The sequence below is a fragment of the Bubalus kerabau genome, chromosome 3, assembly GCF_029407905.1.
Source record: "Bubalus kerabau isolate K-KA32 ecotype Philippines breed swamp buffalo chromosome 3, PCC_UOA_SB_1v2, whole genome shotgun sequence".
In the NCBI taxonomy this organism is placed as follows: domain Eukaryota; kingdom Metazoa; phylum Chordata; class Mammalia; order Artiodactyla; family Bovidae; genus Bubalus; species Bubalus kerabau.
In genome coordinates, this window is record NC_073626.1 from 100,270,903 (window position 1) to 100,342,991 (window position 72,089).

General features: G+C 40.6%; 1 protein-coding gene and 1 non-coding gene across 2 annotated transcripts; one reads left to right on the plus strand and one right to left on the minus strand.

The window, feature by feature from the left end:
- Nucleotides 1–3,647: 3,647 nt before the first annotated feature.
- LYPD6 (LY6/PLAUR domain containing 6) lies at nt 3,648–40,254 on the minus strand. Its single transcript, XM_055572619.1, has 4 exons — nt 40,092–40,254; nt 26,917–27,015; nt 6,813–6,943; nt 3,648–4,732 (listed from the first exon to the last, which is right to left on the minus strand). Exons 1-4 carry the CDS (start codon nt 40,207–40,209, stop codon nt 4,565–4,567), a joined length of 516 nt encoding a protein of 171 aa, XP_055428594.1. The 5' UTR covers nt 40,210–40,254; the 3' UTR covers nt 3,648–4,564.
- Nucleotides 40,255–63,089: 22,835 nt separating this feature from the next.
- TRNAQ-UUG (transfer RNA glutamine (anticodon UUG)) lies at nt 63,090–63,162 on the plus strand. Its single transcript has one exon. It is a non-coding gene; the product is annotated as a tRNA-Gln (tRNA).
- The last annotated feature ends 8,927 nt before the right edge of the window (nt 63,163–72,089 follow it).

Genomic DNA, 72,089 nt, shown 5'->3' on the forward strand with positions numbered 1-72,089 from the left:
ATACAAAGAATCAGGAGTTGCTATTAAGAGAATAGCAAAAAGGCTCTTTCAGAAACCATTTCTCAGCTTCTGAATTTTAAGTCTCTAGTCAGCTTAAAATATAACTATATAGATATTCCTCCTCCCACCCACTGTCCCCCATCCAATTTCAATAACTGCAATGAATTAAAATTTGAGAAAGGAAATAACAAAGCAATAGTAATTTGCTAATGGGAAAAGCCATGATTCTAAAATGAGCTACGGAGAGTAACCCCTGAAAATGAAGGCTTGATTTGAAAGTCATTTTGGAAATCTGCCTTGGTTTTGTAATGTCAAGTTGTAAGTTAGAAATTTTATGTTCAAAAAATTCAGAGACCTGTTTTTCAGCAGATTCCAGTGAAGAACACACCAGGCTAAAGTCATACTGGCTCATGTTCATGCTTTAGTCCTGCTCCTGAGTTGCTATGCAAGCTTAGAAAATTGGCTGAATCTCTTAAGATCAAGTTCTCCCAGTCACAATGTGGATTGATAGCAGACGCTCAGAGTTTTCACATATTTCATTCTAGTATGAAAGTTAAAGGTAATTTATTTTAAAATATTTGTGAAAGCCCTTCTGGTATTTCAGATAAAAGTTACCATAATGCAGCTAAGATACCACATCTAGCTTTACATACCTGATACTCCCTGAACATTATTTGTAAATAAAATCTTACAAATGTGTTAGGAAGGGGATATAAAAGGCCTTTATAAAGCAAAGGATCCTTTTTGGAACTCCAAATTGGGTTACCACGTAAATCTATGTTTTCAAAACCAGATTGTCAATAAAAGCACAGTCTACCTACAGCACTGTTAACCTTAAACGCACAGAGCCTTTCACAGAGGTTAGTAATAAGAGCTATATTCATGTAAGTGTGACACCTTAATAAGCACCAACCACATCACCAATCCAGAGCCTAATAGAAAATTAGGGGAAAACTTTGGGGAAAACTTGTATTTTCCTGGAAATTTCAAAATAAAGGGTGCTAAAGAATAACCAGGAATCATAAATGAGCTGGAGTTTTTCAAGGTCATTTTCAATGTCTATCATTTTACTAAGAAAAATGCAATAAAAGTGTTGCATAGCTAAAAATGACATTTTTACTATTTAAATATTTGTTTCCTGTTGCAGAAGATACTGTCAAGGGAAAATGTTTTCTATTGCATCATCACTAATATAATCAACCCCAAGAATAAAATAAAATTTGAAAATAAAGAGGTAATGGGAAAGCACTTAAATATATAGATACTCACACACACACACACCTTTTTCTATTTCCTGATTTAACAAAGAAATGGTCTAGGGAAACTGCACATCTGATTGAAGGGTCTGGTAATCTTTCCTTCTTTGATTTTCTGCAGCACTTACTGTCTGTATGAAACATTTGGCATGGGTGAATTGTCTTGTGTCTTTTCGTGCATGTATTTCTTGTCTATACAACTAAGTGAGCTCCTGGAAGGAAGCTCCCTTCAACACTGAGCCCAGTCAATGCCTTGTACGTAACCTGGGTGCCTTAGTCATTGATTGGCATGTGCATTGCAGGGAGGAGCCTGGTGAGATACACTTAAAATCTTTATTCATTGATTTACAATATGTACAATATTTACAAAATTTAGGCATTAAATCCCATATTGACGTGAATGCTGTGGGAAGTCTAAAAATAAATAAATGGCACGTAGGTTCATATACACATCGCGGCTCTTTGCACTTCATCACCAACTGTAGGATTTAATGAGATTTAAGGTGGTAGAAAATTCAGATGGATGACTGGTCCTGGACCTTCCACATGAATAGCCCTTCCTTGGCTCCTCGAGGCTGGGGTTGGTGAGTAAACTACTTTCTTTGAAGAGAGTGAAATACCAGTCATTCTATAGGTACATGGGTGCACAAAGCCACACCCATGTGGAGTTTGCAGTGACCTCTTGGGCGGCAGGTAAGTTCGCACCATTGCAGACCCGGTCCCTCCACACCAGTCAGGGAGGCTTTGGAGAGGCGCCTTCTTATGAAGAACCAAGATTTGGACTTTATCTCTTATTCTAATCACATGCAGTACATGGAAGGTGGCAGTGGAGAGTGACCCATGCATGAAAATGTATTTGTAGGTATATACAACATCAAACTGTCATTGTCTTATGCCATCTTCAGATGTAGGATCAACCTGCCTCCTCTTTGACAGCAAAAGGAATGAATGAAAAAGATATACCTCACCCCCCGAAGAAGAAACACTGTCTGGGGTCATACACAAATGACATCCTGTGGAAGCAGGACTAAACAAATTCCACATATAAGATGAAAAAGTACCCATGATGTTAGGCCTGGAAGTTTTCCTAGGGGTGGCAATTCTATCTTCCCTTTCTCTTCCATCCTGCCTCATCCCACATAACCTAAACCAGAAGGAAAAGCTTCTTAGAGCCTCAGTACCTTCATCTGTCAAGTGTAAATACTAGTAACATTCCTTACAGGGCTCTCACAGGGCTTATATGACCCAGCTCACGTAAAGTGCTTAGCCTAGCGTCTGGCACCTAAGAGGTGCTTAGTAAATGTCTTGCTTTCTCTCCCTCTACTTCCCCTACCCCAGTTGTAAGCAACATATTGATAAGCCTACCAAACTCAGAATTAAGGCCATTTGATGCAATTAAAATGATTTTGTATCAGAGTTTCTGATGTCAGTTCCCATTTGGTCCCTTCGGGGGTGAGGGGTATCTCATTTTATGAGTCCAAGATCTCTTCCTGTGCAGGGCAGATGGCCCCCAACAACTGTGCTCCTAATCAGTAATGATTCCACCGAAGTCCATGCAAAGATATGCCCTAACCCTGCTGAGAAACTCATACCAGTGATGGTCACCACCTGAATACTTCTCGGACAGCACCACTGAGGAAACCATGAGCAAAAACCCTGAGGCCAACACGTTACTCTTTTTCATAAGTTTTTTCAACACTGGTGCAAGTATTATAGATAACTTTCAGCAAACATATATTACAAGCTCTACCACCGTTGAAAAATATTCTGATTTGATTGTTTTGTTCAGAATAAAGAATCTTTTACAATATACCTTAGTTTCTAGTTATGCCATACAAAAATAAATATTATATAAGTGATTTATAAGGAAGAAGAAAAAATTGTAACTTGAGGTGCCAAAAATATAGGAAGGATGGTGAAAGTTTTACCATTTACTTCAAAAGCAATCATCTGAAACCAAGAAAAACTTCTCTCTGGGTTTTTGTACTATTCTCATCATGACCCTACTGGCCCACCTGCTTCTCATCCTGGGATATTATGACTTCTTTCCCTATCAATCTGGAGACAACATAATGCAGAAACTTCTCCCTGAAGTCACGGGGGATTTGGAAGAGAAAGAACAAAGGAGGCTCTTGGGCAGTGTAAATTGCAGATGAAAGGTTTAGCAGAGACACTGACTGGGCACTCACAAACGAATCAATTCCACACGTCTTCCTTTCATTCTGAAATCCTTTCTCTGTCTCGATTAGCCATGCCTGAATAGAAGCTCACGCTTGGAGGAAATAAGCCCGTCTTGCTGTCAGCCACTTTGGATACCTATTAGTCCAAGTAGAATCGAGAATTTCATGGAGCAAAATTAGGTGCCAGTCAAGGCTAATCTCACCAATTATATGAAGGGATAAACAGCCACCTTATGAATGCTAATTCAATTAAGTTGGGAAAAATCCTTTTCCAGCCACCTCTCCTCTCATACAAAAAACCTTATGATTGCCTTTTTTTATCCCATGCAGAAAAAAGGGAGTATGATTCCTATCACTGGGACAGGAATATTGGGACAATTAAATTGGACAAACTGCTTACTATTTTTCTAGGGACATAGATCAGAATTGCCAAGGAAATTGTCCATTCACTTGGGAATCAAAGTTTTTAAAACTCTAAAGCTGTAAGTGAATTCATGGTTGGACCACCTAAATCAGTGGTCATTGACCTTTCTCCTGAAGAACACAGATCTATATGCGTCCATATAACATATTGGGGCTTCCCAGGTGGCACTAATGGTAAACAATCCACCTGCCAATGCAGGAGACAAGAGACTCAGGTTCCATCCCTGGGTTGCAAAGATCCCCTGGAGTAGGAAATGGCACCCCACTCCAGTATTCTTGCCTAGGAAATTCCATGGACAGAAGAGCCTGGTGGGTTATAGTCCATGGGGTCACAAAGCATCAGACACGACAGAGCGACTGAGCACACACAACATCTCAGCGGGTCCCAGGATTTCTGTGGTTCTTGCATGTATTGCAAATTAAGAGCCCCAGATCTCAGTAAACAAAAAACTATGTTTTAGGGGGAAAACAAATGCTTATGGCATAGAATTCAGGCGTTGTTTGGGGGCAGGCTGCTTTGATGAGGTCTTGAAATGACTACATTGAAGCAATGCTTATTCCTTGTGGTAAGCAGAAGTGCTTGGCTGTGAAGACATCCGAGTGCTGTGTTTTCACATATGTGACTACTGTCAGGCCAATGCCTCATGCATGACTACGGACCCTCAAGGCCCCCAGGGATTGCTACTACAGGGTGCCTCTGAGCTGCTATAATGTAAGTCCCAACCACACCCACAAGCAGGACACTATCACGGACATGCAGTGTGGGTGCCCATTCGTCTGATTTATGGGTGATGTTGTAGCAAATGTGGCATCAGTTTCATTTCGGGGGAGCGGCAAGTTACAGATATTTCCTTCACAACAGGAAGTGCAGACCTGAAAGAAAGGAAGAGAAAAAGAAGGGGGATGAGAAGCTGGCAGATGAAGGGGGCAGAGAGTTTTGAAGGAATCGGCTCCTTCACAGCAAGATGCAAATGAAAATTACCTGTTCTACAAAGGAAACACCAACTCTGTGTTTAAGTGGGTGGGATGAAATTTCACCTGGAAGTGTTGTGATCAAAATAAAACCTCCTGCCCAGACTAAACTTCTAGGGATATGCGTTCTGTTTTTCACATCCTACCAAGTGGTTCTTATGGGTTTCCCTGGTGGCTCAGATGGTAATAGAATCTGTGTGCAATGCAGGAAACCTGGGTTCAATCCTGGTGGGGAAGATCCCCTGGAGAAGGGAATGGCAACCCACTCCATTATTCTAGCCTGGAGAATTCCATGGACTGAGGAGCCTGGCAAGCTACAGTCCACGGGGTTGCAAAGAGTCGGACACAACTGAGCACAACAACATCTGGCTATTATACCATTTTACAGCCTTCCAAGGTCTCAGTTATTCCATCTGTGAAATGGGAATTGTCAAACTTAGGTTTGTCAGAGAGGCTCTCTGACTACTTGAGGAAGCTGTTAAGATAGTAATTAATTTGCCACATTCACAGTGAAAGTGAAATGCCTACAACCCAGTCAATTTAAACTTATTTAACTTTCATTAGAACTATCTGCATAATTATCTCCACTCCCGTGGATAAGTTAAAATTTGAAGAGCTTTCATTTATGCAGTTACTCCTGCTTTATACTGCTTTCCTCATGCAGCATAAGAAAAAAAAAAAACCCCAAAAGATTATTGACAGAAATTATTTTAGGCCATGGCTCCCAAAGTACAGTAATCTCAGCTTCAACTACGAAGTTACTAGAAATGCAAAATCTCACACTTCACCCAAAATTTAGCAATTTAGAATGTGCATTTGAACAAGATCCCCAAGTGATTCATATGCACAGTAATGTTTGAAAAACTCTTTGATACTTAATATCTTACACAGTTGTTATCTTGCAGAGATCTGAGTTTGGTCATAGGTGACATGGACTAGGAAGACATCATGTTGAAGAGAGAAACCAAAGGTCAGAAGTGAGTTTGGATTCTGTCACTAGTTCACCTGAGCATATGAATCACTTCTCTGACCTACAGCTTCCTTCTTGGTAAAGTATCACCATAATATCTGAAAGCCAAGCTTAGCTTGGAGTGGGGTAGGGGGGTCTGGTCAAGTAAAACCCTTGGGTTTACGTTTCATATTTCAATTATTATTTATGACCATAATTTCTCAATAAACAAACAAAAAAAATGAATTCCTAGTGTATTTCACAAGTCACTTGAAAACTGAGTGTTGTCTTAGGAGAAAGAAGCCCCTGCTAATAGTGAGAGTGGGGGCTGCCTCCAGCCACCAGGAAGGTGGCCCAATGGGGAGAAGAGGGCAGCTTCCAAGGTCAAGGACTGACATACAAGACCTGTACAGCCAGCTTTGAATGAATGGCGGGAGAGTCAGGGGTATTCCCCATTCCAATCCTGAGTCTGGCTGCCCTTCTCTGAGTCTTGCCATTTTCCTTCAAGGCTGCCTTTGAAGTCTGTTCTACACTGAGTGCTTCTGTCCAGGGACCAGATGGAGTTTAAGGAAAGTAAACCCACAGGAAACAGCAGGGTCTCCTGTTACCAGCTCAAATGACTCAGGAGCCAATGTCTTAGTGTTAGTCACTCAATCATGTCCGACACTTTGTGACCCCAGGAGCCAACAGATAACTTCCAAATCAACGTCCCAATAAAGATATGAGCTCCACTTTACAGAAAGTTATCAAAGCTAAATTGCCTTGTCTATCCTCAGTTGAATGAACTTAATAATTTTCAATACTTTCCTGGTGTTGTGTTTACATAGTTTATACTGGTTATCCTATACCCTGATATAAGTTTTTATTATTTTAGTACCAACATGAAAGGAAGCATCTTTTCATAATGGTATGAAGACAGTCAAAAGTCAGCCTACATGGGGGAGGAGGCTCATGGAGCTCATGAGCCCTAGTGGGCATCTGGAGAGGAGGAAGCCTGACTATGGTGTCCCATCATTTGCTTGGTTGCCAGACCTTGTGGCCTTCATGCTCGGAGTCTCTGCAGCCAGTGGACAAGCAGTCTTCCAGTGGAACACAGCGCTTGGTGACAGAGATGCTGTTTCCCGTGACTTCCATGGTGTGCTGAGTGTAGCAGTATCTAGTCTCTGTCAATAGGGAAAACAGGTTTTAATTGAGATGGGAAACATTAGCCCAACCTAGATGAAAATGAAACAACAGGAGTGTCGACACTAAGCTCTAATGGCACCCTGAACATACACTGTGTTAAGTTGATATCCAATCCCAAGACCTCCTTGGAGACATCCACTTCGCTGTGATAGAAGGAGACCTTCTGAATAACACTGCTCTCTGCCCATAAAATCCTCATAAACCAAGACCTAGTGGTATCACTCGTTGTCTTCCAACAAATTTTGCCACTGCCAAATTTTGCCACAGTACTGATTTTTATTTTTAGGGCATGAGAGGTTTGGAGGAATGATTTAGGATGGGCGAATCATATAATTTTCAGGAAGACGACGGGGTGAAAAGTCCAAAGAAACCAAAGTTAAAAGAAAAAAAGTAAGACAGGTAATAAAGATCTTCAAGGAAAGAAAAGACTATAGCAGAGACTGGTGTGTGTGTGTGTGTGTGTGTGTGTGTCCATCCAAGTGTGTGTATAAGTGTCCTTATGTGTGTGCCCATATACAAGATTGGGAAACAGCTATTCCCAAGTATGACAGAATGATTAAAAACACATTCATTGTATCTGGAGAAAATGACTTCACCCAAAAGAAAGAACTTCTAGCCTATGAGCACAGTTGAATCCTACAATTCATGACAGGAGAAAACTAATCCAGCAGTAAGAGTCATCTTTCCCCAGCGCGATTTCAGTTTCTTTCCAAAAAGGCAGATGGACACCATGAAGTGAGTTTTCAGAGTCCCTCTAAACTTAGGAGTCTGAAAACTTGAGATTTCCTCCAAAATTCCATTGAGAATTTTTTAACTTGGAATTTAAAGAATAAAGAAAAATGACTTTGTCAATGTAATTCTTTAAGGCCTCTAGGCAGTGTTCAGCTTTCTAAGCCTGGGATTTAGGAGAATGTTCCTGCTTCACTGTCAGATTGAAAAAAATAATAATAACTCTTAAGAAATGCCACCGAGCTGTTTTTCATCCATATCTTGGACCCAACTTTGCAGGCTTTATACATTTTGGATATTTAGTGGCTAAAATAGAATTATGACCTTCTGTGATATTATTTATTAGGCAATAAAAATTCCCCTCACCAAAGTACTAAAGTCAAGAGAAGAAAGCTCAGGAATTTTAGGCCCAGAGAATGAGCTAATACCACACTGACATATTCTGGGGGTCAAGAAAATCAGGGGTTTAATATTCTTCCCAGATACCCTCACCCAATAGAATCTGAGTGGCCTGCTTGAGTCTTGCTAAGGGTAAAAACGTGTCCCACATCGGTGTGGGTACCTGTATTGAGTCTGTGTCAATGCCCTCCCCCAAGGGCTGTTCTCACACTGCACCCAACCAGAATTTCATCATTTGGGACCAGGTCAGGGAAGTTCCTAGTCCCAGGTCAGGGAAGCTCAGGATCTGGGGGCTCTTTGGAGTAGGTAAAAGTAAGGTCACCCTATGAGCTCACAAGAAAATCTGAAAGTTTTGCAGCTGGCGATGGTTCTCTCAAAGTTCTAAAATATTTTAAAATTGAAATGGTTGCTTTTCTGATGAAGAGGAAGTGGCATGATTTTTTACTTATTTTTTAAGCCTTTAGCAGTGTTTAACAAATGGAAGCCAGTGCCCTGAGAGGTTTACCGCATCTTCCAAAGAGGACTGGCTTACTTTAGTACCAGACTTGTATGTTTATGGCCATGTTAACAGATGCCTTTCTCAGCCCTCACCCCAACTTTTAGACATTCAAGAAAGCAATAAAAACAGGAATGTTCTTATCTTCTCTCTCTTCTTCCCACAGACAACCAGGAACAGCTGCCAGAGGTTTTATTGCTCCAAATGTAAATCCGAGCAGATAAGATCATATATTTATGGACTAAGTAAATCATTACATGGTTTCAGTTTGGGAAACTAGGTTTTGCCCCTCAAGTATCGAATTATCTTGTTTTAAGGAAGCCTTAAAATAACAATGGGTAAACTTCATATTACTACTTTTTGTTCATATTTTTATATCTATAGCAAACTCTTTTAATTTATTAACTGGAATAATTAAATGAAAGTAGAGACAATTAATGAACCTGCTTGTTTTTTTTTTTTCAGGACAATACGCAAAAGACCAATATGTAATAAGCCAATGCTTGCCATTCTGTGGGGAAAATGGTGATCAGTGATGAGACCAGTTAAGAATTTTTTTCTTACATGTCAACAAGTCCAATCCATAAAACAAAGATACATTGAGAACACTCCATTACTTGCAGCCATAGAGACTTCAGATATGAAGTGTGAATCCCTTGGAAATATCCATTCTTACAACATGAAATCCAAGGTGAATTGTGAAATGTTAAAAACCTATATGCAGGTCAGGAAGCAACAGTTAGAACTGGACATGGAACAACAGACTGGTTCGAAATAGGAAAAGGAGTACATCAAGGCTGTATATTGTCACCCTGCTTATTTAACTTATATGCAGAGTACATCATGAGAAACGCTGGGCTGGAAGAAGCACAAGCTGGAATCAAGATTGCCGGGAGAAATATCAATAACCTCAGATATGCAGAAGACACCACCCTTATGGCAGAAAATGAAGAGGAACTAAAGAGCCTCTTGATGAAGGTGAAAGTGGAGAGTGAAAAAGTTGGCTTAAAGCTCAACATTCAGAAAATGAAGATCATGGCATCTGGTCCCCTCACTTCATGGGAAATAGATGAGGAAACAGTGGAAACAGTGTCAGACTTTATTTTTGGGGGCTCCAAAATCACTGCAGATGGTGATTGTAGCCATGAAATTAAAAGACGCTTACTCCTTGGAAAGAAAGTTATGACCCACCTAGATAGCATATTCAAAAGCAGAGACATTACTTTGCCAACAAAGATCTGTCTAGTCAAGGCTATGGTTTTTCCTGTGGTCATGTATGGATGTGAGAGTTGGACTATGAAGAAAGCTGAGAGCCAAAGAATTGATGCTTTTGAACTTGGACTGCAAGGAGATCCAACCAGTCCATCCTAAAGGAGATCAGTCCTGGGTGTTCTTTGGAAGGAATGATGCTAAAGCTGAAACTCCAGTACTTTGGCCACCTCATGTGAAGAGTTGAGTCATTGGAAAAGACTCTGATGCTGGGAGGAATTGGGGGCAGGAGGAGAAGGGGATGACAGAGGATGAGATGGCTGGATGGCATCACCGACTCAATGGATGTGAGTTTGAGTGAACTCCAGGAGTTGGTGATGGACAGGGAGGCCTGGTGTGCTGCAATTCATGGGGTCGCAAAGAGTTGGACACGACTGATCGACTGAACTGAACTGAACTGAACTGAATGTGGAAAAGGATTCGGGAGTTAAATAAGTATTGGAAATGCTCAAAGTTGAACAGCTTTCTTTAGTGGATAACTTATGAAAGCCTTGAATTGATATTGCGATCTCCAAGGAGGGAGGGCTGGGCAAGCAGGCAGAATTTCCCAAGCAGAACTAGGTGGACCACATGTGACTTACCACTGGATGGTAGGATTGATAAAAATTCAGCCCTGGAGCCCTGCTCCCTATGCATTTTGAATAATCCTTGGGTTAGTAATGAGGTTATATGAGAATCAAGCCTGCTGATAACTTCACAGTAAAAGGATTTCAAAGACTTTTATCTAAAAGATAAAAGATGGATTTGAATTTCTACCAGGTTAGTTTCAGCCTCTAAAATCTCATATTCCACAACTGCATGGAATTCCCAGAGGTGGTGAAACTAAAGTCTTTTACTATGATACTCACAGGCATTCAGCTAAAATCAGAACTGGGTAAGAGAGCTCGATCAACTACTGGAAAACACAAAATATAATTTTTATGAAATTCACACACACACACAGTCTCCTACAGTAGCATAAAGTTGGGTTATGTATTTTAGTACACTCTGCCAATCCATTTCTTTAATTTTACATTTAATGTAATTATTTATATGGTAGCACTTAGTTCTGCCATTTAAATTTTTATTTTCTGTTTGTTCTGCTTTGTGTTTGCTTGTTTTGTCTATTTTCTTTTTCCTCCATTCCTGTGAACACTTTCTAGAATTCCATTTTGATTTTTCTACAGTGTTTTTGGATGTATCTCTTTTTATAGCTTTTTTTTTTTTTAAGTGGTTGCTCAGGTATTGTTACACACATAACTTATCACAGTCTGCTGGCATCATTTTATCAGTTCAAGTGAAGCATAGCAATCTTCCCTCTGTTTATGTCTTATTATCCTCTCTTGTTTGTAAGATAATTGTCTTCAATAATCCCTTACATACATTTAGAACCACATTAGACAGCACTACAAATTTTGCTTCAACCATCAAACATAATTTAGCAAACTCAAGAGTAGAAGTACGGTCATATCATACTATCAAAGACATATTTTTGCTTACCGTTTTTTCTTCCTTTCTGATATTCCAAGTTTCCTTCTTTCATCATTTTCTTTCTGTATAGAGAACTTACTTTGGCCATTCCTTTAGAGTAGGTCTGCTGGTGAGAAAGTTTCTTTGTTTTCTTTCATCTGAGAATGTCTTATTTCCCCTGTCTTTCCCAAACAAAATTTTCTCTGGATATGGGATTCTGCATTATTTCTTTTCTAATGCCTGAAAAATGTTGTGCCATTTCCTTCCATCCTCAATGGTTTCTGATGAGAACTTCTGTCAAATAATTTTTCTCTGACAAGGTGTTTTTTCTCTCTTCATCTTTCAGTATTTTTCTTTTAGTTTCAGAAGTTTGACTGTTATGTGTCTTTGTGTAGATTTCTTTAGTTTTATCCTCTTTGGGGTTCACTCAAGTTCTCAAATCTGCAGGATTTCATCTTTAGCTAAATTTGGAAAGTTTATCCACAATTTCTTTGAGTACTTTTTTCAGCTCTGCCCTTTTTCTACCTTTCTGAGACTCCAACGACACACTGGTAAATCTTTTGTTATACTCCCGCAGATCCCTGAGGCTCTGTTTAGGGAGGGAATTTTTTTTTTTCCTCTCTGTTATTCAGAATTTGGTAATTTCTATTGTTCTACCTTCCAGTTCACTGATTCTTTCCTCTGTTTCTTCCATTCTACTGATGAGCTCATCCACGCTGCTTTAATTTCAGCTATAGTATTAACCGTTTTGAAATTTCCATTTGGTTCTTCTTTATATTTTCTTTTTTTTTTTTGGCTGAGACTTTATTTCTCATTTGTTTCAAGTGTGTTTGTATTTGTTCATTGAAACATTTTTGTTATGGTTACTTTAAATCTTTATTAGCTAATTCAAACATCTTTGTAGCTATCTCATTGCTCAGTCAGTTCAGTCACTCAGTCATGTTGGACTCTGTGACCCCACAGACTGCAGCACACCAGACTTCCCTGTCCATCACCAATTTCGGGAGCTTACTCAAACTCATGTCCATCACATCAGTGATGCCATCCAACCATCTCATCCTCTGTTGTCCCCTTTTCCTCCCACCTTCAATCTCTCCCAGCATCAGGGTCTCTTCCAATGAGTCATTTTTTCTCATCAGGTGGCCAAAGTGTTGAAGTTTCAGCTTCAGTATCAGTCCTTCCAATGAATATTCAGGACTGATTTCCTTTAGGATGAACTGGTTGGATCTCCTTGCAATCCAAGGGACTCTCAAGAGTTTTCTCCAACAACACAGTTCAAAAGCATCAATTCTTCGGCACCCAGCTTTCTTTGGGAGAAGGCCATGGCACCCCACTCGCTCACGACTGAGCAACTTCACTTTCACTTTTCACTTTCATGTATTGGAGGAGGAAATGGCAACCCACTCCAGTGTTCTTGCCTGGAGAATACCAGGGACGACGGGGCCTGGTGGGCTGCCGTCTATGGGGTCACACAGAGTCACGACTGATGCGACTTAGCAGTAGCAGCAGCAGCAGCTTTCTTTATAGTCCAACTCTCACACCCATACATGACTATGGGAAAAACCATAGCTTTGACTAGACAAACCTTTGTTGGTAAAGTAATGTCTCTGCTTTTTAATATGCTGTCTAAGTTGGTCATAACTTTTCTTCCAAGGAGCAAGTGTCTTTTAATTTCATGGCTGCAGTCACCATCTGCAGAGATTTTCGAGCCCAATAAAATAAAGTCTCTCACTGTTTTCATTGTTCCCCATCTATTTGCCATGAAGTGATGGGACTGGATGTTAGTATCTATTAATTGTCATTTTTCATTTTGTTTGAGATCTTCCTGGTATGACAAGTGATTTTTTTATTGACACCTAGACATTTTGGTATTATAACATTTCAGATCTTATTTAAACCTTATGTTTTAGCTAACTTCCTCTGACTCAGTCCCAGTAGGGGGATGGGGTCTGCAGCCTCATTACTGCTGGCTAGCAGTCAAGTCCAGGCTCCCTACTGTCTCCTTTCACAACTAAGAGTGCTCTCCTCATTACTTCTGGGTGGGATTTCCAGCTCCTCACTAAGTCTCCTATGATACCTTCTTGGCTAAGAGTGGTAGGAGTGCCTTATTAATGATTCCCACATGGCCTCAACTGATGCCACTCTACTAATGGGAGTCTGGCCTTATTACCACACACTCCCTAGTGGAGTCCTGACTCTCCACTTGGCCTCCTCTCACACAGTCCCAACAGGGACTGGGGGAAGAACAACGTCATTACTGTTGGATAAGGGTAGAAGCCCAGGTCCCAGACATGGTCTGTACTGACACCATGGGGGAGGCCTCATTACCACCCAAGGGGAATCTCAGGGGAGGTTAGTATGTCTCATTACAGCTTGTTCATGGTGGAAGTCTAAGCCTTTGTTACCATGGGGGTGGTGGTAACCTACAACTGTTCTCTGTGGTATTCGGCTGGAGTGGTTATTATCTAGATTTCTGTTCTTTCTAGGCTGCCTCCTTCTTGGTCCTTTGGCTACAGAGAGATAACTTTTGTTGGAGTTTATTATTTTGGTGCCTGTGGTATTTCCAGGTTTCCAGCTTTGTCATCTCCAAGTCTGGAATGTATAGGACAAAAACAAAACCCAGAGAACTCACCTTCTTGGGTCATGAGGACCTTAGCTAATCTGCCTTTTTCTCTCTTTCAGAGTCTTTCTTTTCACCAATATATATAATGTTCAGGAATTTAGTTGTACTTAGCAGGAGGAATAGAAAAATACATCTGCTCTGTCTTTCCAAAAATCCTCAACGTTTCTGACATTTTGAGTTAGCTAGTTCTGGGTTGGGAGACTAACTTGTACAATGTAGTATATTTATCAGCATTTGTGGCCCCTTCTTCGAGATGCCAGTAGCATCCCCAACTGTGATGACCAAAAACGTTTCCATACATTAGTAAATGTCCTCTGAGGGGCAAAACCACTCTCAGTTAAGATAAACTATTCAAGATTACAATCTTCTTGAGATTAAGGTTCATTCTTGAGTATGTTGGCATTCCCCACCCCCACTCCAATATACAACACAGGACCTTGCATAATATAACAGGTGCTTAATGTATTAAGAATATAGGTGGATGGGTGGAAAGAATATATATATATATATATGTGTGTGTGTGTGTATATATATATATATATATATATATCTGGTCTCTTCAACTCAAGGTTGAACCAAATCAACTCTTTAACTTAGTTCTATGATATCTATCAGAGAAGGCAGTGGCACCCCACTCCAGTACTCTTGCCTGGAAAATCCCATGGACGGAGGAGCCTGGTAGGCCGCAGTCCATGGGGTCGCTAAGAGTCGGACACGACTGAGCGATTTCACTTTCACTTTTCACTTTCATGCACTGGAGAAGGAAATGGCAACCCACTCCAGTGTTCTTGCCTGGAGAATCCCAGGGACGGGGAAGCCTGGTGGGCTGCCGTCTATGGGGTCACACAGAGTCGGACACGACTGAAGCGACTTAGCAACGATATCTATAACATCTATTCCATTTCTGTAGTTTGAGTGATCTCTTCAAATTTGAAAGTGAAATAATACTATATTTCAATCAGAAGCACAACCTTCACATAGTATAACTGCTTTGGGAAATCGCTTGCCAGGATTTACTAAATCTAAACTTATGCATATCTTAGGAATCAGTAATTCCACCCTTAGATATACATCCAACAAAAAAGATAAGTACTAGAATGTTCATGGAAAAATTATTTATACAAAAAAACTGGAAACTACAAAAATGCCCAGTGGTAGAATGAATAAGTTATGGCATATACTCACACAGCAATGAGAATGAATTGCCTAGAAGTAGACCTAACAAAATGAATGAATTTCCCATAATATTGAGTGAAAGAACTCAGATACAAGATGGTATATACTGTATGATTCTACTCCTATTAAAAGACCTGATAAGAAACAAAACTAATCTATGCTATTGGAAATCAGGAGGATAATTTCCTTAGTTTTCTAGGGCTGCCATAGTAAAGTAGCACAGTCTGGGGATCTTAAACCACAGAAATTTATTTTCTCACAGGTCTAGAGGCTAGACATCCAACATCAAGATGTCTGCAAGGTTAATTTTTTCTGAGGCCTCTTTACCTTTCTTATAGATGATCACCTTCTCTCTATATCTTTACATGGTCTTCCCTTTGCATATTTGTGCCCTAATCTCTTCTTATAAGGACGCTAGTCATATTGGGTTAGAACCTACCCCAATAACATCTTCAAATACAGTTTTGTTTGGGGGTACTGGAATGAATTTGTGGATGGCACAATTCAGCCCATAACAGGGCCCTTGGTGGTAGGGACAGTGACTGAAATCAGACATGCTAGAACGTACCGGGGTGTGAAATACGGTCAATTTCTTAATCTGGGTGCCATGCACATGGTAAGATCAGTTTGTAAAAATTCATCATGCTGTTCACTATTCTGTATGGATATCTCAATTTTAAGTTCCATTAAACGAAAGTGCAAGAAAAAAAGAATCCACAATGAAGGAAAATAGACTTACGAGAAAGATGAACTACAAATGAGTTGCAGATAAGCTGAATTATTTAAGGTGTACCCTAATTAGGAATGTTCACATGCTCTCCTCTGGTGCCCAGGAATCTGATTAATCTCGTGGCTTTCCTAGTCCTATCAACTGCTATCCACAGGCCTGTAAAAAATACTGTTTTCTTTTCCAAAGTAAGACATGTCTCAAGGCAGAAAGGAAAAGTAAATAAGTACTTTTCAACCAGATTGAGTCATAACTGCTCTCCTTTACCCTGCAGTCAGCATCTCTTGAAGAAACTACTAAACAGTTACTTCTCATTTTTTAAAAACACCATCCACAGTTCTTAAGGACAAGTGACACTCTTCAGGAATCTCTGCTTTAAAGCAAATCCCTGAAACTCAGAGAGCTATGTGTTTATCTCCAACAAAGACTAAGTAGGTGACTGAAAAGGATGCAATGTGAGTGAGGATAAATAGAACTTTATGATGGACAGTAGTTAAAATCAAAGCGAAACCCAAAAGCATCAAATCAATGCTTCCTATCTGAGGCAATTCTGTTAACAGAAAATATTTCGACAAAAACACTGAGTTGGAGTAGGTCAGATACTCTCAGTTCAGTTCAGTCGCTCAGTCGTGTCCAACTCTTTGCGACCCCAGGGAATGCACCACACCAGGCTTCCCTGTCTATCACCAACTCCCGGAGGTTACTCAAATCCATGTCCATAGAGTTCGTGATACCATCCAACCATCTCATCTTGTGTCGTCCCCTTCTCCTCCTGCCTTCAATATTTCCCAGCATCAGGGTCTTTTCTAATGAATCAATTCTTCGCATCAGGTGGCCAAAGTATTGGAGTTTCAGCTTCAGCATCACTCCTTCCAATGAATCTTCAGGGCTATTTCCTTTAGAATTGACTGGTTTGATGTTCTTGCAGTCCAAGGGATTTTCAAGAGTCTTCTCCAACAACACAGTTCAAAAGCATCAATTCTTCGGAGCTCAGCTTTCTTTATAGTCCAACTCTCACATCCATACATGACTACTGGAAAAACCATAGCTTTGACAGATGGACCTTTGTTGGTAAAGTAATGTCTCTGCTTTTTAATATAGTCTTAGTTTTCTGAATGTCGAGTTTTAAGCCAACTTTTTCACTCTCCTCTTTCACTATCATCAAGAGGCCCTGTAGTTCTTCTTCACTTTCTGAAGAAGGGTGGTGTCATCTGCATATCTGAGGTTATTGATATTTCTCCCAGCAATCTTGATTCCAGCTTGTACTTCATCCAACCCAGCATTTCTCATGATGTACTCTCAGTTCAGTTCAGTTCAGTCACTCAGTCGTGTCCAACTCTTTGCGACCCCATGAATTGCAGCACGCCAAACCTCCCTGTCCATCACCAACTCCCAGAGTTCACTCAGACTTCACGTCCATCAAGTCAGTGATGCCATCTAGCCATCTCATCCTCTGTTGTCCCCTTCTCCTCCTGCCCCCAATCCCTCCCAGCATCAGAGTCTTTTCCAGTGAGTCAACTCTTCGCATGAGGTGGCCAAAGTCCTGGAGTTTCAGCTTTAGCATCATTCCTTCCAAAGAAATCCCAGGGCTGATCTCCTTCAGAATGGACTGGTTGGATCTCCTTGCAGTCCAAGGGACTCTCAAGAGTCTTCTCCAACACCACAGTTCAAAAGCATCAATTCTTCGGCGCTCAGCCTTCTTCACAGTCCAACTCTCACATCCATACATGACCACTGGAAAAACCATAGCCTTGACTAGATGGACCTTTGTTGGCAAAGTAATGTCTCTGCTTTTGAATATGCTATCTAGGTGGGTCATAACTTTCTTTCCAAGGAGCAAGCGTCTTTTAATTTCATGGCTGCAGTCACACCTGCAGTGATTTTGGAGCCCAGAAAAATAAAGTCTGACACTGTTTCCACTGTTTCCCCATTTATTTCCCATGAAGTGATGGGACCGGATGCCATAATCTTCGTTTTCTGAATGTTGAGCTTTAAGCCAACTTTTTCACTCTCCAGTTTCACTTGCATCAAGAGGCTTTTGAGTTCCTCTTCACTTTCTGCCATAAGGGTGGTGTCATCTGCATATCCGAGGTTATTGATATTTCTCCCGGCAATCTTGATTCCAGCTTGTGCTTCTTCCAGTCCAGTGTTTCTCATGATGTACTCAGTATAGAAATTAAAGAAGCAGGGTGACAATATATAGCCTTGACGTACTCCTTTTCCTATTTGGAACCAGTCTGTTGTTCCATGTCCAGTTCTAACTGTTGCTTTCTGACCTGTATATAGGTTTCTCAAGAGGCAGGTCAGGTGGTCTGGTATTTCCATCTCTTTCAGAATTTTCCACAGTGATTGTGATCTACACAATCAAAGGCTTTGGCATAGTCAATAAAGCAGAAATAGATGTTTTTCTGGAACTCTCTTGCTTTTTCCGTGATCCAGAGGATGTTGGCAATTTGATTTCTGGTTCCTCTGCCTTTTCTAAAACCAGCTTGAACATCTGGAAGTTCACGGTTCACGTATTGCTGAAGCCTGGCTTGGAGAATTTTGAGCATTACTTTACTAGCATGTGAGATGAGTGCAATTGTGCGGTAGTTTGAGCATTCTTTGGCATTGCCTTTCTTTGGGATTGGAATGAAAACTGACCTTTTCCAGTCCTGTGGCCACTGCTGAGTTTTCCAAATTTGCTGGCATATTGAGTGCAGCACTTTCACAGCATCATCTTTCAGGATTTGAAATAGCTCAACTGGAATTCCATCACTTCCACTAGCTTTGTTCGTAGTGATGCTTTCTAAGGCCCACTTGACTTCACATTCCAGGATGTCTGGCTCTAGGTCAGTGATCACACCATCGTGATTATCTGGGTCATGAAGATCTTTTTTGTACAGTTGTTCAGTGTATTCTTGCCACCTCTTCTTGATATCTTCTGCTTCTGTTAGGTGCATACCGTTTCTGTCCTTTATCGAGCCCATCTTTGCATGAAATGTTCCCTTGGTATCTCTAATTTTCTTGAAGAGATCTCTAGTCTTTCCCATCCTGTTCTTTTCCTCTATTTCTTTGCATTGGTCGCTGAGAAACACTTTCTTATCTCTTCTTGCTACTCTTTGGAAGTCAGCATTCAGATGCTTATATCTTTCCTTTTCTCCTTTGCTTTTCGCTTCTCTTCTTTTCAGAGCTATTTGTAAGGCCTCCCCAGACAGCCATTTTGCTTTTTTGCATTTCTTTTCCATGGGGATGGTCCTGATCCCTGTCTCCTGTACAATGTCATGAAGCTTATTCCATATTTCCTCAGGCACTCTATCTATCAGATCTAGGCCCTTAAATCTATTTCTCACTTCCACTGTGTAATCATAAGGGATTTGATTTAGGTCATACCTGAATGGTCTAGTGGTTTTTCCCTACTTTATTCAATTTAGGTCTGAATTTGGCAGTAAGAAGTTCATGATCTGAGCCACAATCAGCTCATGGTCTTGTTTTTGTTGACTGTATAGAGCTTCTCCACCTTTGGCTTCAAAGAATATAATCAATCTGATTTCGGTGTTGACCATCTGGTGATGTCCATGTGTAGAGTCTTCTCTTGTGTTGTTGGAAGAGGGTACTCTGCATATAAGTTAAATAAGCAGGGTGAGAGTATACAGCCTTGACATACTCCTTTCCTATTTGGAATCAGTCTGTTGTTCCATGTCCAGTTCTAACTGTTTGTTCTTGACCTGCATACAGATTTCTCAGGAGGCAGGTCAGGTGGCCTGGTATTCCCATCTCTTGAAGAATTTTCCACAGTTTGTTGTGATCCACACAGTCAAAAGCTTTGGCGTAGTCAATGAAGCAAAAGTAGATGTTTTTCTGGAACTCTATTGCTTTTTTGATGATCCAGCAGATGTTGGCAATTTGATCTCTTGTTACTTTGCCTTTTATAAACCCAGCTTGAACATCTGGAATTTCACAGTTCACGGTTCACATACTGTTGAAACCTGGCTTGGAGAATTTTGAGCATTACTTTGCTAGTGTGTGAGATGAGTGCAATTGTGCGGTTGTTTAAACATTCTTTGGTATTGCCCCTTCTTTGGGACTGGAATGAAAACTGACATTTTCCAGTTCTGTGGCCACTGCTGAGTTTTCCAAGTTTGCTGGCATATTGAGTGCAGCACTTTCACAGCATCATCTTTTAGGATTTGAAATAGCTCAGCTGGAAGTCCATCACCTCCACTAGCTTTGTTCATAGTGATGTTTCCTAAGGCCCACTTGACTTCACATTCCAGGATGTCTGGTTCTAGGTCAGTGATCACACCATCATGGTTATTTAGGTCATGAAGATCTTTTTTTGTATAGTTCTTCTGTGTATTCTTGTCACCTTTTCTTAATATCTTCTGCTTCTGTTAGGTCCATACCATTTCTGTCCTTTATTGTGTCCATCTTTTCATGAAATTTTCCCTTGGTGTCTCTAATTTTCTTGAAGAGATCTCTAGTCTTTCCCATTCTATTGTTTTCCTCTATTTCTTTGCATTGATCGCTGAGTAAGGCTTTCTTATTTCTCCTTTCTTTGGAACTCTGCATTCAAATGAATATATCTTTCCTTTTCTCCTTTGCCTTTCACTTCTCTTCTTTCCATAGCTGTTTGTAAGGCCTCCTCATACAAGCATTTTGCCTTTTTGCATTTCTTTTTCTTGGGGATGGTCTCGATCACTGCACCCTGCACTTTGTCACAAACCTCCGTCCAGAGTTCTTAAGTGACTAGGTCTATCAGATCTAATCCCTTGAATCTATTTGTCACTTCCATTGTATAATCATAAAGGATTTGATATAGGTCATACCTGAGTGGTCTAGTGGTTTTCCCTACTTTCTTCAATTTAAGTCTGAATTTTGCAATAAGGAGTTCATGATCTGAGCCATAGTCAGCTCCCAGCCTTGTTTTTGCTGATTGTATAGAGCTTCTCCATCTTTGGCTACAAAGAATATAATCTATCTGATTTTCGGTTTGACCTCAGATGTTCTAAGGGTACAAAAAAAAAAATCTTGCTTATGCTGATAAAAGAACTTTTGGTTAAAAAGTTGCTGGAAAGTTCTAATTGAAGAGTGATTTTGAGAATTCCAATGCCACCTGAGATGAACCAAGAAATGGTAGCATAAAACTAAAATAGCTGGATAATATTAAAACAACAACCGAAATCTTGTGAAAGCATAGGTGAGCTACCAAGGCAGAGAGGATTTGATGAGTAAGATTCCAGCTAAACCAACAATGCATTAAGCTTCACCTGACACTCTATACCTATTCTGCCCTCGAGGCACTTGCTAATACACAGGTGAAGAGGCTGAGAAGCCAGGCAGAAAACCCTGCTGGGAGGTGGAGAAGCTAAGCAGAGCCTTTGTCTTAATTGGGAGGCACAAACAGGAATGCAGAAGGAGCCGGGCAGCCAGGAGACAAGGGAGTACAGAGGAGGGAGACTGACAGTCTTGGTATAGAATTATAAGTTGGCAGTTATGTACTTCCAGTGCTTTAGGAAATGTCATTCCATCCACTTCGAGCTTCTATTGTTTCTGTCCATATTAAGTGTTGGCAAGGTTGTGCAGCAACTGGCACTCTCACACATTGCTGGAGAGGCTGAAATTGCTACAGTGACTCTGGAAACTATTAGGCAAATAGCTTCCCTAACTCAAGCCAAAGCATGAGTACCGTGTGCCCAGCAACCCCATCTCCTGGGATAGACCTGGTGGAAATGCATATACAGGTGCACCAAAAGACACATGCGAAAATGCTGTGCACGGAAGCAGTCCAGATGCCTACCAACAGTGGAATGGATGGGTTTTAGTATATTCATAGAACGATCTACTGTGCTTCTGTGAGAAAGAATGACTGCTGCTCACAAAAACACAGATGGATTTCACATATAGAAGGTGGGAAAGAAAGGAGGACATTCTGTATGGTTCCATTTATATAAAACTGCACAACACTCACAACTGTATTACCTGTGGGAGACGGACAGCAATGACTGAGGATCCTCAGTGGCCTTCTGGGCCACTATGACTTCTGTGAATTAACATGAACAGCAGATACATTGCATGTTCATGCTGTGAAAATTCAACAAACTGCATTCTACTCACTTTCCAGAATGTATGTTAAACTTTAATTTTTAAAAGTTTGTTTTTAAAACAAGAATAGAAATGCAGACATATAGAACAGATGTGTGGACACAAAGGGCAAGGGGAGGGTGAGATGAATTGGGAGATTAGGTCTGACATAAATACACTGTCATATGTAAAATAGCTAGCTAGTGGGAAGCTGTTTCACAGCACAGGGAGCTCAGCTTGGTGCTCTGCAATGACCGAGAGGGGTAGGATGGGGAAATGGGAGGGAGGCTCAAGAGGGAACCTATCTGTATACATATAGCCAATATACTTCATTGTACAGAAGACACTAATACAACATTGCAAAGTAATTACACTGCAATAAAAAAAAAGGTGGTTTTTTTTTTTAATTTAAAAGGATGAAATCTAAGACTTTCATTTAGCAATATGACAACATAGATCACCTGAACACTACCTCATTACATAGCAGCCAGAAGTGTTGGATAACAGATAACCAATACCTTTTGTAAATGTACAAATGAACTCTCCAGGAAGCTAGGGAAACCCCAGGAGCCAACACAGAAAAGCACTGAATTCTCTACACTGGTGGGAGATGGGAGGGCTAAGAGATAAAAGACAAGAAGATGCAAAGCCTTGGGTCCTCAAGGGGTGCAGAGGTACAGACTCCTGCATAAGGGCAGGAACCCTGAAGGGCTATGTCCTATGAATAAGACTGTCTGAAAGAGAAAAAAAAAAAAAAAAATCGACCGTTAGGTACACAGAAAGACTGTCTGTCTAGCTTGGGCTTGATCTGAAAAAAGTTGACCATAAGGAAGACGTTCCTGAAAATCTGTAACTGTGGGGCTTGTCTTCAGTTGAGCTGGGGATCACATTTGTATTCCCTGTTTAAACGAGATAACAGATACAGTAAGAGCTGCCAAGGGACACGCTCAGATTTTTCTTTACTTTCCCAGAAAGACAGTGAGCAGCAGAGAAGCTGGAATGAAAAGGATATGTCCCTCTATCTCAAAATTCTGGCCAGACTTTATATCAGCAGAAATTTCCAAGGAAGATTTTGCCCTCAAGGGAGGCACCTGCACTTTATAATGAAGAAGGAACATAAAATCCTTAGCGGCTTAGGTATCTCCCACAGAATAAGCCTTTTAAAAAACTGCAATGTTTCTGACTTGATATTTAATTCTACAAATTCTTAATAAACACTTAAGACAGTCCCTGTCTCAAGGAGATTTTAATCTCTCAGCACAGAGAAAAGTCACAGGCAAACACATGTGTCTCTGAGCACAGAATGCTCAACTCTTGTTTGCCTTCACCAGTTTCTTCAATTGGTCCCTCATATAATATGATTTCCAGATCCTTTCCCATTCTGGTTCATAGAGATAAGAAAGTTACATAGATTTATAATGAGCAGTTGATGAAATTAAGGTTATTGCAAAGGAAGTGCTCAGGGACTAAAGAAAGCTGAGGGGTAAACAATGGCGGTCCATGATGGAGGCTGTCCTAAATTCTCATGTCTTGGGAAGGAACATGGTTCCATGAATCTATAAGTGCCAAAGGCAGTAACAATGCAACGGAGGAGAAAGCACTTTTATAACACACACTTCAAAAGTCAGAATGAGAGGAACTTGAAATCCAATCAATCTCCTAAGCAATCTGGGATGTAGGTTTATTCCATAGGGATAAAATTTGATATTTACACAAACTGGGTTTTTTTTCACTTTCAACCAGTTATTTTCATATCAGGTGTTATTTGAAACCTAGTTAAATAGATCACAAAATAAGCCAACAGAAAACAAGGAATGTCTCAGAAGAAACTACTGAGCTGTCCTTACCATGCCTGTTGGTAGTCCTATAGCTGTTTCAATCAAACTAATAAATGGGTGGAAAATGTAGATTTAATGAGTAGTTTTCAGTAGACATATTTTACATTTTGGTGGTGCTAGTGGTAAAGGACCCACCTGCCAATGCAGGAGATGTAAGAGACTCAGGTTCAATCCCTGGGTCAGGAAGATCCCCTGGAGGAGGGCATGGAAACCCACTCCAGTATTCTTGCCTGGAGAATCCCATGGACAGAGGAGCCTGCTGGGCTACAGTCTATAGGGTTGCAAAGAGTCAGACACGAGTGAAGTGACTTATCATGCACTAGTAATGATGGCATTATTTTCATTCTTAGAAAAATCTGGAGCAAACCCAGAAGAAAGGTTTATGGTTCATGGGAATCATGGCTGTGCAAGAAAGAATCATCTTTCCTTGGGTTACAGCTCCAGTCCTCACTCCTTACCTGATGCTCAAGACCCCACAAAACAGCATGGCTCCTCTATTCTGCTCCTACCATTCCCCAGCACATTCTGCTATACCCATTTCAGGTCTTTCAGGGTCCGCTGAGCCCACAAGGGCACACCCCATGCCTCTGCTCCGAGTGACTTCCTAGAAGTCACGCCCCCTTCACTCTTCCTCCCGTTCCTTGCTCACCTGTCGGGCTGCAGCCATCTCCCCAGCCCATAACACTGTCAGTGGTCACCTCAGCCCCCCAACTGCAATTCTTCCCTTTCAACCCCCATAGCATTTAGTGCCGTGCTGCCTTTGGCATTAGCCTTTGTCCTGCTATTTTTGACATTTGATATGTTCAGATTGTATCTCCTTGGCTAAACTGCCGGCTCCTTGAAAGAAGAAACCTGATTCCTATCTTTCACCATATAATCCCCCAAAGGGTTTGGCATAAGTGGTTCTGTGTCATGAACCTCAGGGCATCACTTTCCATTTAATCCTATAAATTTCAGGATAAAAAAGGGAGAAGGAGAAATTGTGTAAAGACCTGTGCTATATCCAGGTATCTGTACTTTAGAAGGATAGATTCTGACCTTGAAAGAAAGCATGAAGATGGAACTTTCTCGTGTCCGGAGAGGAATTCAAGCAGAGTACTAGCACTCTCTGTCTTCCCTTTGTGTCAGGAATAAACCTGTACACCTCCTGACTCAGACAGGGCCTCTGTGAAATACAGCCCACAGCCCAAGAGAGCACCAGTTCACAAGCCCTCTTCCTCTGCATCGTCTCTGCCAGGTCATCCTGAGAGAAGCACTGTCGGGTTTCCCATACAGTATCTCTGAGCAGCGCCAGTGGTTTCAAAAGCTCATCTGCCAGCTTTGTCCCAGCAGGAACCAGCCCAAAGGTTATTGGCTACACAAGCAAATCATCCTGTTTTTGTCCAGAGTCACTGTTAACAGTGATTCTCCAATTTTGCTGCCTATTCGAACTACTGTGGAAGCTTTCAAAAATTCATATGCCTGGCTGCATGCACACCATCTAAATATGAATCTCTGGGAATGGGCCTAGGCATCAGTGTTTTCCCCTGTTGATTTCAATGTGCTGCCAAGTTTGAGAAACCATGCTTTAACCAGGTCCATCAGCAACCCACCCAAATTCACTCTAGTAATATTAGAAAATACTGCTGATTCTGGAATGAATGCCTGACTGCAGAAGGCAGTGCAGACAGGACTTCTCTTTGATTACTTGGCTGACTAGATACCTAGCTTGTGATTAAGCTGATCTTCAGTGTTTTCATATTTTCTTCTTCCCTGTGGTCTTTTGAAACTCAACTAACATCAAAGTAAACAAAAATCTAGAAATGACAGTACTATATTTTGCTCTCTGAGTGGGGAGAGGAGCTCCCAGTGGTTCTTGTGCCTGACTGTTCATTAGAATCAGCTGGGATATTTAAACACACAGATGCAAGGCCCTAACCTCAGAATTGTTGGCTCAGTTGGTCTAGAGCTGTGGTTCTGAATGCCTGACCTCCAGAACAACAGCTTTTATAACACTGTGGATTGCTTTAGAAATGCAAACTCTCAGGCCCCATCTCAGATCTACTGAATCAGAAACTAGGAAGGAGGGGGAGGTGGAGGTGGGGGCCAAAATCTGTATTTTAATAAGTGCTCCAGGGAATGATGGTCTTGATGAAGTTTGAGAACCACTGGTCCAGGAAGGACACAGGTCCAGATGATTTTGAAAAGACCCACAGGTATTTCTGCTGGGCAGTCTGGGTAGAGACTCCTGCGTCACATAAATAGCACCGGCTTAGGGAGATAACACCTGCCTGCACTGCAGTCTCCATGCTCTCCTGATGCCCAGTCCTCCAGCAGAAACAGCGTGCCTTCCACCAGGGTGAGTATAAGAGCTCTTGCATTACATTGAAAAAATAGCAGGTTTGGTGTTGGTATATTCAGTCATTTTAACAAGTGAATTAGATCAGCAGGGAAGTCCATCTTACTATATGCTCAAACATTTGTCAATAAAATACCCCATCTGTATCATCTCCCCATCAAATGAACTGACTTTCCTTCAAACCTAAAAGAGCCAGTTAACAGTGACTCCATGTAAAAATATAACCATCTTATTTGATTCAATAGGATACAAGAGACCTGAATATGAAACATCTACTTCATTTTGAAACAGGCCTTTGAGTCAAAATTTCATGCTTCCATAGGGCATCCATCTCATCCTTCAAAGAGAACTTAATAGTTTAAAAAGCTCAGGGTTTTTATTTGTGTGATGATGACACTTAGAATTCTAGCTTTCATGCAGTCTCAGGATAGAAGCCTCTGGCAAGATATGTAATAAATGGGATCTTTATATGAACAGCGATTCATATTTTTACTTAAAGGAAGTTCCTATGCAATGACTAATGCTTCCAAGAGTGGATTACAGGCTGGTTTTTCTCTTCTTGTCCAGCGTTTGTTGGGCCTGGGGGTAAAAGAAGTATCACTTATCTCTTTTGGAGCGCCAATGATGCTTTATAAGAAAGGGGATAAGCCTACAGATCAGTTCATAGCTCTGACAGTGGCTGGTGATAAGTTACTGATGTGGCATAAAAGATCTACTAATAGCCTTAGACAAGAGAAGTTAAGACTGCAAGCATGTCTCTCTCATACATGCATCACTCACAGTCAACAAGGCATTGCACTCGTGGACAGCTCTGGGCAGTCCAGTGTGCCTACTGAGAGTTTACCTCGAGGGCAGTAGATGTCGGGAGCCCATCGGTTGCACTCATAATTGTCTGCTGCCTTTTCACAGGTGAAGCACTTAAATCCACCAGGATATGGTGTGGCTACAAAAAAAATCAAGAGAGAAGATTAATTTTTTAGATTGAGCATAAAAGCCTACATGGTGAAGTGAGAAGTTTTTTTATTTTTTACTTTTATTTGTATTTCTTATTTTCTTTTATTAAAAATAACAATAAAAGATTATTAGATCACAGATTATTTTCAAAGAGTCTGAAAGTGTTAACTGGCAACTAGCCCTATATTTGAGAATTTGTAAAATGCTGGACAAAACATAAAAAAAAACAGCAATGTAACAGAGTGGAGCCTGTAGTTTTAGGTGTTATATAGAAATGCACATAGGAAATAAAAAAAATTTTTTTAAAGGATTATCAAAATAGCCTGACAGTTTCTTAAAAAACTAAACATGCAACTATCATATGACTCAGCAACTGCACTCCTGGGCATCTATCCCCGAGAAATGAAAATGTACATTCACACAAAAATCTGTACACAAATGTTCACAGCAACTGTATTTGTAACATTGCCAAACTGGAAACAACCCAGATGTCCTTCGATGGGTGAAGGTTAAACAAACTGCAGTACATCCATACCATGGAACACTAGTCAGCAATAATAATGAATAGTAACATAGTCAACAACCTGGGTGAATTTCTAGGAAATTATCCTGAGTGAAAGAAGTCAATTCCCCAAAGGTTATATACTGTATGATTCCATTTATGTAACATTCCATTTATGTAACATTTTTTACATGACAAAAGTATAGAAGGTGGAGAAAAGATTAGTGGTGGTAAGGAGGCTGGGGATGAGAGTGGTAGGAGAGAGAGGGTCAGAGGGACATGGTGTGAATGAGGCCAACAGAAGGAATCTTTGTGCTACTGAAATTGTCTAGTGTCTAGACTTGGTGGTGGATCCACAAACCTACATGTGATAAAATTATGTAGAACTAAATACACAAAAACACTCATGCAAAAATACACAAACAAACCCGAGTAAAATGGGGGAAGTCTGAATAAAACCGGTGGATTAATGTATTAGCATCAATAACCTAGTTGTGCTATTATTCTACAGCTTTTTAAAATGTCACCATTGGGGTAAACTGGGTAAAGTACACATGGAATCTCTACATATAATTTCTGATAAGTACTGATGTAGCTATAATAATCTCAGTAAAAATATCGATTAACAAAGGGCACTCTAGATTTCCTATCATTGACTTTTATATGTCAACTTAAGTAGGCATGTTAACATGGCAAATATAAATCCTAGGCTCAATCATTAAAACTTTATTGATGTTTGATCATTTCTTATCAACATCATTTCTTTAGCTCAATCTAAAATTTTTATCGGGCTGGACATGACATAACTAAGCATCCCGGGGGATAGTAAGTGTCAGCTAAGAGAATAGCCTTTGTCGCTAAAATACAGCTGCCTGTGCAGAGGTGACCCTCCTAACAAGGCCTGGGAGCCCACAGCCAATGCCAGGGGCAGCGTGCTGAAGGCACGGTTGGGGTGTGGATGCACTGTGGGATCCTAGCTCCAGCCTCAGGGATTCATGATTCCAGGAAGCTCTTCCTAGCCATCCCCTCCATTCCCCATCCCTGAGCTGCCTCTTCCTGCCTTCTGAAGGGGCTGTCCTCCAGTACGTGTATTCTTTGCCTTGCACTTGTGTTCAGGTGGGATACACCCATGAGAGTCAGGCTCTTAGTGTGCACCAGACACCAGGGTCTCCTTGGCATTTAAGGAAGAGGATCCACAAGGAATGTCAGGCGAGGCTGTCTGTCCTATTCCCTGATGTATTTTCATTTGCTGCTTAGTTCTAATCATTTGCTTGCTTTGTTGCTTAGAGTTTTGCCTTTCATAGACAGAACTTGTGTGTGTGTGTGTGTGCGTGTGTGTGTCTGTTCTAATTTGTAAAACTACCTGGCCTCTTTGAAAGCTGCAAACACGCAAACACTTCATCTGCAGCAGCCAACTGTTCTTCCTCGCAGATGGCTGAGCCTGCATGTCCCACTGGCGGAAATAATCATCTCAGGGTAAATTGCTTTGCCCACATGGAACCAATTAAGTATGTTATCAAAAATAAATGAAGGAGGAGGCAGCAGCTTAAGGCCAGAATTATGGGCCAGATATAACTTTGATTTTCACCTTGCCTAGAATAGCTGCCCATCTTGCTTGCAATATTTCACAGAGCTGACTCTGACAATATCCAATAAGCTAACATGATCAAAAGTTATAAACTGCCTAAAAAAGACAGATAACTGGAACACTTAACAGGCCCATTTGAGAGTTCTGTGTTCCTCCTAGTGACTGGTGACTCAAGTTCATAAGCAGAATGATTCTGAGAGCATGGGTTGTCTTAAAAAAATGAGGAATGGAAGGCAGCCTAGCCATAGCCATCCAACCACTGCATTCCCAGAGAGAAAATTTCACTCTGGTTAAACATGCTCTCCCTATCATGTAATTATAATAAAGCAGAAGTCAATTGTTTTGTAAAACTACATATAGAAAATTTTTCTATCTTTACATCCTACTGCCTAGATAGGTGGGTTACACTCAAGGAAAAAGATTCTGGTTTAGGTAAGTACACACCTGAAGAATTTAAAATAGATCCTCATATTCCAAAAGGCATTCAATATTCTTACAGACATTTTAACTAGATCATTTTTATAAATACCATCATTAAAAACCATACAAAGTATTTTAGGAAATTATCCTGATCGGATACATTAAATATAGTTTTGCTACCTACTTTAAGGTATTCAATATATAAAAAAGTGTAACGGGTAGAACTTTGTAAGATTTGAAGTAGAATTATTAAAGAAGGAGTTTTGGAAAAAAAGATGTAAATGATTTGTCAAAGAAGAGCATTTCTCAAAAAATGATCATATTCACCAAGGTTTATGACTGCCAAGTTAACCATAATACTTCAGCTTGCATGATTAATTCACTAGAGTATCCAATTTTATCTGTCTGTCACAGCAGCCATTAAGATTTTTAGCTGGAATGCTGGATTAGTTATTTCTGGAAACTTTCCCATCAAAGAGATAAATTAAGAACTTTGAACGAAGACTGATGATCCAGCCATTCCAAAAATAAACTTATTGAGAGCCTAGCACTAGCAAGTTGTAGTGTCCCCAAATTTGGATTAATAGAGTCTTAAAATTATCTTTTGCAAGACTAGTGACAATATTAAACACTGCCATTTCTTATACAAGTAGGCCTAGAGTCTGAAATTAACTCAGTATATAAAACTTTAAACAGGAATATGAGCTGAAACACTAGGATAGCAACAGACGCTCTGTTTAAAATCATTTAGCTCTGAAAGTGTTTGACAATTAACCAAAGGATCTCATTTTTGGTGAGCTTGATTTTTGAATCCACAACTTCATATCTGTGTGCATTCTCAACAATGACAGTCTAACATTTACTTTTAGGAACTTGTATTTATATCTTGGCAGGTAGCAGTGATCAGCGAATAATCAAATCCTTTTTGGTGACAAATTTCTGAAAACAGACTCAGCTTTCAGTCAATAATCACAGCACAATGCTATGTAATGGTTAAATTCCCCATCCTGGAAATATTTAGCTAAAAAGCAAGGTCTACAGATGAACAATTATCTCCACTAACTTGCTAACTGATACTGCATCTGATAAAAAAGTTTTGTTTTCTCTTTTTAAAAAAAAAAAGGACAGAAAGAGGTTCCTAAGAGATGTGCTATTTTCTTCTTTGTTACTTCAAAGCATAACAAAGCAAGTAGGGTTTCAAATTGTTGTGGCCCCAGCTGCGAATGAATCTAATTTGGCTCTTGATCACAGAGTTAATAGGCTTAGTACTCTGTATTTCAGGGCATAAGTCCTTGGTCCCTCAAGAGAAGGTGATTGTTAAGAAAAAAAGAAAAGCCAAAGTGCCCAGTTACTCCCTGTAATATAATCTGTCCATTAACTTTCCTGGTCAGCCATAGTTCAACCGCCCATAATTCATTTGTAAGGCATCAGAAAAGATTTCGTCTTTGTTTCCATCTCTTGGAAATTTTGCCTGGATACAGGCCTTACGTTACCAAAACCACGGTGAGAATAGAGTCTTATTTTAAAACGTATACTGATGTATAATGTATCCAAACTTTTATTTTTCATTCTTGCTAAATTAATTACCACTGGTTTTAGAAACTGGATGCAAACACAAAATTTCTAGAAATCTAATCAACTGACCTTCTCTGTCCATGAGGCAACAACATGTTGTCAGTATAATCTAATACCATGAGTATATTCCTGATAGAAATGCATTTCCTGGGACCTTTCTAAACAGTCTTCATACTCCCTAAAATTTCCCAGGCAAGCATACTGGAGTGGGTAGCTATTCCCTTCTCCAGGGGATCTTCCCAACCCAGGGATTGAAGCCCAGTCTCTGTCACTGTACTCAGATTCTTTACCCCTGAGCCGCTAGGGAAGCCCTCTTGTAAAGTAGAATTATGGAAAATTTTCACTGGCTCACTATCTGGGCGTAAACAAGGCACCTGCAGAGAGAGAACTCTTTGGTCCACATGATTAAGAAAAGCTACAGAATATGCAACCAGAGGATTTCTCTGGAAAGGTTTCTATTATAAAGACAGAAAAGAGGCCAAGAACAGGCTGAAGTCACTTAGGATGTTAAATTCTGCTATTACCTATGAGGTCTAACAACCAAATAAGTAGCTCCATGTCTCTTAAAATGAACACCTGCTTTAAAGGTTTTTATTAGGCTTGTGGTACTTGAATTATGGGCTGGGAAGAAATCCATCATTTTTCACATGAAAAAGAAAAAACATATAAATGATGAAAAAGAATGTTATTGAGGACGGTGCCTTAAGTTTGAAAGCCATTAAGTTTATTTCTTTTAAAGGCTTAGAAACTTCTAAGATTATAGGGAACCATAGAGCAAAGGAGATTAGTCATGGGAGGCTGAACTTTGCCAACCCAGGTTCCAGTCCCACACCTTGCTATCTCTGAGGGCTGTTTGGGGTCTTGGAGAAAAGAGTTAGTGTTTGTCTGGTGTAGAAAAAGTGTCTTCTCACATCTCGAGTATCACTGTATTTCTCCTTGGGCAGGTTCTGAGCAGTATCTAATATTAATGGAATCGGGCTCACTCACTGACCCCAAGAAAGCTATCTGTGCCTCCATCTACAAAGGGAGGCGATTATATTAATAATTCAAAATCAGAATAATCCCACACTTTCCTCATCTATTTTTTATTATTTATGTTCTACAGAAACCTGCTTATTTGTGGAGAGATAGCTTTATCTAAATTCAGTCTACTAGGTGCTGCTCAAGGGCAGACAACTATGACCATTTAAAAAAATCCAAGTGTAAAAACAAGCAAAATACACCAAAAACTTCTGAAATAGTGCAGAGAAATGTGAAGTTAACTCTGCTTTAAAGTGTGCAGAATAAACGAAGTTCTGGCCAAGTGGGAAACATGGACAGGAACTTGAATCCAGCACGAACTTATATTCCTTGTGACCAGTTATGGAGACTCTGAAAGAGAACCCAGGCCAGACCTGTGGGCGAATCAACATATAATGTACCTTACGAACAATTTTGCCTCTGCCCTTCTCCACATTCCAAAATCACATCAGAAAACTCCATCACTTCTTTCTGTATCAGTCAGTTCAGTCACTCAGTCGTGTCTGACTCTTTGTGACCCCATGGACTTTAAAACACCAGACTTCCCTGTCCATCACCAATGCCCGGAGCCCACTCAAACTCATGTCCACCGTGTAGGTGATGCCATCCAACTATCTCATCCTCTGTCGTCCCCTTCTCCTCCCACCTTCAATCTTTCCAAGCATCAGGGTCTTTCCCAATGAGTCAGTTCTTCTCATCAGGTGGCCAAAGAATTGGAGTTTCAGCTTTAGCATCAGTCTTTCCAATGAATATTCAGGACTGATTTCCTTTAGGATTGATAGGTTGGTTCTCCCTGCAGTCCAAGGGACTCTCAAGAGTCTTCTCCAACAACACAGTTCAAAAGCATCAGTCCCGTGCTCAGCTTTCCTTATACTCCAACTCTCACATCCATTCATGACTACTGGAAAAACCATAGCTTTGACTAGACAGACCTTTGTTGGCAAAGTAATGTCTCTGCTTTTTAATATGTTGTCTAGTTTGGTCATAACTTTTCTTCCAAGGAGCAAGCGTCTTTTAATTTCATGGCTGCAGTCACTCTCTGCAGTGATTTTGGAACCTAAAAAACTAAAGTCTCTCACTGTTTTCATTGTTTCCCCATCTATTTGCCATGAAGTGATGGGACCAGATGCCACAATCTTAATTTTTTGAATGTTGAGTTTTAAGCCAACTTTTTCACTCTCCTCTTTCACGTTCATCAAGAGGCTCTTTAGTTCTTCTTCACTTTCTGACAGAAGGGTGGTGTCATCTGCGTATCTGAGGTTACTGATATTTTTCCCGGCTATCTTGATTCCAGCTTGTGCTTCATCCAGCCCTGGCATTTTTCAGGATGTACTCTGCATATAAGTTAAATAAGCAGGATGGCAATATGCAGCCTTACTCCTTTTGCGATTTGGAATCAGTCTGTTGTTCCATGTCCAGTTTTAACTGTTGCTTCTTGACCTGCACACAGATTTCAAAGGAGGCAGGTCAGGTGGCCTGGTATTCCCATCTCTTGAAGAATTTTCCACAGTTTGTTGTGATCCACGCAGTCAAAGGCTTTGGAGTAGTCAATGAAACAAAAGTAGATGTTTTTCTGGAACTCTCTTGCTTTTTTGACGATTCAGCAGATGTTGGCAATTTGATTTCTGGTTCCTCTGCCTTTTCTAAATCCAGCTTGAACATCAGGAAGTTCACAGTTCACAGTTCACATACTATTGAAACCTAGCTTGGAGAATTTTAAGCATTACATTGCTAGCGTGTGAGATGACCGCAACTGTGCAGTTATATAAACACTCTTTGACATTGCCCCTTCTTTGGGACTGGAATGAAAACTGACCTTTTCTAGTCCTGTGGCCACTGATGAGTTTTCCAGATATGCTGGCATATTGAGTGCAACACTTTCACAGCATCATCTTTTAAGATTTGAAATAGCTCAACTGTAATTGCATCACCTCCAGTATCTTTGTTCGTAGTGATGTTGCCTGAGGCCCACTTGACTTTACATTCCAGGATGTCTGGCTCTAAGTGAGTGATCACACCATCGTGGTTATCTGGGTCATGAAGATCTTTTTTGTATAGTTCCTCTGTGTATTCTTGCCACCTCTTCTTAATATCTTCTGCTTCTTTTAGGTCCATGCCACTTCTGTCCTTTATTGTACCCATCTTTGCATGAAATGTTCCCTTGGTATCTCTAATTTTCTTGAAGAGATCTCTAGTCTTTACCATTCTATTGTTTTCTTCTACTTCTTTTCATTGATCACTGAGGAAGGCTTTCTTATATCTCCTTGCTAGTCTTTGAAACTGTGCATTCAAATGTGTATATCTTTCCTTTTCTCCTTTGCCCTTAGCTTCTCTTCTTTTCTCAGCTATTTGTAATGCCTCCTCAGACAACCATTTTGCCTTTTTGCATTTCTTGTATAGTGAGCTCTTTTTAATCAGGCCATGGCTCTATTCAATTAACATAGGTCAGGTCAGTTCAGCTCAGTCTCTGAGTCATGTCGACTCTTTGGAATCCTACAGACTGCAGCAAGCCAGGCCTCCCTGTCCATCACCAACTCCCAGAGTCTACTTAAACTCATGTCCATTGAAGTTGGTGATGACTTCTAACCATCTCATCCTCTGTCATTTCCTTCTCCTCCTGCCTTCAATCTTTCCCTACATTAGAGTCTTTTCAAATGAGTCAGTTCTTTGCATCAGGTAGCCAAAGTATTGGAGTTTTAGCTTCAGCAGCAGTCCTTCCAATGAATATTCAGGACTGATTTCCTTTAGGATGGACTAGTTGGATCTCCTTGCAGCCTAAGGGACTCTCAAGAGTCTTCTCCAACACCACAGTTCAAAAGCATCAAGGAACATAGGTCACCTGAGTGGAAATTTTCCATCAATTTCTAAACAGCACAGATGGTTGCCCCTCCTGTGCTATTCAAAGGTCATCCTTCAGAGATCCCATTCTGAAATGGACTTTCCAAATATGGTCCCATTTGGGACTTCCTTGGTATCCCGGTGGTTAAGAATCTGCCTTCCAGTGCAGGGGACATGGGTTTGATCTTTAGTCTGGGAAGATCCCACATGCTGTGGAGCAACTGAGCCCAAGAGCCACAACAACTGAGCCCATGTTCCTAGAGCCCATGCTGTGCTATAAGAGAAGCCACTGCAAAAAAAAAAAAAAAAAACCCAAGTTACAACGAAGAGTAGCCCCCCTTTGTCACAACTAGAGAAAACCTACACACAGCAACAAAGACCCAACACAGCCAAAAAGAAACAAATAAACAGAGGTCCATCCAACACCAGCACTGACACATCATACCACTGAAGCAGAAGCAGTGGGTATGTTTGTCTGGTTCTTGATCACTCAGATCAACCCCTTTTAATTTTCCTTCCTACTCTGTGTGTACAATCACAGCCTCAGAGAAGGCCAGGCATGGGTCTGTTATGAGGCCTAGTGACTTCTGAGTCTGTCACTGAAGCAGACAAAGAATCCCACAGAAGCTTTAAGTCCTGGCAATCAAACATAAGAGACCAGAACCTAGGCTTTTTTTTTTTTTTTTTTTTTCTCACCGAATCCAATTAAAAAAAGCATGGTTGTGACCCCATGAACTGTAGCCCGTCAAGCTCCTCCGTCCATGGAATTCTCCAGGCAAGAATACTGGAATGGGTGGTTATTCCCTTCTCCAGGAAATCTTCCTGAGCCAGGGATTGAACCAGGGTCTCCTGCATTGCAAGCAAATTCTTTACCATCTGAGCCATTAGGGAAGCCCTTGGAGAAAATAACACAATGCAATGCTAGAAAACAGAAAAACTACCAAAGCACTCTCTTTTCATGAATGTTACTAAAATAAACTGCCTTGCAAAAACAAGCAGCCAGATAAGCTTTCCACACAATTAACTAGTAGGCATCAGTCTATACTGGTGAGAACAAAAAATCTAAAGAAACTACTAGCTGCCAATCAAAAATATATTTGGAGTTAAAAAAATTAGTGATGTATATTTAGCATTCTCAGTTTACTATCTGAGTCAATTACAATAGCATAAATAATAAGCATCTGATTTCATGTTATGTATGTGCCTCAGTTCAGTTCAGTTCAGTCGCTCATTCGTGTCCAACTCTTAGCGACCCCATGAATCGCAGCACGCCAGCCTCCCTATCCATCACCAACTCCCGGAGTTCACTCAGACTCACGTCCATCGAGTCCGTGATGCCATCCAGCCATCTCATCCTCTGTCGTCCCCTTCTCCTCCTGCCCCCAATCCCTCCCAGCATCAGAGTCTTTTCCAATGAGTCAACTCTTCACATCAGGTGTCCAAAGTACTGAAGTTTCAGCTTTAGCATCATTCCTTCCAAAGAAATCCCAGGGCTGATCTCCTTCAGAATGCACTGGTTGGAGCTCCTTGAAGTCCAAGGGACTCTCAAGAGTCTTCTCCAATACCACAGTTCAAAAGCATCAATTCTTCGGCGCTCAGCCTTCTTCACAGTCCAACTCTCACATCCATACATGACCATAGGAAAAACCATAGCCTTGACTAGACGGACCTTTGTTGGCAAAGTAATGTCTCTGCTTTTGAATATGCTATCTAGGTTGGACATAACTTTCCTTCCAAGGAGTAAGCGTCTTTTAATTTCATGGCTGCAGTCACCACCTGCAGTGATTTTGGAGCCTAAAAAAATAAAGTCTGACACTGCTTCCACTGTTTCCCCATCTATTTCCCATGAAGTGATGGGACCGGATGCCATGATCTTCATTTTCTGAATGTTGAGCTTTAAGCCAACTTTTTCAGTCTCCTCTTTCACTTTCATCAAGAGGCTTTTGAGTTCCTCTTCACTTTCTGCCATAAGGGTGGTGTCATCTGCATATCTGAGGTTATTGATATTTCTCCCGGCAATCTTGATTCCAGCTTGTGTTTCTTCCAGTCCAGCGTTGCTCGCAATGTACTCTGCATAGAAGTTAAAGAAGCAGGGTGACAATATACAGCCTTGACATGCTCCTTTTCCTATTTGGAATCAGTCTGTTGTTCCATGTCCAGTTCTAACTGTTGCTTCCTGACCTGCATACAGATTTCTCAAGAGGCAGATCAGGTGGTCTGGTATTCCCATCTCTTTCAGAATTTTCCACAGTTGATTGTGATCCACACAGTCAAAGGCTTTGGCATAGTCAATAAAGCAGAAATAGATGATTTTCTGGAACTCTCTTGCTTTTTCCATGATCCAGCCGATGTTGGCAATTTGATCTCTGGTTCCTCTGCTTTTTCTAAAACCAGCTTGAACATCAGGAAGTTCATGGTTCACATATTGCTGAAGCCTGGCTTGGAGAATTTTGAGCATTACTTTACTAGCGTGTGAGATGAGTGCAATTGTGCAGTAGTTTGAGCATTCTTTGGCATTGCCTTTCTTTGGGATTGGAATGAAAACTGACCATTTCCAGTCCTGTGGCCACTGCTGAGTTTTCCAAATTTGCTGGCATATTGAGTGCAGCACTTTCACAGCATCATCTTTCAGGATTTGGAATAGCTCCACTGGAATTCCATCACCTCCACTAGCTTTGTTCGTAGTGATGCTTTCTAAGGCCCACTTGACTTCACATTCCAGGATGTCTGGCTCTAGGTCAGTGATCACACCATCATGATTATCTGGGTCATGAAGATCTTTTTTGTACAGTTGTTCAGTGTATTCTTGCCACCTCTTGATATCTTCTGCTTCTGTTAGGTCCATACCATTTCTGTCCTTTGTCGAGCCCATCTTTGCATGAAATGTTCCCTTGGTATCTCTAAGTTTCTTGAAGAGATCTCTAGTCTTTCCCATTCTGTTGTTTTCCTCTATTTCTTTGCATTGATCGCTGAGGAAGGCTTTCTTATCTCTTTTTGCTACTCTTTGGAAGTCAGCATTCAGGTGCTTATATCTTGCCTTTTCTTCTTTGCTTTTGGCTTCTCTTCTTTTCGCAGTTATTTGTAAGGCCTCCCCAGACAGCCATTTTGCTTTTTTGCATTTCTTTTCCCTGGGGATGGTCTTGATCCCTGTCTCCTGTACAATGTCACAAACCTTATTCCATAGTTCATCAGGCACTCTATCTATCACTTCTAGTCCCTTAAATCTATTTCTCACTTCCACTGTATAATCATAAGGGATTTGATTTAGGTCATACCTGAATGGTCTAGTACTTTACAAATATTATTTCTAGTCCACAATACAATACTATAGGGTATACATCATTCTAACCATGCTAGAAATGTAGAGATCAAACTTTAAAAGATTCTCCTCATATTTACTGAGCATTTACTATGGCTCACAGGCTTCCTAGGTGGCACTAGTGGTAAAGAGCCTGCCTGTTAATGCAGGAGACACAAGAGACATGGGTTTAATCCCTGGGTCGGGAAGGTCCACTGGAGGAGAAATGGCAACCCACTCCAGTATTCTTGGCTGGAGAATGCCATGGACAGAGGAGAGTGTTGGACTACCATCCATAGGGCTGCACAGAGTCGGACATGACTGAAGCCACTCCGCACACATACGTGGCTCACAGTGCTAAGTGCTTTGTGTGTGTTCTTTTACTTACTCTTCACAAAGGTAGAGAATTTATTTCAAGTCAGAAGGCTATGAAGTAGCTGACCGAGGTGCTCACCCAAGGTCAGGTAGAGTCCAAGCCCCTGTGCATTGCTTGAACCATCTCTCATTTAACCAGAACATGAAGACATTAAATATTTTAACTATGTGGCATCAAAGGAGTCCAAGTGACTGCCTCTACCTTGCAGGCTGCAAGTTCCTCCAAAGCAAGGACTATGGTTGGTTTTCCTTTACATCTCTCATGCCTATCACATCACAACGCCTGACACACACAGTACATGCTCAAGAAGTTTGTCAAACAGAACATTTGAAAAGAGTGATACACCTAGAGGCAAATGCTAAAAGGTCAGCCCACAGACTAAATACCCGCCTCTCACACCACCAGTATTCTTGTCTGGAGAATTCCATGGACAGAGAAGCCTGGCTGGCTACCGTCCATGGGGTCACAAAGAGTCAGACAAGACTGAGCAACTAACACACACTCACCACCACACTGGCAATCCAGTAGAGGGTCAAGCAAATATAAAAGATGAGATAAATACAGAGATGGTGACCAACAGAGGAAGCTAAGCTGCCGTGTTCCCCAAAGTGTGATTCTTAGAATACAGGCAGCAGCAGAATCACCTGAATTCTTGCTGAAAGCAAAAATCCATGGGGACCACCCCAGATACATGCAGTTAGACACTCCGGGGAAGGGACCTGGGACACACATTATTCTGCACTCCGAAGATAACTCTTAAACACAGGAAACTGAAAGCGATAGGCAATAGGAAGTGGTGAGAGGCAATTATGCTGAAACTGAGAATTAGATGCACAGACAGGAAGGCCAGCTATTATCTTGCTTATAAAGGCCTGATCTTTTACTAACACCTTCCTCTGGGACTCGGTCATTTACTTTGATAACTGACTGAGATCTGGCAGAGTCAGAGAGAAGAGGGTTCAGAATCAGAGCCATGGTGCAGGGAACAGAGCAAACAAGCGTAATATTTTACTTAAAAACAAACACCCTGTAAAAGCGGGAGGTACACACACAGCATATTTTGGTGGCATGCACATGTGTGCATACTGAGTCGGTCGCTGAGTCATGTCTGACTCTTTCGCGACCCCATGGACTGTAGCCTACCAGGCTCCTCTGTTCATGGGATTTTCCCAGCAAGAATTCTGGAGTGGGTTGCCATTTCCTCCCCCAGGGGCTCTTCCTGACCCAAGGATCAAAACCTGCATCTCTTGCATCTCCTGCATCTCTTGCATTAGCAGGCGGGTTCTTTACCATGAGTGCCACCTGGGAAGCCCAGCACGTACACTCCCAACAATTAAGTCACCAGGTTTCCCCCACATGGAAGGCTGCCTACTCCTGGCCAGTTTTCAGCTTTCAAATCTTATTTGAAATCAGGTGACATTTCTGCAGCGAAGAGAAGGGAGTCTTACTTGAAGGGTGGAGGTAGATAATGTCTTTCACGGTGAAGTCCCGGGACTGGGCGGCTTTCAGACAGTCAGCCAGAAGACTGAGTAGCAGGAGCCAGGCCAGGGCGGGGCCAGCTTCCATGGCAGACCGAGGCTTCACTCATCCAGGGGACCTGGGAGCGGGAACTCAGGACGATGAAAGAGGATTTGCACCTGAAATACGAAGCCAGAGTCATCTCAGTGTCTACATGGGGAAAGCCACAGAGATTCGGCCCAGCTTCTGCTGGCAGGATGAGCTGGGGAGAAACAGGCAGCCCAGGGCGCAAGGATGTGGGTAGACAGGGAGAGGAACTTTATAGACTGTAATTTTAGAGCACTTAGAAAATTTCAACCCAAATCCATTCTTAATTAGGTTGCTAAAGCTCCACTGCTAGCAGTCCCTTCTAATATCCAGCAGAGATGATATCAAGAGAGATTGAATTTTAATGAAATCCAGCTATTTTTGCCAGGAGGCCAGGGGATGGCTGCCAGAATCGACAATAAATAAGTCAGGCGCAGAAGTTCAGAAGCATTTCTTTGATAACAGCGAACGCCAGGGATGAGAGTACAGCCGTACTGGGTCATGCTGCCCATACAAACCTGTACAGGCTAGACTTTCAGATTAGAGAAGAAAAAAGATACGTAGGTAAACTGGCCTCTCCAATGAACCAAAATGTGTCTTTATAGCTTGAAATCTCCTTCACACAACTAACATTATTGGCTGCCTACTGTTGAAGTCCTTGGTATGTATCAGCTGATTCTCCTCATAACCCTATAAGATAGGCACCGTTACCATCCCACTGTGAGGTAACAAGTCCAGCAAATATGTAGAGGAGTTGATTTAAACCCAGGCAGTCTGGTAAAGAAGCTGCGAGCAAATGCAGGAGACATAAGATACCTAGATTCAATCCCTGGGTCAGGAAGATCCCCTGGAGGAAGGCGTGGCAACCCACGTCAGTATTCACGCTGGGAAAATCCATGGACAGGAGAGCCTGGTGGGTTACAGTCCACAGGGTCACAAAGAGTTGGACATGACTGAGTGACTGAGCACACACCCAGTCTGGCCACTGAGACCACAATTAAAATTAGGTGATACCGTGTTCTTCCAAAGACTGATGCACGGTGTATAACAAAACCTGAAGAAATGAGACCAACATGTCACTGTAACACTAAGTTATTATCATTCTATCCTTTATTTGGACTCTATTCTTTTCAATTAAATTGATAGCAGTAAAATCTTTACTTACTTACTTAGAATACCATCATTTGAGCACCCATGCAATGGGTCAAGTTAGATATTCACTTTTTATTTTAACCTGGCTAAAAAATAATTTGGACATTTTGTTCATGAATTCTGATACAAATATTCAATGATTTTTAAAACAGCATAACAAAACAATCCTAAAGTTATTCTGCCAAAACAAACAGAAAACAAGAGTAAATATATTACAAATCAAAATCAATAGAGAAAATCAATATGGATTAATCAGATATTAGAACACAGTACAGAGTAGTATTAATCAAAACAGAATGAGAGAAAGCATAAGAATGAATTCAGAAAATAGAACACTCTAGGGAGCTCAGACATAGAACTATTTCACAGTACAAGCAATTTTTCAAAATCACAGAATAGGAAAATATTAAATAATAGTATGATAACTTTATTAAAAACTGTGAAAAAGATTAACTGACACCAAACAATGCATGATACACTCAAATTAACTCCAAATGGATTGGTGTGTTATTTTATTTTAAATAGATGAATTGCTAGAAAATGGAGTAGAACCCTTATCACCATGTAACAGCCTGATGATGCCAGCCTTGCCAATTTCACACTCACTACACCCTCTTCCATTTATAATTTGGTTCCCCCAAACAGGTTTGCATTCAGAAAGGGAAGGAGAGGCTCATTCACTTCATAATGTGACTGCCAGGCACTGTGCTAGGCACTTGGTTAAATAATGTGATGAGAAAACAAGTATCAAGGATTTCTTTTCCTCCATGGGTGACAGACACAAATGTTACTGCATCTTAAAAGGGGGTAAGAATACTTGCGTGTACATCCACTAGATCGGGTGAGGCAGCATCTGAGGGACAGATTTGCACAGCGCCCCCTGGACCCCCAGAAGGAATCGCGCTGACACCAGTCTCCTCACAATCTGGGCTCAGTTCGAGAGGGATGGTGAGGAAAGCTTTCTGGTTTTATTTTGAATAATTTAACATTAAATATCAACAAGTTGCCAATCTTAAGTTCTTTTTAATCTGAAACTTGATGTCAACACATACCAAACGCTGCAAGTGGCTCATTTTCATTAAAGCATCTTTCAACCACAGTATTCCTTCCAGTTATTGATTTAAATTGCCTCCCTCTGCACAGTCCTTGCATAAGCATCAAGCATTACTTAATGTCATCTGAAATTAACCTTACTTCAACCTCTTTGGCATGGCTACCCAGCCAAGAGCCTTCATTTCACAGCTTGCGTTGATCATGCATGAGTAACACATAGAGGGGAAGAGTCAGACGCCTGAATTTGAAACCTTACTCCAGTACTCTCTTGCTGTGCAACCTTAAGCGAGTTACTTAACAATTTTGTGCTCCAGTTTCCTCATCTGCAAAATGAGGATAAAACTACCAACCTTAAAATTGTACTATGCTGGCTCAGTGATAAGGAATCTGCCTGCCAGTGCAGGAGACATGGTTTGGTCCCTGGTCCAGGAAGATTCCCACATGCCATGGAGCAACTAAGCCCCTGCACCACAACTAATGAGCCTGTGCTCTAGAGCCTGGGAGCCCCAACTGCTGAGTCCACGTGCCGCAACTATTGAAGCCCGTGCTCTCTAGAATCCCTGTTCCACATCAAGAGAAGCCACTGCAGTGAGAAACCAGAGCACCGCAACTAGAGAGTAGCCCCCACTCCCTGCAACTAGAGAAAAGCCCATGCATCAACAAAGACCCAGCACAGTGAAAAATAAATAAATAAATAAAATTATATTAAAAAGTGTACTACAAGTTGTCCTTAGAGAAGAGACTTGGGTTTGCCAAGGGGGAGGGGGTCCTGGGAGGGATGGAGTGGGATGCTGGGGTTAGCAGATGTAAACTATTATACATAGAAAGGATAGAACAGTGAGAATGGGAGGAACAAACCCAAGACAATGAGGGTAAAGGAAAAAGAGAGAACAGGAGGGAGAAATAGACAGAGGTAAGATGAAGCTAGAAAATATAAAGCAATGTGATCCTATGTTACTATGCTGCTCACCACTTTATAACAAGCCACAAAGAGATGATTCCAAGGAGCAGCTGCACTCAGTGTGGTCCAAGGAGGAAGAAAGGAAGGAGAGTTTATCTGCCTGGTGCCGTTCTGTCTCTTGTCTCCCATTGATCAAGATTCACTCCACAAAGAACTCACTCCTCGACATTTCAGCAGTCAGAATGGAGGGTCAACCCCATGTGGATGCACCTCTGACCAAGAAAGAGAAAGAAGGCACCAGCCACAGGAATCTAAGATAACACTCAAGGCTTGTCCCCAGTGCACGTGCTATTAATCCTTGTAAATGCCACAAGCTTTTGTTTCAGGGTTTGTTATTTTTATTTAAAATTTTTTATATTGAGATGAAATTCATATCACGTAAGATTCATCATTTAAAAACAATACAGTTTAGTGGGGGCTCTTAGTATGTTCATAATACTGGCCAACCATCATCTAGTCTAGAATGTTTCCACCAGCCCTCAAAGAAATCCTGCACCCATTAGCAGTCATTCCCAATTCTCTCTTCTCCCCACTCCCTGGCAACTACTAAGCTACTTTCTATCACTATGGATTTGCTTATTGGGAACATTTCATGTAAATGGAATCATACAAGATATAGCCTTTTGTATCTGGCTCCTTTCACCTGGTATAATGTTTTCAAGATTCATCCATGTTGCAATATGAATCAGCATATGATTCGTTTTTATTGCTGAATAACATTTCACTGTTACACCACTCATCATTTGATAGACATTTGAATGGTTTCCACTTCTGATCTATTTGTGACTAAGGCTATTATTAACATTCATGTACATTTTTTGTATAAACATATGTTTTTATTTTGCTTGGGTATATACTTAGGAGTGGAACTGCTAGATCTTATGGTAACTATAGAAATAGAGGAAAGAAATACAGGAAAACAACAGAATGGGAAAGACTAGGGATCTCTTCAAGAAAATCAGAGATACCAAAGGAACATTTCATGCAAAGATGGGCTCGATAAGGGACAGAAATGGTATGGTCCTAACAGAAGCAGAAGATATTAAGAAGAGATGGCAAGAATACACTGAAGAACTGTACAAAAAAGATCTTCATGACCCAGTTAATCACAATGGTGTGATCACTGACCTAGAGCCAGACATCCTGGAATGTGAAGTCAAGTGGGCCTTAGAAAGCATCACTATGAACAAAGCTAGTGGAGGTGATGGAATTCCAGTTGAGCTATTCCAAATCCTGAAAGATGATGCTGTGAAAGTGCTGCACTCAATATGCCAGCAAATTTGGAAAACTCAGCAGTGGCCACAGGACTGGAAATGGTCAGTTTTCATTCCAATCCCAAAGAAAGGCAATGCCAAAGAATGCTCAAACTACCGCACAATTGCACTCATCTCACACGCTAGTAAAGTAATGCTCAAAATTCTCCAAGCCAGGCTTCAGCAATACGTGAACCGTGAACTTCCTGATGTTCAAGCTGGTTTTAGAAAAAGCAGAGGAACCAGAGATCAAATTGCCAACATCTGCTGGATCATAGAAAAAGCAAGAGAGTTCCAGAAAAACACCTATTTCTGCTTTATTGACTATGCCAAAGCCTTTGACTGTGTGGATCACAATCAACTGTGGAAAATTCTGAAAGAGATGGAAATACCAGACCACCTGATCTGCCTCTTGAGAAATCTGTAGGCAGGTCAGGAAGCAACAGTTAGAACTGGATATGGAACAACAGACTGGTTCCAAATAGGAAAAGGAGCATGTCAAGGCTGTATATTGTCACCCTGCTTCTTTAACTTCTATGCAGAGTACATTGCGAGCAACGCTGGACTGGAAGAAACACAAGCTGGAATCAAGATTGCCGGGAGAAATATCAATAACCTCAGATATGCAGATGACACCAGCCTTATGGCAGAAAGTGAAGAGGAACTAAAAAGCTTCTTGATGAAAGTGAAAGAGGAGACTGAAAAAGTTGGCTTAAAGCTCAACAATCAGAAAACAAAGATCACGGCATCCAGTCCCATTACTTCATGGGAAATAGATGGGGAAACAATGGAAACAGTGTCAGACTTTATTTTTGGGGGCTCCAAAATCACTGCAGATGGTGACTGCAGCCATGAAATTAAAAGATGCTTACTCCTTGGAAGGAAAGTTATGACCAACCTAGATAGCATATTGAAAAGCAGAGACATTACTTTGCCAACAAAGGTTCGTCTAGTCAAGGCTATGGTTTTTCCTGTGGTCATGTATGGATGTGAGAGTTGGACTGTGAAGAAGGCTGAGCACCGAAGAATTGATGCTTTTGAACTGTGGTGTTGGAGAAGACTCTTGAGAGTCCCTTGGACTGCAAGATCCAACCAGTGCATTCTGAAGGAGATCAGCCCTGGGATTTCTTTGGAAGGAATGATGCTAAAGCTGAAACTCCAGTACTTTGGCCACCTCATGAGAAGAGTTGACTCATTCGAAAAGACTCTGATGCTGGGAGGGCTTGGGGGCAGGAGGAGAAGGGGATGATAGAAGATGAGATGGCTGGATGGCTCACTGACTCGATGGACATGAGTCTGAGTGAACTCCAGGAGTTGGTGATGGACAGGGAGGTCTGGCGTGCTGCGATTCATGGGGTCGCTAAGAGTTGGACACGACTGAGCGACTCATCTGATCTGATGGTAACTATGTTTACCCTTTTGAGGAACTGCCAAATGGTTTTCCACTATGATTACACTATTTTACATTCCCATCAGTAAAATTTCTCTGTTTTTTCACTAACTTCATTTACTTTCTCCAAAACATTTGTTACAGCCACCTTAGAGAGTATCAAGTGCACTGTGGCTTTGAGTTCCATTTCCCAAATGACTACTGAGTTGAACATATTTTCATGTGCTTACTGGTCATTTGTATATCTTCTTTGGAGTAATATTTATTCAAACACTTCACACACTTTAAATTGAGTTATCTTTTTATTGCTGAGTTATAAGAGTTCTTTCTATATGCTAGACTCTGGACCCTTTTCAGATATATGATTTGCAACTGTTTTCTCCTTTTCTCTGTGCTGACTTTTCACTTTCTTGATGACATATTTTGATAAGCAAAAGTTTTAAATTTTGATGAAGACCACACATTGCTTTCTATAAACAGAGATTGTGTTCCCTTACACAAGTCAAGCGCAACACAGTGCAGCACACAAAAAGGATGTGCATACAATACACAGTAAAAGAGCTCATCTACTTTATAGTAGCCAGAGCTATTTTTCCATCTTTTTTTCCATGAGAAAACAGGATGGGCAGGACTACCTATTAATATCACCAGCTGCTTACATTTCTGCAATAAATCATGAAGCACCACTCACTCTATTAGTATTTTCTAGGAGATGAAAAGTGAAAGATGAGCAGCAGGCATTCACAATTAGTCTAACTGCTACTGAAATATGGGCTCTGCTGACAGGGATGTATCTTTTCTATTCAGATTCTCAGTAGTTTATGGAGCTCTAATCCCTGATCCCCACAAATACCATACTGGACATACTCATTGATATGAACGGTCATTTCTAGGACTTTGATGCTTTTCCCTAGAGTCCGCTGTGTCTTTGGAATGTTCTAGAGATTTAGAAAAGATGTTGCATCTCCATTTGGTGCACTGCTATTTGAATATGCGCTGAGGATTCGTCCCTGACTACAGCTCTCTTATGAAGTACACTCTCATTTTCACAGCTCTGTGACCTTTCATTTGTTATTTATGAGCTTTTGCAAATCTAATAGCATTCTGACAGATTTAATTTGTGCTCTAAATTACCTTTGCATGAGTTACTCAACTGCTGGGTTTATTCCAATAGATTACTTGCTACATTCTGAAACAGAAAAAAAAAATTAGTTCAAGATCTATTAGACTTCCTCCACTTGGGAGAAAGTTGAAAAGAGTGACATTCTGATTTTTACTCCATGGTACTAGATGGTATTAAGGAGGATTTCTAACTCTAGTCAGAGAGTCAAAGCAACAGAGTCAGAACAGAGATCAAACTTTACAAATCTACATCCTAATTGCTATTTCATATAGAATCCATAAGAGAAGATTACTTCCTATTCCTTAAACTGATCAGTGGATAACAATGAAGCATTTCTGGAAGTTACAGATATATTAACTAAGTACCAAGTGACATGCCTCAATACTAAGTCAATATATAAGCAATTGTAAAGTAGAGAACTAACCCAAATATAAATATTTTTCAATGCTACTCATATTAAAATTTGAACTGCCTTAATACAAGAACAAAATGGAATTCTAAAACCTGAAAGATCATTACAATTCTTGATCCAATTGTCAATATATATAGATTAGGCTTGGTGCCTTAATGATCTGAAAAAGTTAGTCCAGCTCCCAAAAGTATAAATTAAAGGTATGATGTCACAAAACTAAGTCCACTTAAATATTATAATTCTGACCATAGTACCTGTCTCACAATCTGGGGACTGCCCATAATATGTGGTGGTTTTAAAATATGTCTGCAAATCTATAGACAGGTCACTGTTCCAAGGTGGGATCTACTTCTTCCCTTGATTCTGAGCCAACTTCCTGACCAGTTGACCAGAGTGTGGTGGAAATGACACCACGTGACTTTCAAAGTTGGGTCATAGAAGGTGATTCAACTTCTAGCCAATGCTCTGAAACACTCATGCTGAAGCTGCACAAGCAGTCTGGGTACTTTGGGTGAGATGCTGTGAGAAAGCTCAAGTCGTCCAAACAGAGCAACTGAGAGTTCATGAGGAGAGAGAGCTGCCCGCTGGTCCCTAGCTGCTCCAGCTCCCTCTCCTCCCCTCTACCCCAGTTCCAACCACTGTCCGATTGCCACTGCATGGAGACTCCAAGCGAAAACTGCCCAGCCAAACCCTTCCCATATTCCAGACCCACAGAAACCATGAGATAAATGAAATAATGGTTACTGCTTTATGCCACCAGGTTTTGGGTGGTTTATCATGCAGAAATAGATGTCTGGAACATAAGGAACTGGAGCAGGAGATCTAATTAGGAACTGCAGTTCTGCTCAAGAAGATAGTCCTGCTTTTCACACTGGTTGGCAGGCACAGAAATCCAAATCAAACAAACTGTAACCCAAATTGCAGGAAAGGGGTGAGGGGCAGAATTTTACTGTCTCACTTGACTGTCCAGCTCAGACACAGCTGGACTTTAATCCCATTATCAGAAATTTCCATCCCTCTGAGAGGACTTCTGCTTTGTCCTCTTTCTTTTTATTTTCTTTTATTTATTTTTTTTCCAACTACAATTTTATTTTATTTTTAAACTTCACAAAATTGTATTAGTTTTGCCAAATATCAAAATGAATCCGCCACAGGTATACATGTGTTCCCCATCCTGAACCTCCTCCCTCCTCCCTCCCCATACCATCCCTCTGGGTCGTCCCAGTGCACTAGCCCGGTCTTCTCAAACTGTAACCATCAGCAGTTTCAGAAGCATTTCCAGGGAGGCCCTTCCCCATCAGTTCCAGGCAAAGCCTGAAAAAGGAGTGAGCTTCATCCTTCGACCTTAACTGGCCAGGGCTGTGTGACTAGCACATGACTGAAATGAACACATAGCATCAACTTCATGGAAATCACATAGATATATTGGTTTCCCACAGGAAAATCTAGGTGTTACCTGAAGAAGAAAACTGGATGCTGGGCTAGCAGAATTACACCAATGTCCACTACAACAAATAACACAGACTTCTAAGTAACTTCATTAGCCTAGAAGTGCAAAGTAAAATGAATGGAAGCTCACATGAACATTTCGGCAAATGCCAGAAGGTGGAGAGGTTACCTACCGACATGATTTACTTCTGTAAAAATGGAACATTACTCCATTACAACTTTCAAATCAAATATAAGGTTTAAACAGTGAAGACGGTTCCCATGGGCACATGGAATCAGTTTTGCCCTATACTTTCCCCTACTGAATGGAATGGCTCCTCGATTCACACACACCATGCATTGCTATTGGCAAGCATAATGTTCTTTCATGAGCCATCCTACAGGACATTGCTAATCAGCCCTCTCTGAAAAAGAAGCCCCCAAGAAGTAAAACTCAGGAGCATGTGTAAGTCCTGTTCTTCCCCATGTGGAAGAACATGGGGAAGGAGGGAGAAGAAGAGAATGAAGCTTGCTGGCCAAGAGAGACAGAGGAGAGATAGAGAAAAAAGCCAAGCTATGTACAACCCCCGCTTTTTGATCAATTTTTAACTCTTCCTTTGGATGCTTCAGTTTCCATCCAATAAATACCACTTTGCCCAAGCTAGTTTGAAGTGGCTTTCTGTCCCTTGAAATCAGGAGCTCTGACCAATTCAAGAGTCTTCCAAAGTCCAGCCACTAGGTTAAATTTTGCTTTGCAATAAATATGCACTTTATCAACTAAAACATGCACTTATCAACTAAAAGGTTAGAGTTGGTTTTTTAAATGTCAATAATAGAGAACTATCTCTTTCAGACTTCATAGATACTGATGTCTCATTTCCATAGCCTAAAGGGTGATAGATGTTCACATATTCCCAATTTAAATTGAGGATCTATTTGCATAAAAATCAATGCTTTGAAGAAATGTGTATTTCTTTTTCAGGAACCCCTTGGCAAGAGCTTGAGTTATAGGGAAAAGCTGCCTTTCTATTTTGCCCTAAGCTGATTTAGAGGTCAATTGCATCAAAAATGCTTCAATTTTTGAAGGATAAACGATGCTGGCCAAATATGTCTAGCAGTATGTTCATGTTTCTAAAAGATGCTGTATTAAGTCTCTTCTGCTTATTGGCCATATGCTTGTTTGCTTCCTCTATCAATTTGAAGGTACTAGAGAACTGACAAGATGGTTTTGAAGTACACACAGCCATAAGTGGATAAAGTCAAAGAACTCTCTGGGCCAGAATGGGACACTGGGTACATTTCAGCTAGTCTGCCAATTTTTTATTTACTTAGAAGGGAGTAGCAATTTGGAGAAAGTTTTGCTTTTGTGTTTTTCACTATATGTTTCTCTATGTTTAAAAATGTTGTGTTTACATTTTATTTTTTCTAGGAACTTTCATCTTAGAAACCTTCCAAAAATGTGAAAGTTCAAAATATTCTCAGAAACAATACGACAGTTATAGGGACTTCCCTGGTGGTCCAGTGGCTAAGACTCCACACTCCCAATGCTTGGAGCCCAGGTTCAATCCCTACTTAGGGAACTAGAGCCCATATGCCACAACTAAAGATCCTGTATGTCATAACCAAGACCTTGTGCAGTCACATAAATAAATAAATATTTTTTCAAAAGAAAGAAACTATATGATAGTTATAAGTGGATTTAATTGCAAACGCATTTGCTCTTGGGTTCAAAATAGCCCAGTTCCACATCCAACATTTAGATCAGAGTTACCTTGGTTCTATACAGAGGCAGTCTTCTTTGTATTTGGAGTAGTATGTTAATCTTTCTCCTGATAATTTAGAGTGTTTCCAAAACTTCCCTAATAATCAGTTATAAAGCTGACCCTGCCTACTGTGAATCCATGGGGATGTTCTGCAGTGTTTGAAGCACGTTTTACTGACAGAGACCACTGCATGGTGTTTGGGGCCACTCTGTTTTGCTTTTAGAGACCTGGTGTGAGGATTCCTTCTGAGACCTTGAGGCCTATTAATTCTTCATGTCACCCCTCCCAGTTGGCTGTGGCCACTACCATGCTCACCCACATTAAGTGCTCTCTGCCTCTCTCACCTCCTTTTACACATCAGAAAGCCTGATGTAAACAAAAGACCCCACAGCTCTAACCTCTTCATGAAATATTCCTTCTATTGTTTTAAGATTGACTAAAATCTGGCTCACAGAGGAAAAAAAACACTTTCTCAGAGACTTCTGGTGGAAGGTGCTCATCTACACAAGTTACATGGATCCTGGGGCAGGAAGGAGCCAACATTCCTCTCCCTTCTATTGCAGCCTACAAAACATTGCTCTTCCTCTTCAATTGATATTCCTCCTCATCTCAAAAGCTAAACCAGCTGCCCTTGTGGCTGTTGTGAAGTGGCTGGAGAATATTAAGGATATAGCCCACCGTCAACCATTAACAGCATTCAGCCTAATCTTGATTTTCATCCAAGATTCAGAAGAATCAACCAATCTTAAATCTTATTTCCTGTCTTGCATGGAATAGAGTTTTGCTCATGGTTCCAGGAATCCTAACCAAGTTTTTGTCAAAAAAGGCCTTGAAGACTGTTTCCATTTAGCCATGGATAACTCAAGTTCAAGAAGACTGTGTAACTGCTAGTTTGATAGGTGTGGAGAACCCTTTCAGGATTTCTTACAGTGTAGGAAAGACAGCCTTGCTCTCTCTTCTTGTGGGAAAAATGGAAAAAAAAATCAAATAGCCAACATCAAAACAATGGCATATGTAAAAACACTATGGCTATACTTTTTTCAAATCACTGGGTTCTTTGCAGCTAATTATAGACAGCCCCACCCCCACAGTTTCTAGTGGTTCAACTTAATGATTTTTCAATTTTCCAATGGTGCAAAAGCAGTAAGCAATCAGTAGAATCCATTTTTAATTCTCATCTTTTCCCAGGTTGGTGATTGATTGATGGGGCTGGTGATGCACAATACAATCCATCCCGATGCTGGGCAGCAGTTGCAGTTCCCATCAGCCATGCCATCATGAGGGTAAAAAATTGAAACAACAGTCATGCTATTAATATATCCTTACAACCATTCTGTTTTCCACTTTGAGTACAGTATTCAAAAAATTCTACGAGCTATTCAACACTTTATTGTAAAGTTGTTGTTGAGTCACTAAGTTGTGTCCAACTCTTTTGTGACCCCATGGACTGCAGCCCACGAGGCTCCTCTGTCCATGGGATTCTCCAGGCAAGAATACTGGAGTGGGTTGCCATTTCCTTTTCCAGGGGATCTTTCCAACCCAGGGATCGAACCCACGTCTCCTGTTTGGGCAGGCAGATTCTTCATCACTGTGCCACCAGGGAAGCCCTTCATATAAAATAGGCTTTGTGTTGGATGATTTTGCCTTAATTGTAGGCTAATGCAAGTGTTCTGCTTCAGGCAGGCTGGGCTCAGCTATCATGGTCCATAGGTTGGGTGTAGTAAATACATTTTTGACTTCAGGATATTTTAACTTATTATAGGTTTTTCAGGACCTAACCCCATCATAAGTCAAGGAAGACACGTACTAAATCTTACCCCATGTTTCTCATTTAATAAGTAGTATGTTTTTAAAAATAAAATTATCCATGCATTCATCCTCCAAGTTTCTGATAACCAATACCTTGAGCAACACACAGTATGTCTCTCTCCCAATGACTCAAAAATCATCAGTTTTGGTTTTGTGAAAAGGTATTGGGGTCTGCTAAAACTCAGAGTCCAAACTATAACTTGACTTTTTAAGAACACTTACAGATTAACACAGTCATTGTGAGGAAGGAATGATTTCCTCACTCTGGGTTTGAAGGCAAAAGAATGTATCAAATGACTCTCTAACTCTGCATCATTGAGGTAGCATTCTTCCTTTGTAACACTCCATCTTCATTTATAAGTCTCTGTAAATAATGGTTATTAAAGAAGTCTACTACTGTAGCAGAACAGATTCTAATAAGATTTTACATAGTATTCATTCAGACAGAAAAGGATATGGGAATTATTAATAAAAGAAAATTATCCTTGGTAACAGAAAATTTTTTTGTTTTTGCATCTAAATTAATTTTCTTCTTACCGAAAAAAATTACTGAGTAGCTTCTTGTGTATAAAGAAATGCAGCTATCTAGACAGACTCTGCTGCCTGACTGCTGACACTGAATTCAGCCATGTGAGAGTGAGTTTCCCCTCCCTTCTCCCTTATTACTGTTTTCCTATTTCTGTTCCCATTCATTCCCCTTGTTTTCTATTTCACTTGTTAACTCACTCATTCATTCACCATCCACCATAGTTACCTAAGTGGGTGAACGTAACGTTTCCTGTTACACTTGTTATTGTTAGTAGCTCCAGTTTAATACACAAAATTTTCAACTCTATAAGTAAAAAATTAATGCAATTCTTAAAAGTCTTTTAAAAAAGACAGATGATGCATCTTTGAGTCATTTAGTCAAGAGTGATCACGGTGTGATGTTAACCTTCTTTCCTTACAACCAAGGCTACGTGTTTGTAAGATGCCAAGCAGAAGAGACAGGTAACACAATCATTGCACCACCCCTCCACAGGCCCTCTGTGCAGGAGGTCATAAGACATTGAACAATGAAATCCAATTAGAGGTCCATATTCCTTCCTATGGAAGCAGCTTAACTGGAAAAGGGAAGAAAGGAAGAAACGGAGACAGGTATGACACAATTTCACTTTATAAAGATCCAGTTAATCTCTAGGTTCATATGAACAATCATATAAGTATACTGATAATAATAGGGCACTGGAACTAGAGGGATTGGAGAAAACAGAAGATGTTAAAATTCCCAAGTGTCATAGCCAGAGGTGAACTCATCATGCAGCAAAGGGTAAACCTCAGGGTCCCTACTGCATGGGCCCCTGCCAAGAGTCCTTCCTAGATTTAGGATTGCAATTCATGTATTCTATTCCTTAAGGAGAGCTCTTTGCTAAAAACCTGGCTCAGCTAGCGTAATGCTAAGTCAAAAGCTTTTACTACTCCTAATAATATTCTTGCATTTTCCCCGAGGGAATTAGGTTAATGAATAAAAATACATGCTGTCATTCCACTCTCATGGAAAGGAAAAAAAGAAAATGAAAAAGAAGGAAAGCCAACACACTCACAGAGGCAGGCCCCCTCAAAACTAGGGAAAGTGATATCAGAGCTGGAAAAAGCAATCAACCAACCAAGTAACTCCAACCTTCTGCCAGTCCTCCAACACTTGTGTGTGCGTGTGCTAAGTCACTTCCGTTGTGTCGGATTCTTTATGACCCCATGGACTGTATGTAGCCCAACAGGCTCCTCTGTCCATGAGACTCTCCATGCAAGAATACTGGAATGGGTTGCCATTTCCTACTCCAGGGGATCTTCCTGACCCAGAGATCGAACTCACGTCTCTTGTGTCTCCTGCAGGAGGTGCAGAGGCACTGGAACTGGAACGGAGGCCAGTCTAAGGGGAACCACCCAGCCACAGTCAGCAGGGGCATGCAGGGCTGACCGAGCACTGGGCAACAGAGCAGAGAGGATGCTGAGTGTGTGGAGTGCCAGCTCCAGAGCCAGGAAGACCCCAGACCTCTCTACCTACCACCTAGGATTGTTCTTGAGGACAAATAATGCCTGGACAGACTGTGGAGCAGTTGCTGAGGGCACAGGTTCTGGCCAGCCCAGGTTAGGATGCTGACTGTGCTCCTGATAGTTGATTGACCATAGGCAGGTTTCTTAACATCCCTGTACTTTAGTTTCCTCATCTGCAAAATGGGGGAAATCATACTGCCCATGTCATAGGGCTCTTATGAGGACTAAAGGAGATGATTGATACACATAAAGCACTCTGAACAATGCCTGCTGGCTAATATAATTCTCAAAATCATCCTTTAGTGGCCTAGCAAGGCATCCAATTTCTCCTTTGAGTCAACATGCTGGTTCAGAACTGTCTGATCTCCTGTCCAGAAGGGAGGTGTGAAAGGTCTTCAAAAAGGCACCTATGCAACGTTGTGTTCTATCAGGAGAAATTAAAAGCCCAGGTTGCTTGTCAGATTTGCTAGCTGATCCTGAACTATGATCCACATCCTGCCATGAGGATAAAGACACAGGGCAGGTGAATTAAATGAAGCAGACTAGGGAAGGGCTAGGGCAGGATTTCTCAAATTTGAAAAATGCTTTCTCCTTCAAATAGAAAAAGACTTATAGAGGGAACCTCTCCTACCCCTACTGTCAACTAATTAATCCTTATTATAATAATTATACTGCTACTCACATATAAACAGAAGACTGGTTTTAAGTTTTTTAAAGCCCAAGTCATAGCTTTAAAGCTAAACAAAAAGTACCAGTACAAATAAAATCACATTCAAATTAGATGACAGTTAAATAAAACAGAAAATAACATATATTGAACACTTACAATAGGGTTGAACATTATGAAACTGCCACTATTCCATCATTCTGCCCCATAAAGATGACAATTTCTTATCTGTAGTACCTACAACACTGTGAAGTATATATTATTATTGTCCAATTTTCTAACCAAAGCACCAAGAAATAAGGACACACATTTTCAAATCTTCTTCAGATTTGGCAGGTGCCCGAAGACTCATCTGCAGACACTGCTCTGGGAAGCCTTGACCTAGGAGGCACGCAGCTCACCAGGGATGGGGTGATGGAGAAGAGCCAGGCCCAGAAAAGACCTGGGGCAAACTTCAGTGAGCACTTGAAGGATACCAAATCAGGGACATCTCCTGCTGGTGGGGAGGGGCCACCAAAGACCACTTCGACTTGGTGGCCTTTTGTCTTTGATCTGGGTGTGGTAGAGGGCTTGGCTTGTCCTCCCAGGAGACAGGCGCTGGCCCTCCTTGGGGATCAACAGTTAAGGTGGATACACGGAGACAGGAAGAGCCGGAGAAAGGATAATAGGAGAAAGTGTAAGGAAGAGGGAGAAGGGAGAGGTCAAAAAAGGTTTCCAAATTTGCTGCACTTTAGAATCATCCAGGATCTTTATAAACCAGGGGTCCCCAACCTCCGGGATCTAATGCCTAATGATCTGAGGTGGACCTGATGCAATAATAGAAATAAAGTGCACAATCAATATAAGGCACTTGAATCACCCCCAAACCACACCCCTGTCCTCGTCCATGAAAAAACTGTCTTTCACGAAACAAGTCCCTAGTGCAAGAAATGTTGGGGACCACTGTTAAACTAAACTACTGATGCTGATTCTCACCCACTTATTGTTGTTTAGTCACTAAAGTTGTGTCTGACTCTTTTGTGATCCCATGGACTGCAGCCCGCCAGGCTCCTCTGTTCATGGGATTTCCCAGGCAAGAATATTGGAGTGGGTTGCCATTTCCTTCTCCAGGGACCTTCTCCACCCAGGGATCAAATCCATGTCTCTTGTATTGGCAGGTGGATTTTTTTTTACTACTGAGCCACCTGGGAAGCCCTTCTCACCCACTAGGATGTCATTGGTATGGAGTGTAAATTTGGTACTGAGATTTTAAAAACCCTCCAGGTGTTTCTAACTTGCAGCAAAACTTGAGAAACTTTATTACACTTCTTGCAAGTTGCTGGTGGAAGGAAAGAGCCTTGAACATGTTCCGTTCATCCATGGGTACCAGCAAACCACGCTGATAAGTTCCCCATGGCACTCAGTTACAGAACTATTAAGCAGTCCAACATAATCACTGTGATTTATTCTCCTAGGTCCCCCCTCTCATTCCTTCCTGGGCTCCTCAGAGCACTGGGGATAGGAAGTGGGCAGGACATGACTCATAAAATGACCACAGCTTCCCACCTGACTTCTTCAGTGCTCTGGCTCCAAAGCTGCCAGGCTTCTCTTGGCTTCCTTGGAAATTACTTCTAGAAAGTAATTTTCACTCTCTTGATGAAGGGATTGTCTTCTGTTGCCCTTGAAATGCTCCGGGGTGAAGTGCATGCTACAGTTCCAACTTAGCACACTGAAGTTTTTACGACAACAAAACAGAAAATGTCTCAAGGCCTCCCCTAAGACCAAAATCCTCTCACAACCATTCCTCCAAAGGTAGCCAGAGAGACGTGAATTTTTGAGAAAGCAAACACATATGCCAACATTTTCAGAGGCAGCTTGGAGTGATGGAGAGAGAATGGCTTTTGCACAAGGCAAACCTCAGGTCAAAGTCTGGCTCTGCTGCAAAGAGCCGTGTGAACTTGAACAAGAAAACTGCCCTGCGGTTCAGCCTCTCATCTGCACTAACACACAAAAACGCCTTCAACTCATCAGGACCCCACACCCTGACATTTCTACTGAGTGACTATGATCTGGAGGTAAAGGCTTGATTATCAAGTGGCTCCCATCTCTTTGGTGGTGGCAAATTTTCTATCTTCTCTGATTTTCTAGTCACTTGTTCTGATATGATTCATAGAAAGAAAGCAGGACTGAGAATAAGACAAAAGGGAACAAATACAAGTAACCTAGTTGGGAAGAAACAGGAAGAGAAGTAATACATTCATCGTAATTTCACTCTGTTAGGTGTTAGTCACTCTCAGTTGTGTCCAACTCTTTGCAACCTGCTGGACTGTAGCCTGCCAGGCTCCTCTGTCCATGGAATTCTCCAGGCAAAAATACTGGAGTGGGTTGCCATTCCCTTCTCCAAGGAATCTTCCTCTCCCAGGGATCGAGTCCGGATCTCTTGCATTCCAGGCAGATTCTTAACCATCTGAGCCACCAGGGAAGCCCAGAGTAAGAACATAGTTGCAATATCTAAAGCAAACAATTTATGCAGTTGCGTTGTATTTTGCCAGGTCTTTACTATGGATGGAAAAACAAAACCAAGCATATATTGTAGAGAATTATCCTACAAGAAGCAAAGGAACTGGATCAAAGATCTTAAAAGGATTTTACATGAGATGTCAGGTTCTTCCGATTCCTGTTTTCATGATTATAGTGATCTGAAACTTCTAGCCAGCCTGTCTGTGCAAAGGAGTCTAAAAGTAGTAACAGTATATGCTCCAACCATTCTATCTGCACAAGCAAAACTGATGGTCTAAGTCACCCTGCCAGACCCAGGTTCCTGCAATGATGGAAGTGTTGTACACTGGGGCTGCCCCACTCAGGAGTTACTACCAAGTCTGCCTACGGAGCAACTGAAATGTGTGACAGAGGAAGTTCATTTTAATTTATTTAATTGTTACTGAAACTAAATAGCCACATGTGGACAGTGGCTATAGTACTAGAGGGTGGAATTCTAACTTAGTGATAAATAAATGAAAACCAGTGACTGAAGCTGTGACCTCAGAACCAATTAGGGTCAGGGTAAAGCAGAACGATGATTACCCAGCTGGGCACCTTTACTACAGTGTTAATTGCATCAAAGAAAAACACAGCACAGCTGCTTCTATGGAGGCACTTTTGGCCTTATCATTGGTGCCGGGGTCAAAGGGATAAAAAGGAAATAACAAAGCCCTAAGGGTCCTATTTTCAGGAGTGCCACAAAGTCTACTTCATCCTGCACTTCACTTTTAGCTGATGGCTGAAAATATTAGCTTCTTATGTGACAAGATGTCAATTATTTTATGGGGTATTTTTTAATCCCAATTTTTATAGATGAGGAAACTTAGGAAGAGAAGTCAATGGCTTCAAGGTCACCTGGGTAGAAAGTGTGGGAGTGGACACTGGATTTCATGCAATCTGGCTTCATACACCATGCTCTGAAGAGCCATCAGTAATTTAGAAGTTAGAGTAAATAAAAGAACTACCTTTGAGAGGAGGCTGGCTTGCTCTACGTACCCTGGACACACTAAGACTGTGCCTTTTCAGATAAAAAGGGTCATTTCAGCTTTAAGAAGGAAACATGGGAACACCGCACACAGAATGAGGAGGGCAAAGAGACAGAAGTAAACGTGGAAACCAGGGGCCCCGGGAGACTCACTTTGCCATTTTCCCCAAGCCTTCTCTGAATCTACTGATTTCTTTCTAAGTAACTAATGTCAATGGCAAGATTTGGATGAGATGTGAAAAACAGCACAAGTCCTGAGAGAATTTGAGGAAGTATTTCTATTGGTGACAGCTGGTCTCTAATCCAGCTTGCTTCAAATGTAAAATTTTATCCTTATGACTCAAAATGTAGGTTAATTTTAAGGGACTACATTCCCCTCCTTCAATCCTCCATTATTATCCATTTTAAAGGCTTCCAGATTTTTGTATTCAAAATAATGTTGTGAGTAACATCCTTGCTGCTACATCACAAGGTATATTCCCTATTATTTTCTTAGAATAAACTCTGAGACATAGAAAATAAAGGAAACAAAAGGACTTTGGCTTACAATGGGTGGACCAGGAAGAAGGCTAGCTGAGGGTTTCCCTTGCCTGGAATTGTATCACAAAGTGATGAGGTAAGTACTTCCTAGGAACCTCTCTTTTCCTCTGCCTGCGTGGGGTACTTCATAACCCCATGCTACCACAGACTGTATTGACCTCACCAAACAGGTGACTAATTCATTGTTTTATTAAAAAAATATTTACTGAGGAGCTAGTATGCACTAAGCCCTGTGCCAAATATGGAGGTTCAGATTCGAAGGAGAGTCAGCCCTTATCCTCATGCAAATCATAACAAAGCAGAAGAGACAGAAATGTAAAGGTACATGGTATATTATTTGAGGATAAGTAGATTTTTATTAGGGCTTCCTTGGTGGCTCAGACAGTAAAGAATGCACCTGCAATGCAGGAGACCTGGGTTCGATCCCTGGGTTGGAAAGATCCCCTGGAGGAGGACATGGCAACCCACTCCACTATTCTTGCTTGGAGAATCCCTACAGACAGTGGAGCCTGGTGGACTACAGTCCATAGGGTCACAAAGAGTCGGACATGACTGAGTGACTAAGCACAGCACAGCACAGATTTTATTAACATATTTATTCCCTACTTAAAGGCAAACATCTTTTTCTTTTTTCAGTTGTGTATTTCTATTTTAAGGTGAACATCTTGATTTCTCAAAAAAATTGACATCTTTCGAAGAAAAACAAAACAAAAATTATTTCAAAAATGCCTTAAATTATAACCTGGCTATTTGAAAGATTTTAATGCATGAGACATCTTTTTACTATAAAATTGTAGAAAGTAAATGTGGATGTAGGAAATACAGATCATGAGCATTTAAAAATATTAATACATATTTATTAATATGTATTTACATAAATATAAATACATAAGTGCTTTAATAAAAGTCACATCAAAATTGCACCTCATTCCCATACTCTGAGATTTCTTTTTGAATCTGGTCAAAAAGATTCAAAAATTGAATCAGTTTTGAATACTGGCCAAAAGCACAAATTAACTTGGGAGAAGTTAATATTATACTTTGTTTAATACAATTTTCTTAGCTGAACACCTACTCTATCAAAGTTCTATTGCTTATGAAATCCTATTGCTAGTGATAGAAATTCGTAAAGATACACAAATACAACACCAGCTCTTTCTAGGGAAATTTGGTCATAGAGTTTCTGATTGCTGAAGGCCCATCTATACACTATAAACAACTGACCCTGGCTTGCCCCTGTCTCTGACTCATGCACTTCTGCACTAACCAGGTGTAAACATGTTCCCACTATGCTGTAAGGTATGGGTCGGATGGAGCCCAGAGTTAGCGTAGACTTGTCAGTTGTTCCTAACACCTCTTTCCTCGTCCCCCTCAAGCTCACAGTCACAGTGCAAATTCAGTTTCCTGGTACCATTCCAGCCCCACAAAGCATGTATGTGAGCTTCACTTTCCTAACGACCCTGGCCAACACTTTAACGTACACAAACTGAAACTGCTCCGTGCCAGAGTACTGCGAGAATCTTAACAACTGGATTAAAAGGCCAATCAATTGGTAAACTCCCAGGGGAAGCCCTAATGCCAGGGACTAGATTAACTGGTAACTGATTCCAAGAACAAATGGAAAGTACAAATCTCAGAGAGATGAGGTAGGCAAGGAGAATCAAATAAACAGGATCAGAACCTCTGAAAGAATTTGGGCCATAGAAACTGGGATTTGGTAAGTCTATAACAATACAGAAAGATGATATTCTTTTTTTCTAATTCCTTTTCATTTTTCTTTACACATGGCAAAATTTGGGCTGCTTCTTCTCTTCATCTGTTTTCCTGCATAATATTGTGATAAATGAACAGCTGGAAGAAAATGTGTCCAAAAATTCACAAACTGGATCTCCTCTACCCCCTACCCTAGTTTCGCTGGTGCAAGAAAAGGCTGTGTGGCAAGGGTGTCCGGTTCAGGGTTCCTGAGTGCTGAAGGACCCATCTGGGAAGCCCTAAATATTCTCAGTTTGCCTTGTGTTTGGATAAAAACTGTTGGATGATGCTTAACGATATGCTGCTGCTGCTAAGTCGCTTCAGTCGTGTCTGACTCTGTGCGACCCCATAGATGGCAGCCCACCAGGCTCCTCTGTCCCTGGGATTCTCCAGGCAAGAATACTGGAGTGGGTAGCCATTCCCTTCTCTAGGGGATCTTGCTGACCCAGGGATCGAATCCAGGTCTCCCACACTGCAGGCAGATTCTTTACTGTCTGAACCACCAGGGAAGTAGTTGACAAAGTATTTTGGCCCACAGTGATGGTGCCCACAATGAAATATGGAATACTTACTTCCTGTTAACTGGAAAAGAGAGCACAGATACTACCTGTGTGTACAACCTCTCGTGGACACTGTATTCACACAGTATGCTATCAGAAAAAAAAGGATACTGTTAGAGAAACAGACTCAGGGAGTCTAAAGCAGAACTAGAAAAAACAAACAAATCCAGGTAGGAAAACTTTAGGATTAGGTCATGAAAAACATGAATGAACATCATTCCTAAATAGCACTCCACAAAAAAAGAAAATTTGTGAACAAATCATTTTAGAATGACCAATCTTATCAGTTAACAAAGGTGAATCAAAACAATGATTCAAAGAAATATAATTTGGTCACCATAAAATTGGCAAAAACACTTTGCTTGATAATATACCATGTTAGAGAATGTGTGGGAAAAGAGACTAATTCATTTGAGAAGTAAATTCATTTCTTTTTTTTGGAAGGTAATTAAGCAGTATCTATCTACCAATTTTTTTAAATGTGCATACTCTTCAACCCCAAAATTCCATTTCTGAGAATCCACCTAGCAGCTGTATTTCAAATCTGTGCCAAGATATCATAGGTGAGAATGTTCATGATAATCTAAATGTTCAGTAATAGGATGTAGGTTTATAAGTTAAAGTGCAACATTATCAAGGAATATTGTATAGCTTTTAAAGACAGAAGATCCATAAGATATAAAGAAAAAAAAAAGATACAGATGAGACTGTTCACTAAGGTCCTTGTGATACTGTGATTTATAATAAGAAATATATATCTGTTCTTCATCCCCCATCCCTACACAGAGCTCCTTAGACCCTCAGAATTTTTTAAGTGAAGCAGTAAAAGGGGTCTTTTGTTATGCTAATAGAGCAGGCTGTCACATCTAAGGATGTCAGCTGGTTGCCAAGAGAACTAACCATCTGATTGGATGGTTGGGATTCCCTCAACCCCCTGGGGGCGTAAAAGGGCTGAAGACTGAATGATGTGGAATGGCCAATGAATCAATCAATTATACCTAGGCAATGAAGCCTCTTGAACAACTTAAAAGGATGAGTTTAAAGAGCTTCAAGGTTGATGCTGGGAGAATGGCAGGCCTGGAGGTGTCATGGAAGCTCCTGCTTTTCCCCATTCCATTCTCTGCCCTAGGCATCTCTTCTTTGGGGTTGTTCCTGACTTATACACTTTTATAATAAACCAGTATTCTGGTAAGTAAGATGTTTATTTGAATTCTGTGAGCCACTCTAGTTCGAGATGAGACAATCTTGTAGAATTGAGCCCTTAACCTGTAGGATCTGATGCTATCTACAGGTACACAGTGTTAGAAGTGAGTTGTATCACAGGATATCCACCTGGTGTCAGAGCATTGCTTGTTGGTGTGGGGAAACACCCACCCTCTGCATATACTCTATAACTGGTAACCAGAACTTTTAGTGCTTTTTAAAAGGAAAATGCATAAACACGTAGATATATGTGGCCCTATAAACTTTATTTTCTATAGAAATAAACTTTAGGGGCTTCCCTGGTGGTCCAGTGGTTAAAACTTTGCACTTTGAATGCAGGGGGTGCAGGTTCGATCCCTGCTTGTGGAACTGAGAGCCCACAGGCAGCATGACCAAAACCAAAAAACGAAACAGCCTTTCTTTTCTAAAAGATACCCAAGAGATTGTTAATGATTATTTTTGAGGAGATGGCCTTTACGTGGGGAGTGAGGGCACTTTTTACTTTTGCGAACTAAAAACTGTCACCTGTCATCTGGTTCTACAAGAATGAAATCATTAGCCACCAGCAGTCACTGACCTTCAACACACCCTAAAAACAGTTCAGGACAGAGATCAGGAATAAGGCACCCTGTGTTCTGGGAAAAACTGGCCAGGACTGGCCTTCCAATAGTTAGATATTTTCTGAAAATTTTATGAGCCTAATTTCTTGCATCTTCTCATATCTAGAAAAGATCATTAACCAAGACATCTGTTCCTCATGGCTAGCAGTGACTTTCTGCCAAAATATGTGCTTGATTTCATGTACACTTTTAACTAAAATCATATGTATACTGACCTCCCCCCTACCTTTTTGGAGCAGTTCCTCAGAGCTATCTGAGAGATTATCTCCTTGGCTATAGTCCTGATTTGGTCCCATTAAAAAACAACTCACAATTCTCATTCTGTGCATTTTTTTTCAGCTGACACTTGCATTTTATATCTTTCTATAGTGTTTATGTTTTCTTACCATGTATAAGTAAGTATCCAAGGGCATGCATGGTGCTTTCTGCAGGATATGTTTAATTCCATGCTAGTCTCTTACTATCCAGTACATTTCTTAGTCAAATACCTCACCTGTCAATCGCTGAGTGAGTCAATTTATTTCAAATTATATCCTACTCACACTCCCAACCCATTTACTAGCAAAATGGATTTGGGGAGGCCTATCATAACAGACTCTTGGTAAGACACTTAAATATAAGAAGGAAATAAAATTCATGGTAGGGAAAGGGAAATAAAAAGCCCAGACAAATGTATTGACTATGACTGAGCAACTAGCACAGTTCCAAGTTTCCCAAGGGAAAAGGCAAAAATGGAAACACAGAGGGTGATATCATTCTCCTTGTCTGGGAGAAGATTTCCTGCCCATCTATCAAAGGAGACATTTCTACCTGGTGCTGAATTCTAAGAGACATGATACAAGACACTTTGAAAACATCTTGATTTTATGACCTTTAGTTCTCAGATTTGACCCTGCATCAGAATCACCCAGATGGCTCTTCACACACAGACTGCAGGGTCGCAGTCTCAGAGTTTATGACTGAGTAGGATCAGGGTAGGGCCTGAGACTCTGTATTCCTTACTGGTTCTAGGCCATAATAGATGCTGCTGTTCAGGGACCACAAATGTAACACTGAGATCTTAGACCAATCATTCATTCATTAATATTTAATGGTTAATGACTTCATTGGTAGTTCTATTGACAATCTGGAGATATTCCTTATATAAGCAATACAAGACAACTTTGAAATGTAACCCAGTGAAATTTTAAAGCTACCGAGGCCCAAATATATGGTTTCTTATGACCTAATCAGAAAAAAAAGATGGAACTTGGGAACAGCCATAAATATAAATGTGTTACACATACCTTGGCCCTTCTTAATACAAATGTATTCCACATCACTCGATTCTGATAGGGTTGGTCAGACAGAGCTGATAGTGTAAATTCATGAACTACTGACTCACATTAACAATAGTTTCATTTTACCCACACAGGAGGATGATCTCCTGCCAACATCTAAAATATATTATAATTCAGTTCCAAAATCAAGAATCAATGACCTTTAGACAATCTGTGCTCCGTTATTGTTGTTTTTTCTTATTGACAAGAGGAATGAAGGATTAACTATACTAGGAATTAACATAGGATCCTTCTCCTGAAGAGGTAAGAGTTCAATATACTTTTCAGGTAAGTAACCTCATTTGTCTTCCAAATCCCTGGGCAGGGGAGGAAAAGAGGGGAGGGAGACTGTACCTTCCTCATATCGTGGGAATTCTGTCTGAGACCACCGTCTCTAATCCCTACTTAGTTCATGGTTGTCAAAGCACTCGGTGTCACAGGAAATAATTGGTGTATTTAATAACCGCACCCAGATACAGATCACACATCCACACAAATACCCACACATGATAGAACCAACAAAGAGTATGTTTAACAAGATTTTAAAAAATACCCAACAGTATTTTAAATAGACTTCATTTATAAATATACTTTAAAAAGACGGGAAAAAAGTATTTTTAAAAAGCCAAGAGTACTCCGAGATCCCTGCATTTCAGTAAGTTTAACTTGTCATCAAAAGTTCCATTCAAGAAACTGTAATTAAGCACCTACTATGAGTCAAGCACTGTTTTAGGAGCTGGGAATTAAAGTTGGACACAAAACCTACTCTGATGTGTACTGTGGAGGCATTCATATAAAACTAGTTCCAGATGATATGGGTAAATTACCTGTTGTCTTAACAGTATGGCTAAAAGATGCCATCAGTACTCAAAGACTGGCCATCAAGCCCCTCTTGAGGCTCCCAGGGGGCTTTCTGGAGGAGAAGACACAGATAGAACCCTGCACATGAGTGGGAAACAGTTGGAATGAAGACAGAGGGGACAGTGAAGAATCCTGGGGCTGGGCTGCTGGATGTATATCCAAAATCCAATCATTCATTATGTGTTACAAATAAAAATTCAGTTTTGTTCAGGATGGCATCTAGCCTGATTCAAAATACACTTGCTAGAATTCCTTATAGCTAGGGTGACCATGTGCCACACTCCCACCTAATGAGATAGAAGTGGAAGTCACAGGAAGGCTTCTGAGAAAGCCTTTGGCTCACATTTGGCTTTTGCTTTGCTTTCTTTGGGCTTCCCCCGTAGCTCGAAGAATAAGAATCTGCCTGCAATGTGGGAGACCTGGGTTTGACCCCTGGGTTGAGAAGATCCCTTGGAGAAGGAAATGACAACCCACTCCAGTATTCTTACCTGGAGAATTCCATGGACAAAGGACCCTGACTGGCTACAGTCCATGGGGTTGCAAAGAGTCAGACACAACTGAACAACTTTCACGTTTCCTTCTTTGCCCGTTACCCTTCTTGCTGCCTGAAATACAGATGAGAAGCCCAATGTGGGGCCATTATTTGGGGGACCAAAAAGCGTGGAAAAATGGAACGAGCCTGGTCACTAGGAGCAGACTACCTACTTCCAGTCTCCTTGGTATTAAGAGAAGCAAATCCTGGCTGAGTTAAGGAGGATGCATCCAGCTGTATGGAAACAGAAACTCATCTCATACATGTAGACAGCACTATTATACATTAGTATTTTCTTATTTTATTTGTTTGCATATTCTGGGGAAAACTCCAAATCTTAGCACAAACTCTAACATCCAAAAGCAAACTCTGAATCCCTCACTTTTATCAAAACATGAAATGAAGGCTATCCTGACACTTTTTAAAACTTCTGTGATAATTAAGTGCAAACACTATTAACAACTATGTTAGCAGAAAGTTTAAATATGATATTAAATCATGAGCTAATAAAATAACAAGTTACAATGGCCAGTTAAATTTACAGTTTCCTCTAAAAATGTTCACATGAATACATAATCTCAGAGTTTAAACAAGATTTGTTCCTCTCATCCTACAGAAAGAGAATTATGAACTATCTCCTCTCACACACTTACACACAGAACCACCTTCTGCCATTCTTATTGTAAAGATATGACATGTTGTCCTTCACATAAACAAAGGACAATCTTCCCAAACTGGAAAATTAGAACCTAATAATAGAAAGGCAAATCTTCCCAAGAAAAGGCATATCATAGTCATGCAAATAATAAGAATATTCAGAGATACAGAAGCAGATGGGGGAGAAGCAAAAACTGAAGAAATCATACAGGAAAATTTCCGTATTTTTCAAATAGACTTCAGTTGATAGGTTGAAAGAGTTTCCCCAGCTCCAAGTTAAGAATACTTATAAAAGACATATCAGTGCAAACTCCGATACATGCTAGAAGAGAGAAAAGCTATTGCTTTTGTTCATTTTATAATAAATCATCATATTCTCTTCTTAATTCTATCTAGCTTTTTTAATACAGTCTCCTGGATTTTCTAAAAATAATTAACAGCTCAAAAAGGAAATTTCACCTTTTCTTCTTCAATATTTACTCCTTTCCTTTCTTATATTTTCTAGAACCTCCAAAGTGAAAGTGAAAGTCACTCAGTCGTGTCCAACTCTTTGCAACCCCATGGCCTATACAGTCCATGGAATTCTCCAGGCCAGAAAACTGGAGTGGGTAGCCTTATCCCTTCTCCAGGGGATCTTTCCAACTCAGGTCTCCTGCATTGCAGGTGGATTCTTTACCAGCTGAGCCACAAGGGAAACCAGAACCTCCAAAAGTCTGTTAAAAATGGATTTGGCAAAACTAATACAATTATGTAAAGTTTAAAAATAAAATAAAAAAAAAAATGGTTAGTGAAAAGTGAAAATGAAAGTCGCTCAGTCATGTCCTACTCTTTGCAACCCCATGGACTATACAATCCACGTAATTTTCCAGGCCAGAACATGGGAGTGGGTAGCCGTTCCCTTCTCCCAACCCAGGGATTGAACCCAGGTCTCCTGCATTGCAGGCAGATTCTTTACTAGCTGAGCCACAAGGGAAGCCCAACAATTGGTAGTAGCTTTATTATTTCTCATTTTAGTGAAAAATCTTGAAATCATCTAGACAAAACCAAGTTACTGGCATCAGATTTCATCTGCACGCTGTTGAGAGGAAAAAAAGAATTTGATTCCCAGAATTTTATACTGACAAAAGATATTCAGCTCTAATAGTAAAGGGAAATATTGAAGGTAATTTGATAACAATAACAATAGTATTGTTGAATTAATGCTTACCTAGCACTTATTTGGTTCCAGGTTCAGTTTTAAGCATTTCATTTATTATCTTAATTTGTCTACATAGGTGGCTGCCATTAATTCCTTCCCTCTCTCTCCATTCAAGCTATTCCTCCAACTCAAGGTGGAGTCTAGCCTCTCATCTCACAGAATCTGGTAGAAGTGTTGTATCAGTTCTAAGCCAAGACTTCATGAAGACTGTCAGGTTTCTGCCTCTGGAGTCCTGTGTTCCCACGTAAGGAATCCAGGCTTCTCTGATAGAGAGTGAGGTTATATGAGAGAAAGTGAGACATGAGTGAAAAGCCATCTTGGACATCCAGTCCAGCTGCACCTTCAGGTGATTCTAGCCCCTGCTGCTGTCTGAGTCCAACTACATGAAAGACCTCAAGTAAGAATTGCCCGGCTAAGCCCAATCAACCCAGAGAACCATGAGACATAAGAACAAACTGCAGTTTATACTGTTGTTTGGGGTTAGTTCACTATATACCAACAGATAACCAGAATGCTTATACCAATTCATTTACTCTCACAACATTCACAAGAAGTAACTATACTAATATCCTCATTTCACAAATAAAGAGATGAGGCCCAGAAAAAGTATATAACTTTCTCAAGGTTATACAGCAAGCAAGAAAAATCCTTGAAGGAATATAAGGATTCAAAAATAAATAAACCTCAGGGGAACTCTATTCAATATCCTGTAATAAACCATAATGGAAAAGAATATGAAAAAGAATATATGCATATGTGTTTATATATAGGTAGATAACTGAATCACTATGCTGTACACCAGATACCTACACATTGTAAATCAACCATGCTTCAATAAGTAAATAAATAAGCCACATTCTTCATATGTAAAAAAATACTGAGAAAGACTCTAATGCTATAATAAAAATGCATCAAAGAAGAGACCTCAGGATAGAGGAAACAGAAAAAGAAGAAAAAACAGTGGTGAAAACCGCATCTTGTGACTATATTGTGAAATCTAAGGTACTATGGATAAGATGACTGCTGCTGCTGCTAAGTCGCTTCAGTCGTGTCCGACTCTGTGCGACCCCATAGACGGCAGCCCACCAGGCTCCCCCGTCCCTGGGATTCTCCAGGCAAGAACACTGGAGTGGGTTGCCATTGCCTTCTCCAATGCATGAAAGTGAAAAGTGAAAGTGAAGTCGCTGAGTCGTGTCTGACCCTCAGCGACCCCAGGGACTGCAGCCCTCTGGGCTCCTCTGTCCACAGGATGTTCCAGGCAAGAGTACTGGAGTGGGGTGCCATTGCCTAAGTGTATGTAGATTAAATGTTGAAGATTTCCAAAATAAGAGACAAACTACAAGGTTATAGTAACTGTCAAGAAACAAAGAAAATGTAGAAGTTGGGAAGGAGCAAGTCTGGAGGCAGGAGAAAGAGAGAGAAATGAATGCATTCTAAAGTTCTTGGTATGAATTTCTGCAAGATATAAATGAACAAAACTAATTCATGTAGAAAATCAAATAGACCAATTACCATTGGAGAGACTGGGAAAGTGGTTAAATTCCTACCATTAAAAAAGAGCAGAAACAGATGATTTCTAAGTTAGTTTCATATAACTTATAAAGAATAGAAATGTTATTTAAATTATTCATGACTACAGAAATATAAAGTTCCTAAATCCATTTTATAAAAGTGGTTTAGCCTTAAAACCAAAAGTGATCAAAGTAGTACAATAAAAGAAAACTACAGAGCAATTCCACCTATAAATATTTGCAAAAATTCTAAATAAAATATTAGCAAGTAAATGCAAAAGGAGATGAAATGAATATTGCCAATGAACAAGTTTCTGCACCAGCAAATCCATTAGCATCATTCATGCTAGCAATGAATGCAGGGAGGAAAAGTGACGGGTTATATCAATAGGTTCTAAAAAAACATTTGGTAAAATTCATTGGCCATTTTTAATAAAACTTCAAGTAAAATATAAATTGAAGAAACCTCTTGAATGTGAAAATACCTATTTTGAGTTATTGAAAATCAATTGCACACATCATTCCAAAGAATCAAATGTCAGGAATAAAATAGGATATCTGCTCCTACTACAATTCAACAATAAACTGAGGATAAGAAAATAGTTAATATAAATAGTATATGGGGAGATAAAAGTTTCTATTTTTGATAATGATATGTTTACATAGCTAGAAATTCTGATTTCAGCTTTCAAATGAAAACGACTAGAATCAATGAAGGAGTTTGTTCAAGTGGCTGGAAAAGTTCAGAGCTTTTCTTAATATTTGCAATGGAAAATTTTAAAGCATAATAACATTAAAATGAAAAGAAAATTTAGAGATAAGCATGTAAATTCAAAGTTCATATATATGTTTAGTCCAATGCCAATTAGAATCTCCAGTTCTTAAAGTGGATATGATAAATGTTTTGGCAAAATAAAATGTCCGAAAATTTCCAAGAAATTTGTGAAAAAGAATAGTGAGGGCCATACCAGACTTAATTCCATTAAAATCAAATCATGGCATGAGAATAAACAACAGAAGAGAACAGTTAGCTATGCACTATCTCAAGAAGGAAAATCTGTGATGTACTGCTCTTAAGAAACAGAAAATTCGGAGAAGATATAAGAATCCCCCTATTTTTGGAATGTCTTGTCCATCACCTAGAATTGTGGATCATGAATCCTGAACACCAGGCCAACACTGCTATGGAGGATGCCTCCCTGAACAGAACAAAAGATAAATATATAAATATTCACAGATGGTTATATAAGACATGGAGAGACATGTGGAGACATAAACTAGGTTGTTCAGCACTGTTTGACAGTGAAGGAGGCAGGGAGTCCTGGATATGAAGGGAGGGAAGGAACAAATACATTTTGAAAATGTTGCACGATGAACACAGACTGTGTCATGTGATCTAATGTGTGAAGACCTATTAGTATGCATACACATACACACGCCAGTGTGTTTGAAAAGAGAGAGAAAGAGATGAAAGGATAAGACCTGAAATGTAATTTGTGGTTATCACAGAGGCATGAATTTTGGATGATTTTTTTCTACTTTATATGATCAGGAAAAAGTAAATTTCATTTTCAAAAAAAGTTTCAAAATTATGAAATATAAATGTATGGATATAAATTTAGTTTTAAAATACTATATTTTAAATGGATGCCAGGTAGGAGAGTCTTCAAATTCTTTTTTCTGAAGTTTAAACAATGTGGAGAGTGAAAGCCCATAGCACAAGCATGAACATAGAATAATTATCGCTCCTATTACCACTATTTCCAGAAATTTCTAAGTTACCTATTGACAGTCTAGTTGTAGCAAAAGTAAAACCTCAGTGACCCAGAGTGAAGGGAAGCTCATAGCATCACTAATGGCTCTAAAACCAACTTCCTGTAGAGGAAAATAAGATTCCCAGACGGCTCAGTAGTGAAGAATCTCCTTGGCGATTCAGGAGACACTAGAGATACAGGTTTGATCCCTGGATCAGGAAGATCCCCTTGAGGAGGAAATGGCAACCCACTTTAGTATTCTTGCCTGGAAAGTCCCATGGACAGAGGAGCCTGGTGGGCTACAGTCCATGGGGTCACAAAAAGTCGGACACGACTGAGTGACTGAACACATGCACACACACAGGAGAAAAGGAATATCAGTTCATTTCCTTACACTGAGGAGAGATGACATCACTGTGAATTAAGACTGAAGCAAAAACACTGGCTTCTGAGTTTCCAAACAGAGGGTCTTAAGTACTCTTGTCATCCTGATGGAAATGTGGCAGTCTAAGCCAATTATCACACATTTTGTTGGAGACCGTCAGGCCACCTGATTTGTAAGCAGGCTTTGTGTAATAACTCCCTACCTCCATGATCAGGTCTGGAGAAGCCTTTCCCATCTCATTTGGCACCTTGGTATTCAAACCCCACCACAAAGGAAAGTAAATCATTCTGCTACCACCATGAATCTAGCAGCCCATGTTTCAAAGCCCCAGTAGCTAAAAGATGGTAATAGATTCCAGGAGAATTTAGAAATCTCAGTGGTTAAAGTACTTTTTAAAATGTAACCAGTCTTTCTGGCTAGAGAAAGCTAATCTCATCTTCTCTCATGGTACACTGCAAC

Coding starts and splice junctions, on each gene's coding strand:
- LYPD6 (XM_055572619.1), bottom strand. CDS start 40,209: ATGGAAGCTGGCCCCGCCCTGGCCTGGCTCCTGCTACTCAGTCTTCTG. Junction 6,944..26,916: donor CGACATCTACTGCCCTCGAG/GTAAACTCTCAG, acceptor CCCTATTGACAG/AGACTAGATACTGCTACACT. Junction 4,733..6,812: donor CCGAGCATGAAGGCCACAAG/GTCTGGCAACCA, acceptor CCTTTCTTTCAG/GTCTGCACTTCCTGTTGTGA.